At 44.6% G+C, this 72089-nt stretch overlaps 1 protein-coding gene across 1 annotated transcript; it reads right to left on the bottom strand.

Annotated features, from left to right (window-relative positions):
* Nucleotides 1-45706: 45706 nt before the first annotated feature.
* Nucleotides 45707-51224, bottom strand: SMIM23 (small integral membrane protein 23). Its single transcript, XM_025389173.1, has 4 exons — nucleotides 51120-51224; nucleotides 46498-46549; nucleotides 46230-46297; nucleotides 45707-45999 (listed from the first exon to the last, which is right to left on the bottom strand). The coding sequence occupies exons 1-4, from the start codon at nucleotides 51222-51224 to the stop codon at nucleotides 45787-45789; spliced, it is 438 nt and encodes a 145-aa protein (XP_025244958.1). The 3' UTR covers nucleotides 45707-45786.
* Nucleotides 51225-72089: the final 20865 nt, after the last annotated feature.

Below are 72089 nucleotides of genomic sequence, written 5' to 3'. Positions count from 1 at the left end.
AGCCCGTGAACAGCAGAGAGGAAGGTGGCCAGGGCCAAGTAGAAAGATTTCTGCAGCATGGCTGAGTTCTCCAAGGTCAAGAACAAGCAGAGCTGCCTCCTGTATTCCTGAGAAGTGGCCTCCTGGGGATGTCGCCAGCCCTTTTTGAGGATTTGGGTCAAGGGGGTGTTCTGACCCTCGCCACTGTACTGGGACCGGCCTAGGAACTGGGAAAGAGGATACATTTGGGAAAAATGCAGTGAAGAGTGCATAACAATGGAAGGAATCTCGCGGATGATTATCAGGTAGCTCTCAGGATCAAGAGGAAAGCTGGAGACGGCCTTTAGTCAGGAAGGGGAAACTGAGGCAGGAGGAAGACCCTGCCCAGTGATGGTCCCTTTCACAGGTCACTACTGGCACCATCACCATGGGACCTATACTCCCACCTTGGGCACTACAGGCTCTGGGTCTTGCTATGCCCCCTGGACTGTTGACCGCCTGGAAGCCTCTGGGAGTCACCTCTTGCTCTGTGGCTTCAGTGCTCTCCTCCCAGAGCAAATTCCTCATGGGCAGGGCTGCTGGATAAAATACACGATGCCCAGTGACATTCTACTTTCAGATAATTGAAAAAAATTTTTTAGTAGAAAAAAGGTTATTTATCTGAAATTCAAATTTAACTGGGTAGCCTGTATTTTTATTTGCTAACTCTAGCCGCCCTACTCAGAGCGCTGGGCTCCGCTCTGGTGGTTGGTGGGAAGGAACTCTGCCTCTTCCACTTCTGGGGTAAGAATGTTGATCTTGTTGGATTGGATTGATCACATTGTTTGGACGGAGAGTAGAGGAACAAAAGCACATGCAACTGTGATTCCTTAAACCTGTCCGTCCCCCCAGTTTTTTTTTTTTTTTTTTTTTTTTTGCGACAGAGTCTCACTCTGTCATCCAGGCTGGAGTGCAGTGGCATGATCAGGGTTTGCTGCAGCCTTGAAGTCCTGGGCTCAAGTAATCCTCCTGCCTCAGCCTCCAGAGTACCTGGGAGTACAGGTGTGTGCCACAACACCCAGCTAATTTTTGTAACTTTTTTTTTTTCTAGAGTCACGGTTTCGCCATGTTGGCCAGGCTGGTCTCAAACTCCTGGGCTCAGGCGATCTGCCCTCCTCAGCCTCCCAAACTGCTGGGATTACAGGTGTGAGTCACCATGCTTGTCCTGTTTCCCCATTTTAAAAGTCACCTGCCTGATTGGTTTTCAAAGCTGCCTTCACTCAAAGAGGGCCTGGAGGTTGGGAACGACCCACAGAGTCATTCATTGTCTGTGCCCGCTTTTCACAACACAAAAGATAGGTCCTCCCCATCCCGCCCATCCTCTCCCTGCTGGTGATCTTGTGTGCAGAGAATCTAAGGATCTTCTTACCGATGAATTGTCACCACTCACGAGCAGGTGAAGAAGGAGTGGAGCTGAAATGGAAATAATCTATGGGCTGGACTGTCTAGACAGCATTTGCTCCTCTGGATAGGGAGGAGAGCAGACAGAAGTGGGCTTTGGCCAAACTGAAACTCAAGCCATTACTGCCAGCCTTTCCTGAGCCACCTCAGATGAGCCTCGTCCCTGGGCCACAGCCAGAGTTGGCTTGGGCTGTTTCTTACTCCTACTTCAAAGGATTTGTGCTCCTAGCAAAAGAAAAGCTTGAATATTTACAGTGAAAAATTTAGGAAAAGGGGTAAGAAACAGAGGACCGACCTACCTTCCTTCCTTTATTTATTCCTTCCTTCCTTCCTTCCTTCCTTCCTTCCTTCCTTCCTTCCTTCCTTCCTTCCTTCCTTCCTTCCTTCCTTCCTTCATTCCTTCCTTCCTTATTTTTTCTTTCTTTCTTATCCTTTTGGTTTTGGGGCAGTGAAAGAAAATTAATTTTTTAGCTATAAAACTTTGTCTTAAGATCAATTTTGGAAAGAAAAGCATCTACTAATTGAAAACATCACTTTTTGGGCCCTTAAGTCAAGGGAAACAGGTGCAGGTTTGTGGTTTTAGACAGTGTATTTCTTTTGGAAAAAAGTAGGAAAAGTACCCCAGATAAGGTCCCTCCAAAGCTGGATAGACTGTTATTTTTCAGTCCTTTATTACATAGAAGGTGACTGAGATTAGCTGAAAAGTTAAAAGAAAAATCAACCCTCACCCTTGTAGGTAACACTCCGATCTCTCTCTTTTTTTTCTTTCCAAGGCTGAAGAGAGGACAAATGTTTACTGCAGTTTTGATAAGATTCCCTTTCAACACGGTCTGTTCCTGGATAGAGTCCCACCTTTCATCTGCTTTTATTCTTAATCCTGTGGCAAAGCCCGGGCCTCCCTTTTCTTCTCATACAAGCTCAATGGAGCTGGCATTTTTCCTTTACCATTTCAGTGATGTGTTTTTCAGTGTTTTTTCTGTTCGTGAAGGGGCAGAAATGTCAAAGTCAAAAAAGTCTTGGAAAAAATGAGTAGTATTTCTGTACCTGCTGAGGGTTAGGTGCTTGGATGTTGTATATCTCTGCATTCTCACGGTAAAACCACGTGTGGTTGGGGAGGTTTTCGTTTTTTAACCTCTCTGGGTGGTTGAGAAATTGGAGGCTCAGAGAGAAGTGACACAGCCCAAAGTGACACAGCCCAAGGTGACACCACCAAGAGCTGAACTTGAAAGCCAAGCCAAGTCCGTCGACCATCAAGCCTTTGCTCCAATTGTCATACTACCTTGCCTTCTGCCTTTGTAAACATGTGGTGACACATCAAGCCAAGGGCTCTGAAAATACCCAGAAGCCCTTTTCTTCCAAATAGCTCACAATATCTTGTCTTTGGGAACTATTCAATAGGTTTATTTCAGTAAAAGATACATCATTACCATGGTTTTAGGGAGTGATTCTGAATTTTATGTTACTGATTAAGAAAGATGGTTAATGGAGCCTTTTTCCTTAAGAAATTTACATCATATATTAGTTAATTGTTGCTGTGTAGCAAATCACACCAACACTTAGTGCCTTGGAGTAACAACATGCATTATCTCACAATTTCTGTAGATGTGAAAACTGGACATGATTTAGCTGGGTCCTGTACTTCAGGGTATCTCATAGGCAGCACACAAGGTGTCATCTGGGCTATAGTCATCAGAAGGCTGGATTGGGGAAGATCTGCTTCCAAGTTTATTTACATGGTTGTTGGCAGGATTCAGTTCCTGGTAGGCTGCCAGCTTTAGCTCCTCATTGCCTGATGGCTGGAGGGTTCCCTCAGTTCCTCTCCATGTGGGCCTCTCCAGCGTGGCTGCTTGCTTCATCAACGTGTATAAGAAGGGAGACAGCAATAGGAACATGTCAGCAAGATGAAATCCACAGTCTTTTTAAAGCTAACCAAGGAAGTGATATTCCATCACTTTTGGTGTATTCTGTTTGTTAGGAACAAGACACTAGATCCAGCCCACCACTCAAGGTACGGGATTACACAGGGCATGAATACTATGGGGTAGGGATCACTGGAAATTATGTCAGCAGCTACCTATCACACATGAGAGAAGTGGAGATGGTAGTCATAATAATAATAATAGTAAGACTGACGAGGATAACCAGCATTTTTTGGGTGTTCTTGATGCATCAGGCACTGGGCTAAATCCCTTCTATGCATTGTCTCATTTAATCTCCTCATCATTCTCATTAACTTCCCTGAGTTACTACAGAAAAGAGATTAAGACCCGACTCTGTTGTTTCCACTCCAAAGTCCGTCCCTTTACATGATGCAGATCATTGGTATGAATCCACTGAGCTGCTGAGGCCCCAAGAAAGACCCGATTGAGAGAGGAGTCTGATAAATGAAGCTAAACTCACTGCTCATCAGAAAATTGCAAATGAACACAACCAGAAGCCATTTCTTACCCATCAGATTGGAAAAGAAAATGTAAGTTGGTGAGAGTGTGGAGTATTCTCATGCACTGCAGAGAAGCTATAAATTTGTATTGCCACCTTGTAGGGAAATTTGGCAGGATCTATTAAAATTTTAAAAGGACATAAAAATTAAAAATGTGCATAGCCTATGACCTAGAAATTACGCTTTTGAGTATCTGCCTTAGAGAAATACTTGCACATGTGCACAAAGAACTGTATACAAGAATTTTCATTGCAGCACTGTTTCCAAGAGTAAATAATACATAGTAACACTGAAATAGAGTGTAAATGTTCATTAGTTTTAAAAATGGCTAAATAAATTGTGGAAATTGTTCTACCAAAAAGACACATGCACTCATATGTTCATCACAGCACTATTCACAATAGCAAAGACATGGAATCAACCTAGGTACCTATCAATGGTGAATTGCATAAAGAAAACATAGTATATATGCACATGGAATACTACACAGCCATAAAAAAAGAACAAAATCATGTCCTTTGCAGCAACATGGATGCAGCTAGAGGGCATTTTTCTAAGTGAATTATCTCAGAAACAGAAAACCAAATACTGCATGTTCTCACTTGTAAGTGGGAGTTAAACAACGTGACTCATGGACATAAATGTGGCACTGGTAGACACTAGGTAGGCACTGGTAAACACATACCATCAATCTACAAGTATGGTATGGAAATATCTCTGAAATATGTTACTAAGAAGAGCAAGTTGCAGAGTTATACCCTCAGCATGATACCATTTAGGTAACTCCCAACAATATTACATATCTTTTCTCTCTCTCTCTCTCTCTCTCTCTTTCTCTCTCTCTCTCTGTGTGTGTGTGTGTGTGTGTATGTATGTATGTATTCAAATGCACTACTACAGTGGGAGGAAAGGAGGGAAGGATTGAAAAAGTAACTATTGGGTGCTATGCTCAGTACCTGGGTGATGGGATCAATTGCACCCCCAAACCTCAGCATCACACAATAAACCCAGGAAACAAACCTACATATGTACCCTTTGAATCTAACATAAAAGTTAAAATTATTTATAAAAAATATATTGTGGAGCATTCATAGTATGGGAAACTATGCAGCCGGTAAAGAGAATGAGGTGGATCTATGTATTGGTTCATTTTCACACTGCTGAAAAAGACATACCTGAGACTTGGCGATTTACAAAAGAATGAGGTTTATTGAACTTACAGTTTCATATGTCTGGGGAGGCCTCACAATTATGATGGAAGGCAAGGAGGAGCACGTCACATCTTACATGGATGGTAGCAGGCAAAGAGAGAGCTTGTGCAAAGAAACTACCGTTGTTAAAACCATGAGATCTCATGAGACCCATTCGCTATCACAAGGACAGCAAGGGAAAGACCCACCCCCATGATTCAATCATCTCTCACCAGGTCTCTCCCACAACATGTGGGAATTATGGGAGCTACAAGATGAGATTTGGGTGGGAACACAGAGCCAAACTGTATCAATCTACAAGTATGGTATGGAAATATCTCTGAAATATGTTACTAAGAAGAGCAAGTTGCAGAGTTATACCCTCAGCATGATACCATTTAGGTAACTCCCAACAATATTACATATCTTTTCTCTCTTTCTCTCTCTCTGTGTGTGTGTGTGTGTGTGTGTGTGTGTGTGTGTATGTATGTATTCAAATGCATGAGAAAGGTCTAAACTGATAACAGGAGATGAGGGGAGGGTAAAAGACTAGAGTTGAAGGGTGAAGGAGTCTTCGACTTTGTATGTAATATTTTTGATATTTTTGAAAGAAAAATGTTAATTGCCTTACTTATGTCATCTGAAACTATTTCTTTTAAAAAGCTTCCCTGGAAACCCCATCCAGTAATTTCCCTTAGACTGTATTGGCCAGAACAGGGTAATATGGCCACCCTTGGCAGCAAAGGTGTCTGGGAAGGTGAATACTTTAGCTTTGCTGCCAAGAAAAGTAAGGAAGAAGGTTACGAATGGCTTTTAGGTGGCTAATTAAAAATGTCTACCATAGTTCACCCTTTTAGTTACCCAACATCCCCTTGTCTTTATTTCTATACATATACTTTAGGTACAGTCCGAAGTCCAAAGGTAGTTACTGCATCCATCTTGAAATTCAGGATCTCTGAGTAATAATGTGCAGTCCACTCATCAGGACCAGACGTGGGAGGATACTGCCTGCTTATCACCTTAGCTACAGCTAAAAGATATTGGGGTTGATGTCTTTTCTGGGGACTGCACATTTCTTCTTGGTAGAAGTTTGACCCCCAATGATTATTTTTAGAGTTGAATAGTCACAGCTATCATAGATTGTTTGGAAATATACATTCTTCAAAAATGTAATAGAGATCTAGTCTTTGGTTTCAGAGACTTCCATATGTAAGTAACCACAAAAGATTTCATCTAGACAGAGTATGTAAGCCTAAATAGTTTTTTTTTTTTTTTTTTTTTTTTAACCCATTGTCTCTCTCTGTGCCCTATTCAGCCCTTTAGCCCTTGGTTTATTGGCTGATTCTTTAGGGCAATTTAAAATAACAACCTTGGGTGGAGACACATCTCCTTTAATTTGATCTTAGTGTGTTGGTGCTCCCTCTTTATTTGGCAGGAAACTCTTAAGGGAAGGTGCTAGACAACAGCTTTGGCACTGATATAATTTCCTGCTGACATTGTGGCTTTATGGTTGTTGTTTGTGCTGTTACTTGAGCTTTTTCAACCCACAAGACTTCAAATTATGGGATTCTCAGTCAATTTAGATTAGAGGTTGTAGTCAGATAGTGCCTCCCTTAGCAAAGCTGTATCTTTTCCACTCGCTTGAAGACTGGCTAGCTCTTGTTGGCAATCATCTCTCTTGTAGGGCTCTGTTAAAATGGTAAGAAGTGGCCAGCATGGATTAATATTTTGGAATTTTCAATAATTTCTTTGTACTCCACATTCCCAACAGAATATGCTCTTAAGGCAGAGCAGGCAACACTTTGACCAAATGTTTGCAACTGCATAAGGAGGTTCATCAGCTTCTGTCAGTAATAATCAGATCCTTCTTCTGCCATATTTTGGGTTCTGTTACTTTCATTACCCTACTCCTGGTACCAATTTAAAAAATTTATTTTAATCAGAGAAAACTTTTAGTTGCGCATGATAGAAACTGACTCTGACTTAATAAGCAGAAAAAGAGCTTGATGAAAGAATAGCAATAATGTATAATTGTTGTGAAGGCAGAAGAATCAGGCTCAAGGCTAAGTTTCCAGAAATAATGTTCCTAAAAATGCTAGAGAACTGATCTGGTGAGAAAACTGTTGCCATTGCTACTACCAAGTGCTAAATTCTATACCTCACGATGCTGCCAGGAACTCAACTTCAGTGCAATGAATACTGCTGCCAGCACTGATGTTATTTCTGTTCTAGTAATTTGACTTTTAAACTACTAGCAACACCCTCACAACCAGATGTTTCTGGTGCTACCTTCTCCAGAAACATGAATTTTGAGGAGAGCCTCCTTTTCCATGTTCTTACTTTGTATTTAAAGTCTACGTGAATACATCTTATTGGTGGCACCTAGAATACAGACCTGTGGCTAGGTGCAAAGGGGGCTAGAGAAGTAAGTTTTCTGAATTCTGCCTTAGAGAGAAAGATTCATAAGGCTGAAAATTTGATAAACATATTAAGAATGTTCAGCAAAGAACATGACAAATCTACACATCAGCTTTATTCACAGGCTGTATGTGGTGTCCACAAAAGTTTCAGGCTCTTCTCTTATGGTGACAAGAGGGCTGAGAGGCTCCAAACTCACATCAAGTTCAATCCCAATGGAAAAAAATAAGAGTTTCCCCCTTATCTCCACAAAACTTTTGAGATTCACGTTAATTGGACCAGTGAGGTGAAGCACTCATACCTGAACTACTTCAAATGGCCCAAAGCATGGTGTGCCTTATGGGCCAGGATTGGGTTATGTGTTCTACCCCTGAAACAGAGATTTTTATCCAGAACTCATGGCCTGAGAAAGGAGGGGAGAATCACAAACAAGTATTGGGAAATAGGGAATGGGTTCTGATAAAGAAACAAATAGAAAAGAATTAATGTCTTTCATTCTACATAGAAAGCAGGTTATTTTGCCCATGTCTTCTAAAACTTCCTCTGAACAATGTTTTTCAGCACAAGAAATATCATCGGTTAATTGGATTTATTTATTTATATCAGTGTAAATTTCTGGGTTCCTATCTTATTTGACAGGTTACAATCAGTTGCTATCCTCATTTATTTGATAATAAAATAGTCCCAGATTTGGGCAGTGAGAGTCCCTTCACCTTGAATTCTGTATCTTTTTAGATGAGTCCGTATCTTTCTCTAAGCACTTCTTTATGTTTTGGTAAAAGATAAATTTAGACTTTTTCTGGGCCAGCCCTGGGATCAGTCCTCATTGAGTCTGGGATTTTATTTTACCATACCTACAAGCTAATAAGAGACTATTAGTATTTCATGGATGTTGGCAGAATACATGAGACTCCTGAGTCCAAGGCAAAAGACTTTATTACTTATGACACAGGAAGTAACATGAGCAATAGCATAATTCATTGGTTTTTCTGCACCCCTGTCTAGGGGAGCAATGTGATATGACCTAGATGGATATCATGTGTGGAGTATGTTTGCATGGCAACCGAAGAACACTGACCTTGAGGAATCCACCACTTTTTTTTTTTTTGAAAAAGAGTCTCACTCTTTTACCTAGGCTGGAGTGCAGTGGCACAGTCATGGCTCACTGCAGCCTTGACCTCCAGGGTTCAGGTGATCCTCCCACTTCAGCCTCCTGAGCAGCTGGGACTACAGAGGTGCACAACCACACCCAGCTAATTTTTGTTTTTTTGTAGAGACAGGGTTTCACCATGTTGTCGAGTCTAGTCTTGAACTCCTGGGCTCAAGTGATCTGCCTGCCTCGGCCTCCCAAAGTGCTAGGATTATAGGCATGAGCCACCATGCCCAGTCTGATCCACCACTTTTTTTTTTTTGAGACGGAGTCTCACTTTGTCACCCAGGCTAGAGTGCAGTGGTGTGATATCGGCTCACTGCACCCTCCACCTCCCAGGTTCAAGCAATTCTCCTGCCTCAGCCTCCCAAGTAGCTTGGACTACAGGAGCTTGCTACCACACTTGGCTAATTTTTTGTATTTTTAGTAGAGACAGGGTTTCACTGTGTTAGCCAGGATGGTCTCGATCTCCTGATCTCATGATCCACCCGCCTTGACCTCCCAAAGTGCTGGGATTACAGGCATGAGCCATCACCCCTGGCCCAGATCCACCACTTTTATAGCAAACAATAAACAAGCCTAATCTTTATTCTGGAAGGAGACATTACTTGTTCTGCAGAGTTGCTCACTGCAAACACAGTCATGATATGGGCCTGGGCAGGAGTAATCAGATCTTCCATTCTTGGCACACCAAGCAAGAATGTGCAGGTGTTCATGGGCCTACAGCAATTTGCCTCTTCAGGAGCCATTTCTCCATTGACCCCTGGTTTCTTTTAGTGGAGGATGGTATTTAGAAACCAAGGTCTACTTGCTAAGGTGCTCATTCTATTGCATTGTTGCTTCTAGATGCACTTGGTGGACAGAGCTAGGGAATATACGTACACACACACACATACACACACACACACTCTAATCTCTATGCATCTAATCATCTCTCTCTCTTTTTCTCTATCTTCATGAATTCACACTAATTTCTTCAAGCCAGTATAAGTTCATCCTAGTTTTCTGCCTTTTCGTATTTGTAATACTTCTTGGACAATAAGAAAGCCAGAATATATTTACTAATTTGCTTAATGCTCCTGCAAGTAACCAATCTATTATTACTGCCACTGCTACCCATTCTATGGTCATGTGACTTCCTGACCCACTCGTCCTCTGACCTGATGTGCTGGGACGAATGTCTCTTCCTCCTATATGGATGCCCTCCTCCCCTCAGGGTGGCTCCAATGCCCTGTGCTGGCCCACTACAGCTGCCGCTACTCATGAAGACACTCCCCTCACCCACTCAGGCTCTGAATCTCCATGCCAGGCTGTCACCAACACTGCCTCGCTGCATGAGTCCCCTTCTTATCCCACCTGGTGAGACACCTTGGGCCAGGCTATCCTTGCCACAGCCACCACTCTGTGTAGACATGCTCCTTACCTCTCTCAGGTTCTAAAACTCCCATCCTCACCTTCTGCAGACTCCTACCTTGCTCAGTCACACATGATGGCTTTTAGACCCAATTAATCAGGAAGGGAAAAAAAGGAGAAGGAACACAAATGATCAATTTTAACAGCTGTAAATCACTGCTTGATGTGGATGTAACCACCTAGTTACACCACCTCCATGTTTGCTTAACCACTTCCCAGCTGTATTAAGTAGGGTTATTTATATTTTTTCCTTTTCTAGTTACCATTCCAGGAATCAAACTATAAACATAAATCTTTGTGCATCTCTCTGTACAACTCCCTGATGATTTTATTAGGACAGATTCCTAGAAGGGGAATGCTTTCTGGGTCAGAGGGTCTGGATGTTTTGAAAGCTCCTGGTCTTTGTAGCATGGCTTCAGTGTTCATCTTACAATTCATGCAACCTTGAATAAATAAACAAGTGTGACTGTGTCCCAGAGGCTGCTTGGGATTTTCTACAGATGATACTTGTTTCACCGCTGAATGACATCACCTCCCTTTTTACACCAAGATTGATGTGGGAAATTCTGTATAAATACCCTACATCAACAAGCCATTGTGTCACCAGGCCTCTTAAAGATGGGCAGCTCGCTGCAGTGCGTTGGCCCAGCCTGTGCGGGACAGGCGCCCGTGATTTATAAGGTCCAAGCATGAAGTCTTCAGGAAAGTTGGTGAAGTACTTTATAGGTCACCTGTATTTTTCCTACCATAGATGTTTTGACTCACGGGTTTCCTTTATGTCACTCTGTCCATAGTCTAGGTATTATTAAAATGGAATAAAGAAGTTACTGTAGCAGAGGCTGAGTAGCTCAGGGGAGGGAGTTTAAGATTCTAAATAGGAGAAGAAAGAAGTAACAGGAGAGGGGATTAATTAGGACAAATACTGGCAGCCAAGCAACCCAGCATTTGCTGCCTGAGGACCACTGGCCCAGCTTTGTGCTAGGAGCTGTGGGGGAGTTCACTTGTTCATTCATTGAACAAAGACTGACTGGTCACCTACTCTATGCCAGGCACTATCCTAGGTGCTGGGGACCCAAGAGAAAAGAGACATTGTCCCTTAAGGAGCTCAGAGTCTAGAAGAGGAGAAACCACGTCCATCGTGTAATATCTGCTGGAGCTCTTGATCCAGTTTACAGAAGTTTCTGCCAAGGTTCTAAGCAGGATGCTTGAAGTAGAAAAATGTGTCCATTAGGTGGCTGTGGTGGGGGAAGTTCTTTTAAGTGAGAGAAAACAGCTTGAGCAAAGGCATACATTTCCCTGAGTTCACCAGCAAGGATTTAGTGTGTCTGTTCCACATGTCCAACATTGTGCCAGGGACTGCAGAGGGGGTGAATTCATTCCCCAGATTTTAGCTCAGAAGGTTGTGAGAGGACTGTCTGCAAAAAGTTATTAAATGATTTTCTTCCACTTCCAGGATAAATTCCAAATGTCTTACCTGAGCACCCAAGACTGACTCAGTCAGCATTTGCTGTGTGACAAATAACCACACAATATCAGTGGCATGCCCACCCGGATGAGCGTTCATTGTTCTTGCTCATGCATGTGTGGTTGGCGAGGATGTGGCTGATCTTGGCTGGGCTCACCTGGGCTGGTCTCTGGGCTGTGTGTTGAGTCCCAGGCCTACCCCATGTGTCTCTCAACCTTTCTAGATCAGTGATGGCCTAAAGGATGTTCTTGTCATGGCAAAAGGCAAGAGTAGAAGGGGTCAGTTCTAACCTTAGAAGCACGTTTCTAGCTTTTTTGTTCCCCTCCTCTCTGCTAGTGTCCATAGGTCAAAGCAAGCCACACAGTTGTGCCCAAAGTCAAGGCAAGGAGAGTGCACTCTGAGGGTCATGGCAAGGGTGAGGTTGTATAATAGATCCCCTGCAATCTGGGCCCTGCAGAGCCTACCTGCCTCTGAAGGCAAGCTTCACCTCTTTCTTCTTCTCTTTTGGTACTTCTGCTATAGCCATGTGTGTTCCCTGGACATGCTACATATTGTGCACATGCTGTTCCACAGACCTAGGATGCTCCTCCCTGTCTCACACATTTGGTCAACCCTATCACATCATTCCGGACTAAGCAGGGCCTGGCTCAAAAGATCAGGGAGGACATCCTTATTTGTCTTTCTTTTCCTCTCCATAGGTATGGATGGATCATGGGGATTCAGGGCCCCTCTTGGTACTTGATTCTCTCTTTGGGTATTCTCTCTTTCTCTCCTCCCATCTCTCCCTTTCTCTCTATCTCTCTCTTTTGCTCTTGTTCTCAGCCTGCATTGGCATGATAATTTAAAGATGAACATCTGGCATAGAGACAGCTGGCCTTACTTTGACCCTGAACCCTGACTAGGACGCTCTGCAGTGTAGAAGGCTCTCCTGGGCAGCTGTTTCTAGAGCAGCTCCTCTGGTTTCTCTTCCACCCTTGCTCTTCAGGTTCTCTGTGTGGGGAGGGTAGTGGTGATAGTAAAAGGCAGGATCCCGGCATCCCTGGGTCCTTGTGGTGACACCATCTAATAGTTCCTACTTTACCCGTCTTCAAACTCAGGTACAGAGCAGGTTGTACAGAGAGGCTGTGAATGAATGAAAGGGTAAGAGTGGTTGTGAATGAATGAAAGGGTAAGAGTGGCTGTGAATGAATGAAAGGGTAAGAGTGGCTGTGAATGAATGAAAGGGTAAGAGTGGCTGTGAATGAATGAAAGGGTAAGAGTGGCTGTGAATGAATGAAAGGGTAAGAGTGGCTGTGAAAGAATGAAAGGGTAAGAGTGGCTGTGAATGAATGAAAGGGTAAGAGTGGCTGTGAATGAATGAAAGGTTGAGTGAATTACGGGTGTATTTCCTCCATGCAGCTTTCCGCTCATCTTCAGGACTTTGGGTGAACCTTGAAGTTGAGCTTCCAAAGGTAGAAGGAATGAAGCAGCAATGACAAGACCCAGGCCTGCCTATCTTAATCAGCTTTTAAGGTTGCCGTCACCAGCAGCAGCAGAAAGCAACTCTGAGAAGTGGGCATGTTGTTTGCCAAGCAGACTTTGGGGTGGAGACTTAGCTTAAAGCATCCTATTTGTAGAGGTTCTAGAAAGTTATGGAGCTCTGGGGAGCCAGCCTGGGGCCACTCATAGCCCACTTAGTGCCAGTGTTGTCTTTAGGGGCCTCCAATTCCCTTTATAAAGAGCTTTTTTATATTTTTTAAATGGAGCCTGGATACTGTTAACATGAATGTTGAACAGGTCAAGCAGTTCCAGCCATTATCGATCATAAAAAGAGAGATTCTGCAAATGTAACAGTCAACCCAGTGCCCCAACAGGCAGCATTATTCTTGGTCTAAGTTGTGGGTTGTTCTTGCAATTTAATAAAGAAGAAAACTGAGGTTGGGAGACGTGAAGTGATCTCTCACGGGTAGAAAGTGACCAAGGCAGGCTAGTTCCAGGTTGGCCTGGGGAGTGCTGACTGTCTTTTGCAGGGGCGTCGTGGTGTTGTAGAAGACCTGGGGGTCAGCTCAGGGCCATGAAGGAAGAAAATTTCAGGTCTGAGGACTGAGGAAACAGCTCTAGAAGGCAGAGGCTGTAAAGGATTTGGCATTTGCATAGGAGGTGGGGTGGGGTCTAAGTCCAGCGTGAAGGCTGCAAAAAATGAGTGGGTATCAGAGACCGGTTTTAAGGGGGGCCGGGGGCAGGTGTGTGAGCCTAAAGTGGAAAAGGGTGGCCAGAGCCTGACCTGTTTGGCCTCCTCTATCCCCAGGCACCTGGTTTTTGTTGCAATTACAATGCTCCCCTTAGGCTGCTCCACAGAAAACAAGTGTTCCTTAGAGCAAAGTTTGGCAATCCATGAGTTCAAGGAGTGGGCAGCCCCTGGCCCCTCCCACTAAAACATTAGTTGTCAAGAAGCCGTGTCTACCCTGGGCTAACCAAAACTGGTCAGATTTACCTGTCTACCTGCACGAGAACAGACAGCAGTGGGCACTGTGGAAGGATCAGAGCTGATACACGATCAGGGAGGACGCAGCATTGGATGGTGTCATGTGCATTTGCTGCTGTAGGCCCAGCAGCTACTCCTTTATCTGGGTATCAGCACCCCAGTTTTCATGTGGGTGCTGTCCCCCATGTAGCCCTTGTGTTTCCAAGGGAAGCAGGCCCAAGTCCCAGCTCCAGAAGGTGGCCCTGGTTGGCCTAAGCTTGTGCTTACAGCTCAATGCCCTAGCCTCAGCGATTGGCAGGTGTCCCAGGGAAGCATTTGCTGGGAAGTTCTGAAAAGGAAGCTTTTTCGGCTGTTCTTTCACAGAAGCTATCTTCCCAGAGCTGCCCTCTTTTCCACTGGACTAGGAAGCCCTCATGGCTGCTGGCAGCCATCTTGTGGCCAAGAAGGACAGGCAGAGGCAGGAGGCAGAGTGGAGAAATGGAAGGCAGTGAGGTTCTTGGAGACTCTGCAGAGCTGCTAACAAAGCTTTGTTGAAGCCTATCCCTCCTCTGCACTTCTCAGTCTCGGGAGTTAATACGTTAACACATTCGTTTGGTGTGACTTGGGAATGCACTGTTCCTGAGTGATTTAGAGAGCTCCTGCCTCCTCTGTGTTCTCTTTGGAAGCACTTTCAGGCCGTCTTGCAGATGCAGTCTCTGAGTTATACCCCTGCACTGGGCTCAGGGGACATGTTGAGGAGGTCATGGATCCCCGCATGCCTGCCAAGGACCAGCCTCTCCCCCAAGCCATTCTTCTCCCCGGCTCTGGTGCGTATATCAGACCAGCCTAGCAACCATGATGACAGCAAAATCTCAGAAACTGGGGTGGGGGACATGCTTTTCAATATTTTTCTTTTCCATAAAATATTGTCTTGATTTCCTTTCTTGAGATCTCTCTACCCATTTTGGATGAGGTCAGCCATAAGACAGAAGCCTCAGGGGCTGTAAGAATGGACTGCTCGACTGAAATTTGGACAGAATGCTCTCTCCGGCACTTCGCAACACTGACAAGCTCTGGTTCTGTGAAAGCTGATCCAATGATGGTAAAGGGACTCCAGGAGCGTCTGCTGGGTGCCAGGCACCTCCTAGCCACTCTGTTCTTTGCAGAAGTGGAAACTGAGGCTGTGGATAGCTCAAGGCTACACGGAGGCAGAGTTGGGATTTGAATTTGGCTCCTTTTGACACTAAGACTGTTGCATTCCGTGACTGCACGTGCTGGGCCCTTGCTTTGGGACGTGTTTTTGTTTTTGTTTTTGTTTCTGTAAAGATGGTTACTCTACTTTGGAAAAGGTCAAACGGAGGAACACACTGCAGCCTAGGGAAATTTCTTTTGGAGCTGTTGTCTCACAGGAGTTTTTTCTTTTCATGAACTTAGTTCAGCCAAGGGTGCTTTGAGAGGCCAGTTTTCAGTCTCGCCCCCCATTGAAACCTGGAAGAACGTGAACCAGCGCCAGCGAGCTTGCTGGGTGAACTTGGAAACAGCAGAGATGGGCCAGAGTTGGCCTGTCTCTAGCTCCCTGTGTACTAGTGGAGGGATGTTTGTTGTTTCAGTGGCCACCAAGCAGAACTCAGGGAGAGGGCGTGGAGCCCTCAGAGGCCAGGCAGGCTGAGAGGATGGCATGTGTGCACACCACAAACCAAACATAGCCACAGTTCAGGGGAAAAAACCCCAACCTGACTTCATAAGCTCTCCTGATGGATATACAAAATCTCTTGAGGAAACTCTGGGTTATTATTGAATGTTCACTGTGTTTCCTGGATGGAGTTTGGAAGAGAGTAGACAGATCAACTTTTGTTGGGCAGGAACTTGGAAGACAGGGGATGGGGCTCTGTAACCCAACTACACACACATCATTCAGCATGGAGCGTCTGTTCAATGCGCCCTCATCCAGAGCCTGGTCCTGTGTGAATGTGCTCATGCACCGAGACCTCGGGCAAACCTGGGGGGTGAAGAGCTCATCCAGATTGCACAGGTGAGGCCATGGGGCCCATGCTGGTGAAGAGACTCACATCAGCTCGTACAATCTGATGATGCTGGAGTCAGGATTTGGATCTCAAACTGATTCTCTCCAAAAGTCATCCCTTAACCACTCAGTTTAATTGCCTCATCACATAAAATTACCTCACCTGGAAGAAATGCCCTGTTCAGGTATGTATTCAGATGGTGTGGGCCGGGGCCAGGAGGAGGGCAAGCGCGCAAGTGAACTTGCGTATTGAGCTGACTTGTTCATGAGGCTCCTCTGCCAATTGGTCAATTGAACCACCCCCTCCCCCACCCCTGGCCCGCCATGAAACTGACGGAGAGGTGTGGGCATGACATTGGTGAGTGGCATGGTAGCCTGGGCCACCTGTGCATGGAGCTGAATTGTGCATTCTGGACCTGCTGTTGCTCAGTCTGGAACGTGCCACTCCCACCATCTTACGACAGGCTGTAGCCGGGTCTGTCCAACCTCGTGACTTGATGGATCATGACGGGCAGTTCCGGCTCATGTTCACTTGATATTTCATGGCCAGGTGCTTCATAATAAGAGGGCAAATAGTAAGCTAGGAGCTGTTTGTTGAAAGGTACGTAGTTCTCCACCACAGATAGCATGGTCTTGTTCTGGAAGCCCAGGGAACTACGCTGTGACTCTTCTACTGGGGCCTTCTGTAAACTCCTCATGGAATCGTCTTTCTATTAGAGAAAACTCTAATATCAGAGGCCCAGCTGAGTCATATGGCCCAAATGGCAGGGCTGCTTGCTCACAGCCCTGGGCAGGGCCGCCCAGCCCTTTCCTGCTCTGGGTCCCATTCGCACCAGGAGACTTTAGTGTCACTCAGTAAACTGTTTCGGAGAAGTTTCCCCAAATGTGGAATGTGCTGCCTCCAGACCCCAAAAAGGCACACCAGGCTTTGTGCTTCCTTTTGAGTGGTGGGAGGTGGGAGATGCTTTAATTTGTCCTTTATTTTGGAGGGGATGGCCCCTTACATAGTGAGGCCCACTCTTCCATGCTTAGGACTAAAATTGTCACCAATATAGGGGGTTGTTGATTTGTATATTTTTTTAAGAAACAGAGTCTCACTCTGTTGTCCAGGCTGGAGTGCAGTAGTGCAATCACAGCTCACTGCAACCTTGAACTCCTGAGTTCAAATGATCCTCCTGCCTCAACTTCCCGAGTAGCTAGAATTATAGGCATGAGCCACCACACCTGGCTGAATTTTTTAAGGTTTATTTTCCAAACCCTAGAGCCCATGTGTCTTATGAAAGCCTCTTGCCTACTTGGCACCTCTTGCTCATTTAGTTTGACCAATACAATGTCATTGAGATAGTGATATTTGCCATGTCTGTTATTGTTACATGCCATGCTTTGCAGAATGTGCATAGGGGGTCTAGATCCCTTTGGACTATATCATGAAAAAGAATGGGACAGCTCATATAGCCCTAGAGTGAGACTGTCAGTTTACACTGTGGACTGCTCCATGGGAATGGAGACTGCTCTTGGCACTGTTTCTTAACAGGGACAGAAAAGAATCCATTGGCCACAGCTGGGGTTGCATGCCATGCACCTGAACTGTGTTAGTCTGCTCTTGCAAAGATGCCACATCTGGACCAGCCGCTGTAATTGTCGAGCTCCTGCAGTCTACCGTCATCCTTCAGAATCCATCTGGTTTTTGTAGGGAGCAGATGGGTGAGTTAAATGAGGATATTACAGGGACCACCACTGTGGCTCCTTTAGGTCTTTAAGGATGGCACTAATTACTGTCTTTCTCCTTGGGTTGTGATTTTGTTCCGGATTTAATGTCATGGCTGGAGGATGAGGGCAATTTTGAAGGCTTCCACTTTGACTTTCTTCACTAGAATGGCTCCATCTGCCAAGAACAAATGTGGGAGTTCTCCTAACTATAGCAAGCGTTCATTTCACTCACGCATTTGAGAACCAGGGAAATGACCACTGGTTGCGTCCACCATGAGCCAGACCTGGGCCAGGTTTACTGGGGACTATGTTGATGTGGCAACTCAGATCTGGTGTCCAGTAGTCCTTGAAATGTCTGGGTATTTTCCCTGACATCTCACCTGGCACTAGACACCCTTGGGGAGTGATTGAGGGCATCATGACTGCAAACACTCACTGTGGCGTTCCAGGGCCTTTCCTCATGGGGATTCCTCTACTCCTGCAGTTGGCAGTTTCTAGGTCTAAAATCTGAGCAAGGGACCGTGATATTTAATTGAGGTAACCTCTCTTAGTCTCCTGAATCCATTATCTTTGATTTCTTTAAATTGTATACAGTAAGAAATGCCCTTTCAGGGAAGGTACCTTTGCTTTGCCCCCAGGGGCACTGCATTCTCTTCACCCTTTCTGTAGGGCTCCGTGGGGTGCGCTTCCTGCTTCCACCCCGTCCTACCACTCATCACTATGCCGCCACTGACCTTGCCTCTGATGGTTAAGCGCTGCCGCCTGGCCTCTGTTATCCAGTTGCTATCATGGAGCCTGTTCCCGTAACAGCATCTCCTACCAAGAGCACTGGCCGTGAGAACAGCCACCCTGACCTTCAGTTGTGCTGCTGTCCCCCCAGAGCATTATGTACTGCATCAGCAGATGGGGCATCCTCTGGACTCACCTGCGGGGCAGAGTAGGAGGACACAGTAGGAGAACAGATCTACTCGAGCATGCTCATGTCTCCGAGTCCTCTGATTCCTTCTTCCATCATCTGTGATAACAGTTCTGACATTTCTGTTTGACTCAGTGCCAGCCATTCCCAAAGCCACCAAGGGACATTTTCAGTGTTGTCTCCTGGGGTCCTCGCTAGGGTGTAAGTCCTGTATGGTAAGACAATATGCCCGTATGGATAAAACTTTCTTTTAATGACCATATTTTGCCTCTTTATCCAGCATATGATCTCTTTTCCTGCTGGTCCACATGGCTAGGTCTCGCAGCTCCTTCAGGGGACAGTGCCTTTCTACCCTTAGCAGGTGCAACTCTTCCCTGACTGGGTTATGTTGTCTTAACCCCAGTTATTGGTCTAGTGGCCAGAAGGGCATGGGTGCGTATTCTCAGGCAGTGTGCTTTTTGGCAAGGCATCTCTGTGTCATCTTCAAGCGAGGGAAGAATTCTAGCCTTTAGCAGGAAGTAATGGGCCACTTCTGCAGGCCAGTGGTTTCAGGGGATTCTGGGGATTCATGATTTTCAACTGTATCAACCCAGATGTCTCCATCTCTACTTGAGGTCATCCTCCTCCCCAGTCAGGGCCCTGACCTTGGCATAGTAGCCTTGCTGGCACTGAGAATTCCACCTTCTCTGGAGTTCTACTCTCCCTATGAAGTTCTCAGCCCAATCCACAACTTCTTCTGAACTCTCCTGCAGAAAATGAGAGTCTCTTTGTGTACTGTCAGAAAACAACAACAACCACCACCCTGTGGCTTTCATACTATGCCTTCCATTGGTGATTACTCATCATGCCCAGCCTTTCATTGCCATTCTCCCAGGCATCAACATGTGCAGCAACCGCCATCCTGTTCCATTGTGCTGACAGTTGCCACTTCCCGAAACCTCTCAGAAGCCTAAGGCAGTGGACCCACTAGTGCCTCCCCTGCCTGGCCATCCCCTCCCACATGACTGGTGAAGGTTGTAACCATGACACTGCAACCTTCACGCCAGGGGCTAACTTTCCTCCATTTGCCATGGTGAGGGGGCTCCTGACAGCTGGACAGCAGGTAATCCAACTCTAAAATCCCATTTTAGAGTTCACTTCTGTCCATCTAGCTTAGGCTGGATTCCCAGGGAAAGAGACTGAGACAGATTTGCAAGCAGCTGGCTTATTGGGGTTCTCAGGAAGAGAGCCTGTGTAGAGAGAAGCAAGACTGAGCCAATGGGAGGTTGAACCGTGATGCAGTTGCAGCAGGGGATCCAGCTGATCCCCCTGGGAACTCTGAAGCTGAGATGCCCTTCAGAGATGTCCTGACTTGAGGCAAGGAGGCTGGGCCTTGGTGTCCCGGCACTAACCAGTCACATGATGTGGGCTTCTGTGGGGAGGGGAATAACTGCCGATGAGGCAGCTTCCTTTAGCTGAGGGTGATAAAGAAGAATATTATTCTGACACTTGTTAAAATGGTGAGAAAGACTATTCAAGACTGTCGCAATAGGGGAGAGAGATCTGGCCCAACTCTGAATACAGAAAGGATGAGAGGGGATTTATAGGCAAGGAACAGGGTGAGGGATCAGGGAATCAAAAATGATGAAGACGAGACATCAAGCGCAGGGGGATTCTTAGCAAACTGGACTAATGGGATTCTTGCTAAAGGCAGGCCAAGAACCTTCACATCAAAGGTGGAGATAAGGAACTTGATCAGATATCATGGGTGGTCAGATATTAAGGGATGAGGGGATTCACACTAAACTGACTTAGCAAGATTCTGGCTAAGACTGGACTCCAAAAACTTGCAGGGATGGACCTGGAAGCCCAAAGTTGAAGCCTGGTCAAGAAGACGGCTCAGGGGAGCCTAAATAAAGTTTGGTCAGAGAAAGAGTCTTTGTCAGGGGCCATGCCGAGGATGGGCCTTAGCTGTGAGCCATTGGCCAGTGTGAGGAATGGGTTGTTCCTTGGTCTCACAAGTGGCCTCAGGTCTACCAGTGTCTGATGTTAAGGTTCTCTTTGCCTGTTCACTAGTTGTACGGGTGGTCACTTTCTGCCCTGCACGTTTCCCTAGTAAACACAATCTGGGTAGAGTCAGACAAAGGACTATTAAGCCGAAGGGAGAAAAAATGAGGTTATTGGAATGATTGGAGCCAGACTAGAAACTTGATTACTGAAGCCAACATCCTTTCACACTGCTTGGGCTGTGACGGTGTTGAAGAAATTGAATTATTGGTGTCTGAGCCTCTCCCTTGCCTGGGAAGCAGAGATCAGTGACCACCTGGAACAGGCGGTGCTAGCACTCATGTAATGGGTACCCATTGCTCTCATGTAATGGGTACGTCTGAGAGAGGACTGAGAGTCAGGTAAAGATACAGGTGGCTCTAAAAGAGTCATTAAAGCAAATGTAATTTGATTTTTCCCAGGCACCCCCAGTTTTATGTTACAAATGCACTCAACTTTCACTGACTTACTACAATTCACACAATGTAGGAAATGTAGGACACTGGGCTTTCTGAGGTCTCCCTGGTTATTTCTGGGAATCTCTAGGGGTGTCTCATGTGAACCCAGCCCTTTAGATGATTCTCCAGTTCCCTTAATAGTGCCTGCTGCCCAAAAAACTACCTCAGGGCAGTGCATTGCCAATGTCAATGCCACTGGCGACCTCCATGAGATAGAGATGTTTGGATGAGGATGCTGCACCCTCGCTGCTCCCAGGGTTACAACCCTTCAGGGGGCAATTCAGTCAGTGTTCCTGGGCCCCATCTGCATAGGGGCCAGGATGAGTTCCAGGCAGAGTGTGACAGGGTCTTCTGGGAAAAGCAGCTTTCTTGCTGTCTTGAGATGGCCCCGGGCAGCCAGGCTCTCCTCTGACACCAAACACATTGAGGACAGACAGTAGCCATACCTGCTGCTGACAGCATCTCACAGACACAGATAAGCAGCCTCAGGAGGAAGGTGACACTGTGGACAGTAGATGGAAGAAAGGCCCTAGGTCCTTCTTGACATTGTTGAGACACTAGATCAAGGACATTTTAAGTGCCCCCCACAAAATTTAATCTTATATGAACGAATAACTTGATTGTCCAAGCCAGTTTGAAATGGGTTTTTTTTTTTTTTATTTGCTAGCTGAAGACTTTTGACCCTATGCAGCTCTCTTTAACTTCTGTCTTTAGCTCCTCTCTTGAAAAGACTCAGACGCAAAACATAAGACTTAGTTTTTTTGCTGCTTGCAAACATCTCCTCTCTCCTCTAACCAAAACTCCCCACAAATCTGCCCATAGTGACCACCCTTGCACACTCAGCCTCAGCTCTCATAGATGAGGGTTCCACCTGGGGCTCCTTAAATAAGGAGAACCTGAGACAAGTGTAAGACCAGGCTTGAGCAAGTCATTTACTTCTCCATGTCTCTACTTTAAATTGGGCTTAATAAGAGCATCTGACACAGAGGTGTTTTTTTGAGGATTAAATGAGATAATGTAGATAAGATGCTTAAACAGGGCTGATATACATTAAGTACATAATAAATGTTTCCCACTCTTGACTGCTCTGATGGGTTAGCTGGTGTGATCTGGGTGTATGGAAAAGCAGAGCAGGGGTCTGTTTCCCACCTTGGGGTTCTCAGCTCCTCCTGAGTGAGCTGGGCTAGGTATCTGGGCTGAGTCTGCCTAAAAGGCCAGAGAAGGAATGGAAAGTAGGTTAGTCCTTGGTGTGGAATTCTCTTGCTTTCTACATTGAATCCAAACAACTTGGTAGTGGTGATGGGGTGGGGCAGTAGGAGAGTAAGTGGCTGTTGTCATGTCTGAGCACACCCCCTATCCTCCTTCCGCGTGAGGAATTAGCCCAGATTGGAGCGTTCGGAAGGCATCAGAAGGTGGCTCACCACAGCTTTAAACTTCTTTTCATCTTGCTTGGGCCCTGTCACATCTTTATTGGGTTTATAAACTCTTTTTTCCTCTTTCTTTTAAAAATCTCTGTTTATTTGTAGAGCCACTCATTTTAAAACTTGTGCAATATCTTAACTGTCATTTTTGCCCCAGTCTGCTCATAATGCATGAGCAAGTGCCTCTTACATAACCTTCCATGCAGCTCAGAGGGCCTTTGAAAGTCATGACTCCCAGCAAGCATTTAACATGGACAATCATTACATAACATGGAAAATGTACAACTCCCATCATTAATTGGATCTAGTCTTTTGAAGTCGAGGAGATAGAGGCTACATGTAGACCTTGCTGACAGAACTGGTTAATTCTACTAGTTCAGGCTGGGTCTACTAAAGGCCTCAAGGAGACCTGATGCAATCAAGTTTACTGCCCAGTGTAGTGAAATAACCAGCCAGACTCAGTCTTCAACTGGGTCATGTCTCTCAGACAACAGGCTTTTGTTTATTTTTCTCTTTCCACTGTATTGGCCAGTGGAATTGGATTAATTGGCCTGTTGTTTTGGCATTGAGGACAGTCAAATCATTGGCCAATTCAGTGGGGGAAAAACATCTGTCAAGCTTGTTGTTCCGCTAGCTGATCTGAAGCCCTGTGTAGACACAGCTGTAGTTAAGATCTGTTGAGAAGCATAGATCCAATGAACGTGGTGGTTGGATGCACTGGCTCCCTTTGACATGGCTGCGTTGTGTTTGTGGTCCAACATTCTTCATGCAAGAGGCCTCAACTTGCTTATATATTCTGGAAGACTGATTAATTGGAGGCTTTGCTGAGGTGTGGTAAGAGCTCTAGAATCATAGGGGCATTGGTTTGTATCTTGGTCACTAATTACTGGGTGACCTCTGGAAGTCAATTTCCCTTCTGACCCTCAGTTGCTTCACCTGTAAAATGGGAACAATTCCAATACTACCTGCCTCATGCTATTGCTGCCAGCTTTGTGGACCAATCGTCTTGGTTTGCCCAGGATTGAAGGAGTTCCTGAGGTGTGACTTTTGGTTTTAAAACTGGGACATTACTGGGAAATGAGCTGGTCATCTGGTGAGTAAATGAGACAGAGCCTTCAGAGTATTTAAGGCATGTGAGGGACATTTTATAAAGGCTGGGTATATTATTTACCATCTAGTTTTTGATCAAGCACCCATTGACTAGAGCTAGTAAAAAATGAGATGATCCCTCCTTCAAGATAGCGTGAGTTCCTCATGGCATAGGATGCTACTACTCCTCCATAGCATAGCAGGCTACTCTCCTCTCTCATATATGGCATTTATCACCCAAATTCTTCCTCTGTGTCAGATGAGGTTGACAGGCTTCTGGAGTTTCAGGAACAGTTAATCTAAGAAGGGCCCAGCTTTTCATCACAATTTAGAACTCTCTGACCCCAAATCCAGGAAGCCTGCATTTTGTGTCCTGCTCCGTCACCACCTAGTTATGTGACTGAGATGGTAGCACTTTACTTGGGTGAGACTCAGTTTCCTCAGAGGGAGAGAATGATACCGTTGCCTCATGGGGCTCTCATGAGCCTAGAAAGAAATCATGCATGTAAAAGGGCTTGCTGAACTGCAAGACATCATTCAGATAGGAAATGTTTTAATAAGGGCCTAATCCAGCAGATTTTCTTCACTTCAGGAAAGGATGGCAGACTTCCACTGTCTTTAGACTTAGAGCCCCAAATCCAACAGTCAGCCACTCCGCCACCAGGCTTTTGCTACGTGATATTCAGGCTGGCTCCACCCGCAGGGCAGTCAGGGTCTATAGACAGATACATTCAATGTCATGAATTGAGATAAGAGAGGATCCTGGTCCGGGTGCAATGGCAACTCTGAAGAGAGAGGCATATAGCCCAGCATGGGGGTCATAGAAGGGCCAGGTATGGGTTAAGTGGAAGAGTCAAGGAAAAAAGTCCCAGGCAGAGGGGAGAGCTTGAGCTACTATGGAGGTGAGGATGCCTGCAGGAACTGTCAGTGTCCCCGGGCAATGCTCATGAAGTGGGAACCTGATGAAGGTAAGATGGGTGGGGACCAGCTCATGAGCGGTCTCATATGCAGTGTTCGTATGGACTCTTTTAGTTAAGAGAGGCAACTAAACTAAGTTGAGTGAAAAGGGGGATTTGTGGGAAGATCCTGGCATAGCTCAGAGAATTGAGGGCAGAAATACAGACAGCCCAGACTTGACAGTCCCTGGTCCCTTCTCTCGCTCTCTCCCATCCTCAGTTACAACCTTTCCTACCAGAGGTGGCCAGCACGGCATGGAACATGGTCATCAGCAGCCTAGAGGCACATCTTCTCCAGTTCATCCTCCAAATTCAAGAATCCTCCCTCCCAGTTCCAGCAGAAAAATCCAGGAAGAGGTTTCTGATTGACTGTGTTAGGGGCATGTGCCCATCTCTGATGAATTGCTGCAGTGGGCAGGATGGGGCGTTAGGATTGGCTCTGTGGGTCACTCTGCTCCCAGGTGGGAGAAAGAGGTATTGGGTAGCGACGGTGATAAACACAGTCGATCCTCACCATTTGCAGATTTCTTTGTGAACTCACTTACTTGCTAAAAGGGATTTACCTGTAGTCCCCAGATTACTCACAGTGCTTTTGTGGTCACCCATGGACATGCAGAGAGCAGTGAGAAATTGGAGTTGCCTGGCTGAGTTGCACACATTCCCAGTGGAAGTCAAGCAAGGCGACTCTGTCTCCTTGTCTCAGCTCTCACACCACAAGCCAGTGTCCTTTTCAAGGTGTATTCAGTGCTGTGTTTCTTACATTTTGTGATTTTGTTGATGATTTTGCTGTGTATAGCATCAGTGCTGAAGTACTGTCCAGTTTTCCCAAGTAAACGTAAGAACGATGTGATGGGGCTGGGCACGGTGGCTCATGCTTGTAATCCCAGCACTTTTGGGAGGCCAAGGTGGGTGGATCATGAGGTCAGGAGTTCAACGCCAGCCTGGCCAATGTGGTGAAACCCCGTCTCTACTAAAAACACAAAAATTAGCTGGGCGTGGTGGTGCATGCCTGTAATCCCAGCTACTCGGGAGGCTGAGGCAGGAGAATTGCTTGAAAACTGGAGGCATAGGTTGCAGTGCCAAGATTGCACTGTTGCACTCCAACCTGAGTGACAAGGGTGAGATCTGACTTGGGAAAAAAAAAAAAAAAAAAAGAAAAAAAAAAGGGATGTGATGTGCCTTACAGAGGAAATATGTGCATTGGAAAAGTTTCAGTTGGGCATGAGCTATAGTCCTGTTGGCTGTTCTTAGTTCAGTGTTAATGGACCAGCAATATATGTGAAATACATATTAAAATTAAACAGAAACAGACACATGGCAAGATTATATATTGATCTGTTGATGAAAATATTGTGACCAGAGGCTTGCAGGAACCTAACCCTGCATGTCCCCTAGGAACAATGGTTTGGTGTTCACTAAATCAGCATTTGTGGTGATTTTATACAACATGACTGTGGTGAATAACAAGAATGCACTGAACCATGCAAAAAGAGTTGAGACTTTATCCTGGAAGCAGTAGGGAGCCACTGAAGGGTTTTAAATGAGAAGGAGATGGATATGATTTGTGTTTGAAAAATTCCCTCTGACTACTGGATGGAGGTTAGAAGGCAGGACCTAGGAATGAATGCAGAAGAGTCAGAAGGCGGTTACAGAATCCTCATGAGAGATAATGACATCCAATCCAGGCAGGGGGGCTGGGGATGAGGAGAAGGGGACGCATTTGAGAGAGGCATTTAATAGGTAAACTTGGTTAGAATGGAAACTCACTAGATGATGGGAGTGGGGAAGGAGGACCCCAAACATCTCCGTGCTTTAAAAATGTCCACATCTGATTATTAAAGGAACATCTCATTGGTCTGTGCCACGTGTTTCCTTCCGTGAGAGGTGGTAGGGACCCTCAGCCTTCGGTGGGGAGCTGAGCAGCTGTAAGAGCTGGTGTTTGGGGACAGGCGCACATTCTCCCAACGCCCTCCCTGTAAACGGCACGCAGGACCAGCTGTGTTTTCTCTGCCTCCTTACATCATCACCAGTCATAAAAACCTGACCAAGGGGAATTGTGCTGACGATCTGGGCTGTGATGTATGAGACAAAGGAGTCCAGGGGCTGGTTTCAGAGTTTGCACAGTTACAATTGCTGCCGGTTGGGAGGGAAGGCAGGCTAGACCTGGCACGTATTGCATTTGACGATCGTCTACGGTTGCTCTCCAGGTCAATAGTTTCCTGGCTTTCAGCAGACTCTGGTTGTTTAGTTCAACCATGGCCTTTTAATACAGCTGGCATGCTCCGGCAAGGTGCCGCAGCTGGGGTGGAACATCTCCCTGCCTGCCCCCACTCTCCTCCCTGCAAACCTCGAGGTCCTCAGCTCCCTGATCACAGAGGCCCCTCTTTCCTAGGCTTTGGGGTCCTGGTTCAACACCTTCCTCCAGCTTTGCTGTCTGCTTTTGGCCTCTGGGTGACCCATTGGAACACCTTATCTGAGGCTGACTGGAGGATTCTCTGTGTCTGTGTATCTTGGATCTTTCCCTTCACAATAAAGAGCTCTCTGATGGTGCAGAGGAACCCAGTCCTGCCCCATTCCCACATGGGCTGTTAGTGTGGCCCTATTCTGCCATTGGGAAAAATCCACAGCTTTATTTTTGGGGCAAGTGTCCATTTGCAAAATCCATTGAATTGGACCCTGTCATGTACTTGTTTAGAAGACATAAGTGCAGAAAACCCTTATTATGCATCGTATGTTGATAACTCACATTTTAGAGTGTTCGTCACATGCCAGGCACAGTGCTAAGTGCTTTTACTTAATTTATCTTCTTAGGTAACTTTTTTGTTTGTTTGTTTTTTTGAGACAGAGTCTCATTCTGTCGCCCAGGTTGGAGTATAGTAGTGTAATCACGGCTCACTGTAGCCTCTGCCTCCCAGGATCAAGTGATTCTCCTGCCTCAGCCTCTTGAGTAGCTGGGATTACAGGCGCCTGCCACCATGCCTGGCTAATTTTTGTATTTTTAGTACAGACGGGGTCTCACCATGTTGGTCAGGTTGGTCTTGAACTCCTGACCTCTGTTGATCTGCCCGCCTTGGCCTCCCAAAGTGTTGGGATTACAGGCGCGAGCCACCACTCCTGGCCTTTCTTAGGTAGCTTTTACTGTAGGCAAACAGAAACTTAAGTCCTGTTTCTTGTGAGTGACCCAGCCAGGATTTGAGTCCAGGCTGGCTGGTTGACCCCAGAGCTTGTACTTGCCACTGCTCCATTAGCAACGCCAGCATCATGGCGGGAGAACACTTTCCATGGCCTGTGCTCTTGCCAGTATACATTGCTGGCCAGCACTGGATGAATCCAGGATGCATGAAAATCCAGAGCCCATTGAGGCCCTAGAGTCATCCATCTCCATCACGTAACTGGGGTTGAGGATTCTTCAGTTTTCAGAATTCAGAAACTCAACAGGAATTTACCATCTCCCAACATACACACTTAAGAAGAGATTATTTTTTATTTCTAAAAAATAGTTTCAACTTTTGTTTTCAATTCTGGGGTACATGTGTAGTTTTTTTACATGGGTATATCTTGTGATGCTGAGGTTTGGGATACAACTGATCCTGTCACCCAGGTACTGAGCATGGTATCCAATAGTTTGTCCTTCTTCTCCCCTCCCCTCTCTAGTAGACCCATGTCTATTACTGCATCTTTATGAGTACCTGATGTTTAGCTTCCACTTATAAGTGAGAACATGTGGTATTTGGTTTTCTGTTCCTGTGTTAATTCACTTAAAATAATGGCCTCCAACTGCATCTATATTCTGCAAAGGATATGATTCTCTTCTTTTTCATGACTGTGTAGCATTCTATGGTGTATATGTATCACATTTTCTTTATCCAATCCACCATTGATGGGCACCTACTTTGATTCCATGTCTGTACTATTAACACACACTTTTTAATATTTTTAGGGGTATTTTCTTTACACAAATAATACATGTGTATTACAAATAATACATTTGTATTGTAAATGTTTCAAGCATATTCAAAGGAGAATATAGAAGTCCCTCCTCCACTCTCTTTCCCCCATCCCTCTCCAGAGGTGGTCACTATTGAAAATTGGCCATCACTTCTCCCAGTCCACTTCCTGCGCATTTTCTGACATTCATGTGCGTATATGTACACCCTTTTGCTTCCCGCCTCCCTTTTTAATAAATGGGATCATCCTATCTGTATTACGTTGCAACTTGATTATTTTTCCACTCACTACCTTAGAGGTCTTTCCAGGAGGATCCCTGTTGCTCTTCCTCATTCATTTGAGTAGCTACATCGTATGCCGTATTATGGATTACCATGATTTACTTAACCCACTTGACCGGGCAGTTTCCCAGCAACACAGATCATTTGAAAAACTAAATTATCCATGGTTACTGAGCGGTAAGCAAATAAATAATAAAGTCTAAATGGGAGAAGGTTGTCAAGGGCGGAGTGTTAATTGGGTTATAGGAAAAGAGACAAGGGAATAAGGTGTCTCTCCCAGCTATAACCCAGTGTCTCCTGCTACAGGTGTCTGCTCCATTTAGTGTGCTGGTGTCCTGCTGTCCTCACCCTGCGCCCGTCAACTCTGCCCTCTTCCCTATTTTAGCATTTCCATCCAGGCCCTTCAAGCCCTCTGACCACATAACCACAAAGTCTCGCTCCCCTGCTGTTCCAGGGAGGTTCAGATAAAGGTTGCCTGAGTTCCTGGACCCTCGTGGCACGAGGGACAAGAGCTAGTTAAACCTTGCCAGCTAAAAGGTTCCAGAAAGTCAGTCCGTGGCAACTCACATTCCACACAGGCATCTCACCCAGTCTTACTCAGTAAAACCCAAACACCCATTTTTGTTGAGACTTTGACGAGCCCCTGAAACCACTGAGGGCCCGGCTTGCCTCGGCACACGTCTGAAATATGTCAGGCAGGTGTTTCCAAAGAACTTATGCTACAGGAAAATATATCCTGATGTAATCTGACTAATTTGGCTTTTGCCTTACTTTCAAGAGAACTGGCTATTTGTAATGGAAACAGTGCTCGGGACCCTTCAGACGGGGCTTTGTAATGTGAGCTGGTAAAACCCTGCAGGTGCTACGGGGGCCCCTGTTTTCATTTTACGTCTCACGTTTGTTTATTTAATGTGTTTCTCCAGGAGGAAAAAAAAAGAGACCCGGGAGGGGTTTAACAAGTCATTTTTCATTTCAGGAAAAAAAAAAGAAAGAAATGGTTTTGTATTAAGAAAATTAGCATCGAGCGGGACCGCAGGAGCCCTGCCGGCGACAGGAAGCACACATGGCCTGGGAGGATATGTTTCTTGAGACTAATTCCCCAAAGACGCCTGTTCAGGATCCGACATACCTGGGGCCCTTGGCAGAGGCATCAATTAGAGAGTGGGAAGCGGTGTTTTCCTTGCTAATTCTTGGCTACCGAATAAGGGTTACTGAAAGCTCCCTTTTCCCCCCTCGGAGTTAGGCAGTTTTGAAAAATTGTAAAATTATGAATTCGACTTTGTTTCCAATCAAGGGAGGGGGAAATGGTTTCCAGGGTGCAAAGCCTGCGTGCTGGGGGCAGAGTGCTATGTTTCACCCTCCGATGACAAAGCACCCACAGCCGGCTCAGGGGCACTTGCCCTGCCAAGGTGGGGGTGCCCCCAAACAGGAGGTAGGCGGGGTGAGGGTGGGGGGTGAGGGGTTGTGGAGACGCTGCTGCAGCACCTGTGCCAGTGAGGGGATTCCAGTTAGAAAGGACGGCAGGGAAATGAGACTAGCCCTGTCCATCCTCCAAGATTCATTTCATGCAGGTTGAGGGCAGTGGGTAGCCGTCATCAGAGAAAACATGATGTTTTTGTCACCTATGGCTCTCCTGTGCCCTGGAGATTGGGTTCGATGAGATTCAAATCCCGGTCCTCTGCCCTCAGTGGGATGGTTTAGTGCTTGTACCACCCCGTGCCAGGTCCTGGGACAGTATTTTCACTTGTTCCTCTTTCTCTTGGTCCTTGTGTTTCCAAGAGCTGCCTTGGGACTGGCTCATGTCAGTCTGTGCAGGAAGCTCAGCCCCTTCACCACTTTCCACAGGAAAATCTGCCCCCAAGCACATCGTGAGTTTAGGGCCATTACTGATGATTGGTGAGGCACAGGAAGCTACTGCACCACAAACTATCGTCTTCTGCCACCTTGCAGGTTTATCTGGACCTCCCTGGCCTTATTCTGCCTTCTCTCCCTGAAAGTTGCTCCTTTTCTTCCATAAGAGTGTGCCATCCTTGCACATTCAGGTCCCCGTGGGGACTCACATCCCCCCAACAAATATATTTCCCTTCTTAAGGAGAGTTCTAGTGAATACAATGTCCTACATATACATAACTGTATCCATTTATGTCTTGCAGACCATTGAAATCATATAACAGCATCATCCAGACCTAGAGAATCATATGTGATCATAGCCAGTTCACACTGAAAAAGGCCTTGTAGGAGATTCACCAACCTAACCATTCAGCTTACAGGTTAGGAAACAGATGCCCGGAGAAGGCAAGCGACTTGCCCAAGGTCACCTTGAAGTTGTGATGGAGTTGCACTAAGACCAAGCCCCCTGAATCCTGCCCCAGCACTCTGCTGCAGGACTCCATCCCCAAATTCTTTCTTTCTTTTCTTTTTTCTTTCTTTCTTTTTTCAAGACGGAGTTTTTTGCTGTAGTTGCGCTGGCTGCAGTGCAATAGCACGATCTTGGCTCACTGCAGCCTCCACCTCCCGGGTTCAAGCAATTCTCCTGCCTCAGCCTCCCGTGTAGCTGGAATTACAGGTGCCTGACACCACGCCAACCTAATTTTTTAATATTTTTAGTAGAGATGGGGTTTCACCATGTTGGCCAGTCTGGTCTCAAACTCCTGGCCTCAGATGATCCGCCTGCCTCTGTCTCCCAAAGTGCTGGGATTACAGACATGAGCCACTGCGCTGGGACCCAAATTCTTTAAAGACTGTTTTCAGGAAGGGACCTGAGTGTTATACAGGCACATCCACCCGATGCTACGTCCTATGGGCTCTGCCAACTACATTTCTTCCTCTCCTTTTCCACTGCCTTGGTGTGGGGAGGCGGCAGGGAGAGGAGAGAGAAACAGAGTGACACAGTTTAATCTGCATTCATTGTAGCTGGCTTGTTGGAAAAAAATTAAGTTAAGATAAAGTGAAAGAGCATCTTTGAAAATGATAACACTCAGTATTTGGGAGGGTTAGTAGGGATACGCCTCTTATACACTGCTGGTGGGAATTGGTACAATTTTACTCCAGAGTAATTTGGCAATATGTATGATGAATTTGAATAATATTCATATACTCTGCTTTGTCAAACTTTTTTTTTTTTTTTTTGAGATGGAGCTTTGTGACAGTTGCTCAGGCTGGAGTGCAATGGCACAATCTCGGCTCACTGCAACCTCCGTCTCCCAGGTTCAAGTGATTCTTCTACCTCAGCCTCCCGAGTATCTGGGATTACAGGTGCGCTCCTCCACACCCGGCTAATTTTTTGTATTTAGTAGAGACAGGGTTTCACCATGTTGGTCAGGCTGGTCTCAAACTCCTGACTTCAGGTGATCCACCTGCCTTGGCCTCCCAAAGTGCTGGGATTACAGGCGTGAGCCACTGTGCCTGTGTTTTGCCAAACTTTGAAACTGAAGTTTAATATGATGCAGCTACATGCATGAGCTTTCACTGAAGTGCTTGATGAATTTTTACAAACTGAGCTACGCACCCATCATACAGATCAAGATGTAGAATATTACCAGCACCCCAAGAGCCTCTCTTGTATTCTCTCCTGATCATTACTTCCAAACAGTACCCAACACCCCAGCTTTTATGACTATAAATAGACATTTGTCTGACTTTGAATTTCATATGAATGAAAGCACAGAGAATGTACTCTTCCGTGTCTGACTTCTTGCAGTGAATGTCATGTCTGTGAGATTTCTCTGTGTTTTCACATGTATTTGTTCTTTTTCGTCGCTAGATAGTACTCCATTACATGAATGAATATAACACTATTTACTTATCTGTTCTACTATTGAGGACATTTGAATGGTTTCTAGTTCTTAGGTACTAGGAAAAATGCTGCTATGATATTTTTGGTCATGACTTTTCGTACACACATATATATGCGTTTCTTTTCTTTTAAATTTTAAGTTCCAGGATACATGTGCAGAACATGCAGGTTCGTTACATAGGTATACATGTGCCATGGTGGTTTGTTGCACCCATCAACCCGTCATCTAGGCTTGAACCCCTGTATGGATTAGGTATTTGTCCTAATGCTCTCCCTCCCTTAGCCCCCCATCCCCTGACAGGCCCCAGTGTGTGATGTTCCCCTCCCTGTGTCCATGTGTTCTCATTGTTCAACTCCCACTTATGAGTGAGAGCATGCATATACATGCATTTCTGAGAGGATACATTTGGAATGAAACTTCTGGATCATGAAGTGCCTATGTTCAGCTTTAGTAGGCACTGCCAACAGCTTTTCAAAGCAATTGTACCAATTTATGCTGCCACAGAAATATCTGAGAGTTCTGGTAACTCTGCATCCTTGCAAAATTGATGTCATTTAATTTTAATATTTAAATTTAATATTTAAACATTCTCACTGTAGTGGTGGTACCTCATTGTGGCTTTAATTAGCCATTCATGGACAGCTAATTGGCCATTTGGATATATCCTTTTGTGGAGTGCCTGTTCACATTTTGGCCTTTTTGAGAGATGTCTGTCCTTTTCTTATTGGTTTATAGGAGTTCTTTATATGGTCACTATTCAGGTTCTTAATTAGGTGCATGTATGGCACGTATCTTCTCCCATCCTGTTTGCCTTTTCACTCTCTTAATGGTGTCCTGATGAATAACAATTCTGAATTTTTAAATGGTTGAATTCATCAATCTTTTCCTTTATGATTAATGTTCTTTGTGTTTTGTTGAAGAAATCTTTGTCTATACATGGTCATAACTATACTCCTATGTTTTATTCCAGAAGCTTTGTTGTTTCATTTTTTACATTTAGGTCTATCATTCCCTTGGAATAGAATTTTAAGAGTCAATGCCCATATTTTCCTTAAGGTTGTAAACTGATCTAGCAACATTTGTTGACAAGACAGTTTTCTCCCCAACTGCTTTATAGTGGTGCCTTTGCCATAAGGCACGTGCCTAGATAGGTTTGGGTCTGATCAAGTTTGTTAGTCATGTCATTCAAATCCCACATCCTTATTATTTGTGTATTTATTTGTGTTATCAGTTAACTGTGACATATGTGTCAAAACATCCCACTATGGTTATGGAATCAGTTATTTCTCCTTTTAGTTCTTACTAAGGAACTTACTAGTTCTTTCAGTGTTTGAGGCCATATTATTAAGCTTATTGACATTTAGGATCCTTATGTATTCCTGTTGAAGTGACTCCTCTATAATTATGAATTATTATTCTTTCTTTTTAAAAGATGGGGTCTTGCTGTGTTGCCCAGGTTGGGGTACAGCGGCATGATCATAGCTCACTGCAGCCTCAAACTCCTGGGCTCATGTGACCCTCCTGCCTCAGCCTCCCTCAGCCTCTTGAGTGGCTAAGACAACAGGTGCATACCACCATGCCTGGCCTGAATTGTCATTCTTTATGTCTTATAATACTTCTGGTTTTAATGTCTATTTCATCTGATAGTAGAGCTATACCTGCTTTTAAAAATTTCTACCTACTTATCTACTTTTTTGGTATTTTTCTGAATATTTTCCATCTTTTTACTTTCAACCTTTCTGGGTCTTTGTATCTCTTGTGAGCAACATACCTTTAAAAATGCAGATTAACAATCTTTCTGTTTTAATTGGAGCACTTAGTCCATTTTCAGTTTTTGGCTTTATGAGTATAGTTTGAATAAATAGTCTTATATAAGACTTTTTGTGAGTAGATGATTTTTTGCTTGGGCAAATATATGGAAGTGAAATATTTGAGTCATAGGGTTGATATATTACTTTACTGTGTTAATTTTTTTTTGTTTTGAGACAGCATCTCACTCTGTTGCTGATGCTGGAGTGCAGTGATGCAATCGTGGTTCACTGTGGACTCAACTTCCTGGGCTCAAGCAATCCTCCTACCTCAGCCTCTCGAGTAGCTAAGACTACAGGTGTACACCACCACTCACAGCTAATTTATTTTTTGTAGAGAGAGGGTCTCACTATGTTGCCCAGGCTGGTCTCAAATTCCTGGGCTTAAGCAATCCTCCCACCTTAGCCCCTAAAGTGTTGGGATTACAGGCAAGGATTAACTGATGTTATTCAGGTATGACTTGCATATAATAAAGAAGAGACTTAAGTTGTATAGTTTGATGAATTTCAATAAATGTATATACTGATGTAATCCGCAACCCAAATCAAGAGCTAGAGTATTTCTATTATACCAAAAAGTTTCCTTGTACACCTTCCCCAAGACATTGACTTAATTTCTATCATAATTTAGCTTTGCCTGGAATCACACCGCAAATCCTTTTTATTTTTTTGAGACAGAGTCTCACTCTGTCACCCAAGCTGGAGTGCAATGGTGCTATTTTGGCTCACTGCAATTTCTGCCTCCTGGGTTCAAGTGAGTCTCCTGCCTATGCCTCCCCAGTAGCTGAGATTACAGGCATACGCCACCATACCCAGCTAATTTTTGTATTGTTAGTACAGAGGGAGCTTCACCATGTTGGCCAGGCTGGTGTCCAACTCCTGACCTCAGGTGATCTGTCGGCCTCAGCTTCCCAGAGTGTTAGGATTACAGGCATGAGCCACTGCGCCTGGCCTAAGTACTCTTCAGTCTTGCTTATTTCATGCAACACATGCTTTTGAGACTCATTCATGCTGTTGCATGTATCAGCAGTTCATTTAAAAAATGTCTGCATACAATATTCTATTGTAGGTATACACCATGATTTATTCATGGACATTTTAGTTGTTTCCAGTTATTGTCTTTTATTAATAAACCTATTATGGACATTTTTGTGCATTTTTTTTTTGGTGGCCACTAGTTTTCCTTTCTTTTGGGTAAATACCTGGAAGTGGAATCACTAGGACATAGTGTAGGTATGTATAAACTGCCAAGCTGATTTCCAAAGTGAGTTGTACAATTTTATTTAATTAAATTAATTAATTATTAATTAATTTTTTGAGACAGAGTCTCACTCTGTTGCCAAGGCTGGAGTACAATGGTGCAGTCTTGGCTCACTGCAAGCTCTGCCTCCCGAGTTCAAGCGATTCTCCTGCCTCAGCCTCCCGAGTAGCTGAGATTACAGGCACGTGCCACCATGCCCAGCTAATTTTTGTATTTTTAGTAGAGATGGGGGTTTCACCATGTTGGCCAGGCTGGTCTCGAACTCCTGACCTCAAGTGGTCTGCCCACCTCGGCCTCCCAAAGTGAAGCTGCACAATTTTAGAATCCCACCAGCAGTGTATGACATTTTCAGTGCTCTGTGTTCCTTGCCAACATGTGATATTGCCATACCATCTCACTGTGATTTTAATTTGCATGTCCCGGATGAGCAGTGATGTTGAGCACGTTTCTCATGCTTATTATCCATTCTTATATCTTCTTCTTAAGTGTCTTTCCAAACTTATGGCACATTTTAAAAAATTGAGTGGTCTGTTCTTTTCTTTTCTTTTTTTTTTTCTTTTGAGATGGAGTCTGGCTCTGTCACCCAGGCTGGAGTGCAGTGGCCGGATCTCAGCTCACTGCAAGCTCCGCCTCCTGGGTTCACGCCATTCTCCCGCCTCAGCCTCCCGAGTAGCTGGGACCACAGGCACCCGCCACCTCGCCCGGCTAATTTTTTGTATTTTTTAGTAGAGACGGGGTTTCACCATGTTAGCCAGCATGGTCTCGATCTCCTGACCTCGTGATCCGCCCATCTCGGCCTCCCAAAGTGCTGGGATTACAGGCTTGAGCCACCGCGCCCGGCCCTGTTCTTTTCTTATTGATTTGTAGGAATTCCTTATACATTCTGGCTGTAAGTCTGTTGTCAGATACATGTATTGTGAATAGTTTCTCCCAATCAATAGTGTGCCTTTCATGTTCTTAATGTGTTTGCTAATATTAGCGAACAGTTCTTTAGAAGAAGAGGACCTCCTAAATGCCCAGCAGTGTTATGCAGGACACGGGGAAAATACTTAGGACATACTGCTGGATTCAAAAAGGAGAAAATACAAACTTGTACTTGCAATTATGACTTTAACTCTTGCAAAACATGCATTGAAAACAAAACTGGAGGAAAATACATAAAACATTGCTTTGACTGACCGTGCGCAGTGAGGTCATGGTTCCCTGCTACTTAAAAAAATTACAATAAAATACACACAACATAAAATGTACCAGTTTTGCCATTTTATTTATTATTTATTTATTTATTTATTTATTTTTCAGATGGAGTTTTGCTCTTTTTGCCCAGGCTAGAGTGCAATGGTGTGATCTTGGCTCATTGCAACTTCTGCCTCCCTGGTTCAAGGGATTCTTCTGCCTCAGCCTCCCGAATAGCTGGGACTACAGGCACCCACCACCATGCCCAGCTCATTTTTTTGTATTTTCAGTAGAGACGGGGTTCCACCATGTTGGCCAGGCTGATCTCAAACTCCTGACCTCTGGTGATCCCCCCACCTTGGCCTCCCGATGTGCTGGGATTACTGGCATGAGCCACTAGGCCATTTTAAAGTAGACAATTCAGTGGCATTATGTACATCTCCACCACTGTGCAGCCATCACCACTATGTAATTACAGAACATTTTCAGCACTCCAACCAGAAACCCCGTACCCATTAAGCAGCCTCTCCATTCCCTCCTTCCACCAGCCCCTGGTAATCACCAATATGATTTCTGTTTCTGTTCTCTTGCTATTTGAAAAGTATACACTTTTCTGCTTTATTTTTTTCCTGGAGTTTTGTTAATGAGTATGTACTTTGATATGTGAAATAAAGCAGAAACCAAGAGCCACAAAGAATGAACAAGTAAGTTACATGGCATTGAGTGCTGTGCTGTATGTCAGAGGCGGGAGGCAGCAGAACTCATTTTGTGACGACAGCTAACATGTATTCAGCTCTGACGTTGCCTGCACGATTCATCTAGCGTGTATCTCACGACCACCCTAGCAGGCAGGTTCTGCTATTATGCACCATACTACACATGGTGCAGAATCTCTTCCCTGATTTCAGGGGGTCCCGTTTTGTCTGACTTCCCCACCACTCTGGGAACTCTCATGTGGGTGGAGACCATGTTGGTTCTTCTCTTCAATATGTTGCTACTGTCCAGGTTGGCCCTGGTTCATCCTTGTATTCATCAAGAGATGCTGAATGGATGTATGCACGTGTGCAAGATCAACTCCCCTCGCCAGAGTTCTTAGCCCACGGCCATCATCTCCTACTCATCGCTTTGCTGACCCCTCTCTAGAGCATGACTGGCCACATCCAAAACACCACTTGGCTGGTACGCTAGAGCAGAAAGAGCGAGAGGGGTCTCTAGGTGCAGCCTTGAGTCACAGGCAGGCTGGGAGGAAGTGGGAGCTCAGGGACCAGGGACCGTGTCTTGAGCTGTGAGAAAATATCTGAACGGTAGATTCATTAGGTCCCTCCTGGCTTTAATGACCAGGGCGTGAGGAGAGAAGTAATAATGAGCGACATTTATATAGTGTGTTACGGTTTACAAAGCTCTTGCATGCACATTACCTCATTTAATCCGGAAGGAGCACAGGGCGGGGCTGAAGCTCGTGGCCCCGGAGTTTGCCTGTCTGGGTTTGCATCCTGGCTCCACCACTTACTGTGTGACCCTAGACTATTTAGGCATCCTGCATCCCAGTTTCCCTACGTGTATGATGAAGGCACTGATAGTAACTGTCTCATAGACTTGCTGTGATGATTAAAGAAGGTAATGCCCCTAAAGCACTTAGAATAGCACCTGGAGCATAGTAAACACTAAATAAAAGTTGGTGCTTATTACACAATCCTCTCAATAGGCCCGGGAGATGTATAGACATACCCCATTTTACGGGCGAGCAGAATGGGGCTCAGAAGGATACAGTCCACCTGTCTGAGGTCACACGGTGGAGAAGCAGGGGTGAGGGGCAGGGCTAGCACCAGGTCTGTTTGACCCCCAAAGCCTGGTTCTTTCAACTTCTTCATGTCACCTCCACTGACGTGCACTTTGTTTAGGCTCAAAGGCAGGAGAAGCTTTAGCAGGCTCATGCACCAGGGTATTTAAAAAAAGATCACTTGTCTAGATGAACTAAGGTCCCAGTGAGGTAGTACAGCTCAGAAAGCACTTTCTACTCCACCAGCGTATGACGAAACTGTAAATAATTGTTATTATTGATATGTTCATAAAGTATTTTGATTTTTTCCCCTAGCATTTATTTGTCCCCTTTCCGGGACAGCACCCCGATATCCCTAGGAAGGCCACAGTCCCCCCACTCCATCAGTGCTTCTATAGGGCTGACTCTATCCTTGGCTGGAGGGATGGGCAGAGGACACAGATCTGGCCAATCCGAGTGGTGTGTCCCCTCAGCCACAAGGATTAGCTCCGGGATGGGCATGTGACGCAGTCTGAGAGACAAGGCCCACTTGCAGGACTTTGGTCACAGCCATTGGGGAAGAGACATGTCCTTCCTTCTGGCCAGGCTTGGCGGACATGATAGTATATCCTGGTACTTCCGAAGCTACCCTGCCTCACAGTGAGGTTGGCCTGCCTGAGAATGGGGCCAGTCCGGAGGCAAACCGAGTTGAGAGGTGGAGAGACAAAGTCCATGTCCCCAAATTTAACTGAGCCTGGGACTAGATCTACCTGTTTTTTTCTATTATGCTGTCTTGTCCTAAGCATCTGCTAGGTTTCCACACTCGGCTGTATGGTCAACACACCCTCTTAATATCCCAACAGCTGCTCAGAAGAGGTGGGAGTAGCTCTATAGGACACAGGAGGAAACAAAGGCTCTGAGGTAGGAAGTGACTTGGCCCAAGCGCACAGGGACTCCAGACCCTTTCTGCAAAGAGCACAGCCCCTCTACTAAGAAGGCAAACTCAGTATCTGGATGAAGCCCTTGCCTTTTGTCGTCCCCTGCCCTCAGGCAGGGATGCATTCTCTCATGGGAATGTCACAACAGAAGGAATTTGGGTGCCCCAGGAAACGTGTATTCTTTGGCTCCATCCCTCATCTCCCTCAATTATCCTCCCGACAGCCAGATTGGAGCCAAACTGGATTTACTTAATTTCACAACTTTGTTGAACCAATTTGTGGATTAAGAAAACAAAAATGAAATCCACATTTTTATTTGACACCATCAAAAATAGGCCATGCAGACAGGAAAGGGACGTTCTGGTCTCGGAATAGATTGAGAGGGGCCCACATCCTCGCTTCTCAGAGGTTTTGCTTTTGTTGTTGTTGGTATTTCCTGTCACCCTGATTCTCACAGACCTTTGGGAAGCCTGTCCCCAAATCTTCTCTGAGATCTGGAATCTGGTCCTTATGTTGAGGCTGGGCAGCCACACCTGGGATGTGATTCCTTTCTGCCCTCACCCCATCATTCTCTCTCTCCAGTTTCCCTGCGATTTCCTCTTGGCCATAGCCTGGTGTAAGTTCCAGCATTTTTGTATAGCTGTTCTAGCAGATTTTCATTTTAGTGCCAATCCAAGCGCTCTATCCCTTCCTTGAACTCTTAGTTAGGCCAATAAATATTTATGTAGCTCATTGGCAATTAATTAGGTGCCTTTGGCACTGCATCCAATGGCTTGTAAATCAACATAGAGATTTCACTTCCCCCATCTTTGCTTCTTGGCTTTCCAGCAGAAAGACAAGCTAAGAGTGGGCAGGGAACGTGATTTCTACTTCTCTGTATATGCATACCCTACATGTAGTAGCATGCAATGAATATTTATGGCCTTATAAATTTAATCGGCATATGACTACTTAACAATAAAGTGAGAACTTTTCCAGAGAGAAAAGACATCATCTTGGCTGGGCTTGATGGAGGGTAGGCTGTGAAGAGCACTCATTACACTGATTTAAAGTGAGGGCTCTCGGGCCAGACAGGTGAGAATCCTGGCTCCCCACTTACTGAGCATGTGATGTTAGCTGTGATGCAATCTTTCTGTGCCTCAGTTTCTGCCTCATAATCTAGAAAAAGCAATAGCACTTGACCAAACCCTAAAACAGTGATGAGGCACAGGAAGCATCCTCTAAATGTCAGCTATCACTATTTTATTATTTCTTCCAAATAAGCCTTACCTTCCTAAGAAATACACATGCTGATACACAGGTAGTCTTTACCGCACCCAGTTTTTGTCTAGAGTATCAGATTCTTATCTTTAAAACATGAATAACCTGAATGGTTGTGGCTTTTTTTCTCCTCATTGTACACGTTAAAGGAAGAAAAAAGAAGCTGATCAAAACCAATAAAAAAATACAAACAGAAGAAAAATCTGGAATAAACCAATGTAAGCAAAATAGGAGAACCTGAGGGAGTATGAGGAAGGTTGCCCAATATATCCATGAAGTAAAAGAGAGATGGGGGAGATGGCCATCAATTAAAATTAATTAAACATTTTAAATGATCTCTCATGCTGACCTCACGCTCCAGATGCCTGAAACAAAGAAAAGAAATGCAGATAATTGGGTCTTCGTGACATTTTTCCAACTGGCCACTTTCCCCGTAACAAGACCAAGCCTGTCTCTTCCATTGTACTCTTGTGGGCTACCTGGGTCAGAACCTGAAATCCTGGCTCAGAAGTGCTGAGGCCCGGCGAGTAGCTGTCTAGACCCAACTCCCCGGCTGGGTGGATTAAACTTACTGCACCCTGAGTCTCTGCGTTTCTTGCCAACTCCAGCCTAGCTGTGTATGCTAAGCCTCCGTTTCTCACCTGGAGAACTGCAGTGCTTGCTAAGTGGTCTTGTTTGTTATCCTCTGAAATCACCTTGTTTTGACTTTTCTACTTGTTTTTTATTTGTTTCCCCCATTAGCCTATAAACTTCTCATTCTCAGCAGCTGGCACATGCATGGCCCAATAAATATTTCCCGATTGAATGGAAGGAGCTGTGAATAGTGGCCTCCTCAAGCAAAGGACATTTTATCTCCCAAAGGGAAATCTACTTTGTCGATATGAAAGTGAGCTTCTTAATAGGTCTATGGGGCCACATTTTGCTAACCCCATTCAAATTATAACAGACTTCAAAGTCATAAAGGGAGTAATATGCTTCCTTTTAAGTGTGTAATTTGTATTTTTTCACACCCAGGAATGGAAAACAGGGAGTGAAATATCCCCCAATTATTATTTTGTGCTTTTGAGGCAGGCTGGCCCACTCACCTATGGGGACTCTGGTGGCCAAGCACCTCCCACCTTATTCTTGGCAATTGTTTTCATCTGCCTCCCTTCACACTGGCCCTAGCTCAGGTCTGGAATCTGCCCAGGGTCTGACCTCTGAGTGTCTGTCTCGTGCAATTCTGCTGCCTTGGTATTGACGCTCAGGACATGGAAATATACTGTCTGCCACATTCATGACCATCCTGGATGACATGTCAAGGCATCTTAGTGCACCCCTGAGTCCCTTGGAGGGAAATGGCCCCAGGCTACTTCCAGTTTGAGGTAGCTCTGTTCTGGATCACTTGGTCCTCCCCTCTCCCTCCTGCCACTGCTGATTGCATCGTGGTGATCACCCCAAGGTCATCCCAAAGGCAGGTTGGTGTGTAGAGCCTGGCTTGGCACAGGAGGCCCCAGCCAATGAGATGAGTCAGCCATATCCCACCCACTCCTCCTGGGATTTGACTTGGGGAATGTGGACAGAATCACACAGTCAGTAGAAGCTGGAAAGTAGGCGGGAGTTCCCCATGAGGTAGGGACAAATCAGAGTTATGATGAATCAGAAGCAGAAGCGCCAAGTTGAAGAAGAGATACAAAGCTTGGAAGCAGGAAGAGATGGAGCAGACACACGAAAGAAGCCAACACTGGAGAGGGGCAAAGTAAAGGTGGCGTGCTAGAGGAAAGCTCCAGGATTCCTGCAGCTGGGCAGGAGCCACCCTGAACTCTCAAAGACCTCCCTGTTCCAGTCTCTGCAATCCCAGGTCCTGGTATGTCCCCGGATTTGTGGGGAGATTCTGGCTCCTTTGTAGTACCACAATAAACCCTCATTGCCCGAATTATCCCAAGTGACTCCCTGTTCTTTATGGGCTCACAAGCCAACACACCAAAAGTAGCCACCATCAATGGGTTAGGGGCCCACACCAGCATTGGGGGGACAGGGGAAGTGTATAAATAGCTAGCTCCTCTCAAAGGTTCTAATACCCATAGAGGTGGTTTAACTCCTTAAAGGTCTAAGCTCCGTTTTCTTTTCTTTTTTTTTTTTTTTTAAGGCAGAGTCTCACTCTGTCACCGAGGCTGGAGTGCAATGGCGAGATCTTGGCTCACTGCAACCTCTGCCTCTCAGGTTCAAGAGAGTCTCCTGCCTCAGTCTCCCAAGTAGCTGGGATTACAGACATGTGCTATGACGCCTGGCTATTTTTTGTATTTTTAGTAGAGATGGGGTTTCACCATGTTGGCCAGGCTGGTCTCGAACTCCTGACCTCAAGTGATCTGCCCGCCTCGGCCTCCCAAAGCGCTGGGATTACAGGTGTGAGCCACCGTGCCTGGCCTCATTTTCTTTTTTAAAAAATGTATCCCTTAATTTTGTATACATATATAAAATATCTATTTTATCAATATATTTATAAATGTATCTTATATATAATATAAACATATAAGTATATATAACTATAATATAAACATACATAACTACTCTATGGCAATATGTAACTATAAATGCAAGCAACTATCAATCAGACCCTTCCTGTAGGACTCTTGCTAAAATAGCTGGAAATGTGAAAAAATAGATTCTGGTCCCAACCCCCTGTCAAATATTCAAAGTGGGAAATTGGGATCATAATTTGCAAAGACTTTTTCCATCCCAAAAGGCAATTGATTAAACCCTCCTGGCAAACAAATTGCTGTGCCATCTCCTGTAAGTCAGATGTCCTCTGAGATTAGTGTAATTGAAACCCTCATGACTATCCAAAGATTTGAGGTGGTTCTAATAATTGGTGCATGTATAATAGCTCCATCAAAATAGAAAACAAAAAAATCAGAGAAAGGGGAAAATAAATAACCCAAAACAATGAGGCTGATAAAATTCCAATAATGAACAACCATAAGTTTCCTGGAGGTAATGGGAAAAAGGAGAGGTCCTAGATAAAAAATGATCATTGTTTAATCAAAATAAATTAATCAAAAGAGAAGGGTTTTCTTTTGGAACTGTTTTTAAAAATTAACTCACTCATAATTTCATCATAGTGATACTGTTATTTTTGCTTATATACATATATTCCAGTCCTTGTCTGCAAACAAAATAGAAATTTGTCTTTTAAAAATATTTGTTTTTTAAAAATATCTGAATAAGCAAAACATGCACATAGTTTGAAAATGAGAAAGTATGAAAAGTATATGCTGAAAAGTTTCCTCCCATCCTTGTCACACATCTGCCCAGTTTCAAATCCCCTCACTCCCCGGCAAGCTTGTATCCTTCCAGAGTTTTTATGCATATTTAATAACATAACTATCATCATCAATATCAACAACAAAATATATATTTTTATCTTCTGCTCCCTTTTTGCACCTTAATGTTTTTTCGTTTTTTTTTTTTTTTTTTTGAGACGGAATCTTACTCTGTTGCCTAGGCTGGAATGCAGCAGCACAATCTCAGCTCACTGCAGCCTCTGCCTCCTGGGTTGAAGCAATTCTCCTGCCTCAGCCTCCCGAGTAACTGGGATTACAGGTGCATGTCACCATTCCGGGCTAATTTTTTGTATTTTTGATAGAGGTGGGGTTTCACCATGTTGGCCGGGCTGGTCTCAAACTCCTGACCTCAAGTGATTTGCCTGCCTTGGACTCCCAAAGTGCTGGGATTACAGATGTGAGCCACTGAGCCTGGCCTACACCTTAATTTTTTTCACTTAACTACATATCTTTCAGGCTTTTCCATTTTAGCAGAAGGAAAGTATCAGTCCATTTGGACAATTATAACAACACACCTTAGACTGCATAATTTGTAAATAATAGACATTTATTACTCACAGTTCTGGAGGCTGGGAAGTCCAAGATCAAGGCACCAACAGATTCAGCGTCTGGTGAGCACTTGTTCCTCATAAAAGGGAACTTCTAGCTGTGTCCTCACATGGTGGAAGGGGCAAACGGACTCCTCAAGCCTCTATTATTAATATAATGGCACTAACAAGCCTCTATTATTAATATAATGGCACGAATCTCACTAATGAGGGGAGAATCCTCATGACTTAATCACCTCCTAAAGGCTCCAGCTCTTAACACTGTCACATTGAGTATTAGGTTCCAATGTATGCATTTTGGGGGCCACCCATATTCACACCATAGTAGAAAGCTTCCTCATTCTCTTTGATAGCTATATGATTGCCCATTGTCTGATTGTACTGTAACTTATATAACCAGAGCCCTCCTGGTATTATTTGGGTTGCTTCCATTTTTTCGCTATTGCAAATAAAGCTGGGGTGAATAATCTTAAGCACACGTAATTTCATGTGTAGGCAAATGTAGCTGTGGGATACATTCCTTGACGCAGATTGTTGGGTCGAAGAGAAAACGCATTTGTAAATTTGATGGCTATCACCAAACAGAGATTTTAGGAACGTACACTTCCACCAGCAGAGTCAGAGGGTTGAATGGCGCATAGTATCCACACACTTAGCCCGAGCTAGTATCCTCTTACCACACTCCAGGGGGGAAGGAAAAAACATGTGAGAAAGGAAGAGCTATTTATCCGACACCCACCTGCTATGTGGCAGACACACTCTGTATACACACCCTAGATACATTATCTTCCTGTAAGGCAAAGTGTGTTTCCCTGATTTTTATATGTGAGAAAACTGAGTCTCAGGTTAAGGAAACTTACACAACGTCTCAAGAAAGTAGAAGAGTCCTGAACCCATGGCTGGCTCTGAAGCCCGTGTTTGTTCCAGGGGGCCATGTCATGGTGCCAGGGAGAATATCTCAGCCGGGCTCTGGTGTTCCGCCAAGGCTGTTTCTGTCAGCATTCATGAATGTGAACAGCGGACTTCATTTCCCAACTACTTTATTTTCTTGCCTGCCTGGAACTTCAAGAATCAGACCTCTGCCCTGCTTAGAGAAATCCCTGGCAACCCCTCCCCACCTTTGTGCTCTCCCCAGGCCCCAGGCCCACCCCTCACATGTGACTTTTATGTGTGGAGCAGTGCTCCTCCAGGTGCGGCTCTCCCAGAAGAGCATCCAGCCACAGTTCCAGGTCCCGCACTAGCTGCTCCAGCTCTCGCACCTCTTCCTCTAACTTCTCCAAGAAGACATGCAAGTTCTCCTTCAGCCAGTTCCTGATGGTCTTTATCGGTTCTTCCGAAGGCTCATCGGTCTGATATTCAAGTCCCTGGAAGGCAGACACGGAAGTGGCTTTCTCAGACAGGACCCTCCTCCCCGCCCCCACTGGTTTCAAAAAGATCCCTGGGCCTTTGCACGTGCTATTCATCGTGCTCATAGTACCCACCTTCTACACTTGGCCAGCTCCTACTTATCTTTCATGACCCATGTTGCCAATGACACCTCCTCTGGAAAGCCTTCCCAGATTGCCTCACCTCAGTACCTTGCTGGATATGTTACCTGGGAAACTACAAGATTCTGGTAGTAGTTACATTCTCTGATCCTTTCTGACACCTCCCAACTGCTTCCTGAAACAGGCACAAACATCACCTCTTAAGAGCAAATGAGCACTAATTGAAATAAACATGGTTAGTCATCCCAGTGTGACGAAGGGTCAGTAGGAGAAGGCAGGTTATGGAGGTCTCCTTAACAAGCAACCATCTTTGGAATACTCCACCAAGCTTCATGTGGATTTGGTTCCTTCTTTCTCAGATTCCAGAATGCTCACCTGATATTCCTGTGCTCAAGTACAGCACCAAGATCAGCAATGCCAACAGCGTCTAGGGTGCAAGAAGAGGAGGAGGAGGAAGAACATGAGGATGAATTCTCTTCAGGTCCACCTGCTTCCATCACAAAGGGCCAGGCATGGGCATGCTTATAAGACAGTTTTTTGAGCTTAACTTTTGTTCTAGTTATCTAAGTCACACTTGCTTACTACAAAACTCCCAAACTTTGAAGAAATAGATAACATGGCAACTCACTGATGTTGAATTTTCATTTTCTCTCATTTAAACATCTTTCGTTTTAATCGATCTTGAAATTAAGATCAAACTTCTTTGTGATATAATTTACATATAATAAAACACACACATTTAAAATGTATAGTCTGATGAGTCTGATGAGTTTTGATAAATGTCTATACCTGTAGACCATCACCCCAATCAAGATGTAGAACATTTCCATCATCTTAGAAAGTTTCCTTTTGCAGTCAATTCCATTCTCACTCCTGCCCTGCCTGGAGAGAACCATTCATCTGTTTTCTGTCACTATGAGTAGTTTGGCCTGTTCCATAACCTTGTATAAGTGGAATTATACAAGGTGTGCTTTTGCATTTAGTTTCTTTTGCTTAAGATACCGTTTTTGAAATGCCTCCATTTTTTTGTGCTCAATTTTATTGATGAGTATATTGTGTATTTGATTGATGAGTATTTATTTTATATGAACATAGAATATTGCACAATTAGTCTCTTTACCTGTTGATAGACCTTTGGGTTGTTTCCAGTTTGGGGCTATTATGAATAAAAGTGCTGTGAACACTCATATACGAATCCTCGTATGGACATATGTTCACATTTCTCTTGGGTTAATATTCAAAAATGCAAATGCTGGGTTATATGGTAAATGTATGTTTAAGTTTATAAGAAACCACCACTGACTTTTGTGTACCCACTGAGCAACTATACGTGTCCCCATTTTTGTGGTAAATTGCATTGTGTTTTAAATATTGAGCCAAGTGAGTTTCTTCAGTAAACTCTAGTTGTTCATGATGCATTAGCTAGCCTTTTTGTATATCGTGTGATCTGACAAGCTACTATTTTGTTGAGATTTCTTACATCTACATTCATAAGGGATTGGTTTAAAATTTTTTCTAGGCTGGGCATGGTGGCTCATACCTGTAATCCTAACACTTTGGGAGGCCAAGGTGATTACTTGAGGTCAGGAGCTTGCAACCAGCCTGGCCAACATGGCAAAACCCTGTCTCTACTAAAAACGCAAAAATTAGCTGGCCATGGTGGCAGGTGCCTGTAATTCCAGCTACTCAAGAGGCTGAGGCAGGAACATTGCTTGAGCCTGGGAGGCAGAGGTTGCAGTGAGCCAAGATTGCGCCACTGCACTCCAGTCTGGGTGACAGAGCAAGACTCTGTCTCAAAGAAAAAACATTTTTTTTTTCTGTACATTTGTAAAGTTTTGGTATCAAGGTTTTGTTACCCCCTTAAAATGAATTGGTAAGAACTCCCTTCTCCTCTATTTTATAAAATAATTTGTGTAAGACTGGTATTATTTTCATCTCAAATGATCGATAATATTTATTGGTTGAAACTTTTGGGCCTGTAGTTATTAAGACTATTTCTTCTTGAGTCAATTTTGGAAGTTGTACTGCCCAGGAAGACTTATCCATTTCACCTAAATGTATCGGCATCAAATTGTTCCTAATATTACCTTAATATTCTTTTAATGCCTGTAAGAGTCATGATAATAATCCTCTTCAATTCTTTTTAAAAATGTATTTAAAGGCCGGGCGCGGTGGCTCAAGCCTGTAATCCCAGCACTTTGGGAGGCCGAGACGGGCGGATCACGAGGTCAGGAGATCAAGACCATCCTGGCTAACACGGTGAAACCCCGTCTCTACTAAAAATACAAAAAACTAGCCGGGCGAGGTGGCGGGCGCTTGTAGTCCCAGCTACTCGGGAGGCTGAGGCAGGAGAATGGCGTAAACCCAGGAGGCGGAGCTTGCAGTGAGCTGAGATCTGGCCACTGCACTCCAGCCTGGGCGACAGAGCGAGACTCCGCCTCAAAAAAAAAAAAAAAAAAAAAAAAAAAAAATGTATTTAAAGAAAAGAGGTCAAGAGAGGAAACAAGAGACCTCTTTCATTCTTGATATTGGTAATTAGTGTATTCTCTCTATGTATGTTTTTTGTTTAGTCTATTTAAAAGTTTTCCAATTTTTAATTTAATTTTGCCAATTAAAAATGGTTAATTTTATTGTTTGTCTGCTTTACATTTAATTAATTTCTGATTTTGTTTTTTTTTATTTATACTATTGAGTTTAATTCTTCTTTTTCCGCTAATGTGGAAATTTTGACCATGCTTTTAAAGTCTTCTTGTTTTTCAAATGTGTGTGTGTGTGTGTGTGTGTGTGTGTGTGTGTGCATATTGACCTACATCCGATTTCCCCCAAACTCACTAGATTGTGGCTGAGTCAGATTTAATTTGCCTTAAAAAAAGAATAAATTTCTTAGACACCCAAGTATGTGAAGTAACATTTAGACCCAATACTAAACAAAGAAGATGAAAGATTTGTCTAACTTGTCTCTTCCCCAGATAATTTTCTTTATAATACTAGCAACTATATTATTATTAACTTAAAAAAATAAACATGTTACATAGCAACAACTGGTTGAGTTTCACAGACACAGCAATAAGTGGAAGAAGTCAGACACAAAGGTATACACGGTATGATTCCATTTACATGAAATTCGAGAACATAGAAAACTCAGCTGTGATGACAGAAATCAGAATCACTGCTATGGGGGTGGGATGCCAGGTGGGCGGAGCCCCGAAAGAGCTTCCCTCGGTGCGAGAAATGTTCTACAGTTTGATCTGTGTGTACACCCAATGCAAAATCATCACACTGTACATTTAATATTACGGTCCTTTTTCTTTTCTTAACAATATTCCTTAGGAATCTTTTCATGGAAGACATGCACTAACTGTCACAATCTTAAAATGGCTGATGAGTTTTCGTGGCCTGGAAGCTCTTCTGTGTGTCTCACCAGTCCTCTATCAACGTATTTTACAGGTTGATTTCTCCCCCAGCATGCTTGCTGCAGGTTTCCATACTGTGCTGCATGGAGGCAAAGGAAGGAACACGGATTAGGATTGAGTTTGAGTCCTTTTGCTTGTGTCGTCTTGGGGCTTGAGCCAAATAATTTCTCTGAGCCTCAGTTTCTTCGTCTGTAAAATGGATTTTGAAATACACTGAAAAGTCTTTCAAAAAAGAAGCAGGCCGGGCACGGCGGCTCACGCCTGTAATCCCAGCACTTTGGGAGGCTGAGGTGGGTGAATCACGAGGTCAGGAGTTCGAGATCAGCCTGGCCAATAGGGTGAAACCCTGGCTCTACTAAAAATACAAAAATTAACTGCGTATGGTGACGGGCACCTGTAGTCCCAGCTGCTAGGGAAGCTGAGGTAGTAGAATCGCTTGAACCCGGGAGGTGGAGGTTGCAGTGAGCCAAGATTGCACCATTGCACTCTAGCCTGGCAACACAGCGAGGCTCCGTCTCAAAAAAAAAAAAGAAAAGAAAAGAAAAGAAAAGAAACAATGGGACTCTGGCAGAATCAAGGTGGGAAATGCTGTGGTAAACAAAGCTAAGCAGACTTCTTTGTTGAAGGACTTCTCAGAGCCTTCCTTACATGAATGAGCAGCGTCAGTCTTCAGGAGGGGATGAGGGTACGTAGCCTTCTTCAAGCCACAAAATTCTATAAAGAATGTTTCTAAAAGGAGCATTCCTGGGGTCTGGTGTCTAGGGAACACTTTTTAGGAAAAGCCGCAGCATGATGGGTGCCCATGAAGGCCCCTGTTATGTGCTCCAAGGTCCAGCAGATAGGAAGCACTTGGTGCATATATAGTAAATTAATGAGTGAACATGTCTTTTGAAAACAGAGACAGCAGAGCTGACTCGTTCATTGCTCTGCTTAAAACCCTTCGACAGCTTCTTCTTATCCTCAGAATAAACCCTTGTTCAGGATTCTTACAGCAGATGAACCTGATTGCAGGGGGTTCTAAAATCAGACGGATGTGTTTTCAAATCTTGTTATGTCCCAGCTGTATGGCCCTTTTGCCTTTCTGGGCCTCAGTTTACCCTCTGTGAATGAGGTTGATAGCATCTAAGAGATGGGGTGTGGATGCACCAGGCTGTGTGCAGCAAGCATTAATGTTTTCCATTTTGACGAAATCCCACGTGAGTGTTGAATTTCAGCCCTGAGAATGAATCCTCCAGGAGCTCTCCAGTTCAGGAGTATTATCCTATTTCAGTTCATTCACTCATTCACTATCTATTAGGCACCAAGCACCATGCTAGGCACTAGGGATTCAGTGGGAAACTCAACAAAAAGCCCAGTCCTTCTGGAACATACTTTCTGCTGGCAGTGCTGAGAATTTAATAAGACAGTGTCAGTGACGGCCCCGCCAAGAAGTGCCTAAGCCCCTAAGCTGTGCTCCACCAGAGTGGGGTCCAGGGACAGTTGGGTCCAAGGTTCATCCCGGGCTTCGAGGGCCTTATAGTCTGTCTGGAGTGGCAAAAGGAGCCCAGGTGGGAGGAAAGCAGCATGTACCCGGCCTGGCCTCACCTGCTTCTTGTCATCACAGTGGCTGTCCATTCTCCGTTCAAGCAGCTGGGCTGCCACCCGCTCTGCTGCCACCCGCCTCCTGCTGCCCACTTGCTGGGTTGCCATGGCCTCAGATCTGGCTGCCTGGGTGGACGAAGGTCCCCTCACTCAACAGGCAGAAGGGTGCCCTTCCCCTCCCCCACCTGTGGTCACCAGGCATCCTGCAAACATTGAGTTCTGATGTCACAGAAGGTGGGGACAGCAAGGTTCCCACCTTCCCACCACCCTGAGTTTTAGTCCCTTCCCTCACTTTTATTTTTCATATGAGTGTAGAAAACGAAGATAAGGAAGAAATGCATCAAAATATTATGTTTCAGGATGATGATTTTTCTGATTATTTTCTTCTATATTTGCAAGTTTTTAATAAAAATACTAATTCTAAAATATAAAAACAATAGATTGGGTGCAGCGGCTCACACGTGTAATCCCTAGCACTTTGGGAGGCTGAGGCTGGAGGATTGCTTGAGTCCAGAAGTTCGAGACCAGCCTGGGCAACATGGCGAGACCATGTCTCTATTTTTTAAAAATTACAATAAATAAATAAATAAATAAATAAATAAATAAAAGCTATTTTTAATTGAAAAATGTATGGAGATAATTGTAATTCACATGCAGTTGTAAGAAACAATACAGAGAGATCCTGTGTACCCTCTACAAGGTTTCCCCCCAATGGTACAGTAATATCCTGTCTCACTGCAGTAGATCACAGCCTGGATGTGGACATTGATACACTCTATCAATTCTACGCAGACTTCCGCAGTGTTACTTGTTCTCATTTGTGTGTGTGTGTTTAATTCTAAACAATTTTGTGTAGGTTTGTGCACTTAGGACTACAGTCAAGACACAGAAGAATTTCAAAATACAAGGGGCTTTGTGCTGCTTCGTGATGGCTGCTGCCTCCCGACCCCACCCACGCTGCCCCTAACTCCTGGAAACCACTCATCTGCTCTCTCTTTCTAAAATCTGTTTATTCCAAATGCTACATAAGTGGAACGAAACAGTATTTAACCTTTGCGGATTGACTTTAAAAAAAATAGTGTAACTCCTGGAAATTCACCCAATTTGTTACATGTATCAGTATTGATTCCTTTTGACTGCTGAGTAGTATTTTGTGATATGCGTATGCCATGCTGAAGGACATGTTCCAAACATGCTCAAAAGCCGGCTGCCTCCAGTTTTTGACTCTTGCGAGTAAAGGTGATATGAACATTCTTGTACATGTTTTTGGGTAAATGTAAGTTTCATTTCCCTGGGATAGATACCTGAAAGTGCAATTGCTGGGCCATAGCATCATGGCATGATAGTTTTATAAGAAATTGTCCTTTTGACTTAGGATTGTCTTGGCAATGCGGGCTCTTTTTTGGTTCCATATGAACTTTAAAGCAGTTTTTTCCAATTCTGTGAAGAAACTCATTGGTAGCTTGATGGAGATGGCATTGAATCTATAAATAACCTTGGGCAGTATGGCCATTTTCACGATGTTGATTCTTCCTATCCATGAGCATAGTATGTTCTTCCATTTGTTTGTGTCCTCTTTTATTTCACTGAGCAGTGGTTTGTAGTTCTCCTTGAAGAGGTCCTTTACATCCCTTGTAAGTTGGATTCCTAGGTATTTTATTCTCTTTGAAGCAATTGTGAATGGAAGTTCATTCATGACTTGGCTTTCTGTCTGTTACTGGTGTATAAGAATGCTTGTGATTTTTGCACATTAATTTTGTATCCTGAGACTTTGCTGAAGTTGCTTATCAGCTTAAGGAGATTTTGGGCTGAGACAATGGGGTTTTCTAAATATACAATCATGTCATCTGCAAACAGGGACAATTTGTATCATATGACCCAGCCATCCCATTACTGGGTATATACCCAAAGGATTATAAATCATGCTGCTATAAAGACACATGCACACGTATGTTTATTGCAGCACTATTCACAATAGCAAAGACTTGGAATCAACCCAAATGTCCATCAGTGACAGACTGGATTAAGAAAATGTGGCACATATACACCATGGAATACTATGCAGCCATAAAAAAGGATGAGTTTGTGTCCTTTGTAGGGACATGGATGCAGCTGGAAACCATCATTCTTAGCAAACTATCACAAGAACAGAAAACTAAACACCGCATGTTCTCACTCATAGGTGGGAACTGAACAATGAGATCACTTGGACTCGGGAAGGGAAACATCACACACCGGGGCCTATCATGGGGAGGGGGGAGGGGGGAGGGATTGCATTGGGAGTTATACCTGATGTAAATGACGAGTTGATGGGTGCTGACGAGTTGATGGGTGCAGCACACCAACATGGCACAAGTATACATATGTAACAAACCTTCACGTTATGCACATGTACCCTAGAACTTAAAGTATAATAATAATAATAAATAAATAAATTAAAAAAAAAAAAGAAATTGTCAAACTGTTTTACAGAATGGCCATGCCATTGTACATTCTCATTAACAGTGTATGAGTGATTTGGTTTCTTCTCATCCCCACCAATGTCTGTTTTCACTATTTTTTAATTTAACTGTTTTGATAGGTGTTTAGTAACATCTCATGGTTTTAATGTGTATTCCCCTGATAGCTAATGATGTTTAATATCTTTTCTTTTTAAAAAATTTTATCAAGCAATTTTTTTTGTTTTGTTTTGTTTTGAGTGGAGACAGTGTCTTGCTATGTTTCCCAGGCTGGTCTTGAACTTCTGGGCTCAAGCAATCCTCCCACCTCGGGCTCCCAAAGTGCTGGGATTACAGATGTGAGCCACCATGCCCTGCCTGAACATCTTTTCATATTAGCTTATTTGCCATCTGCACCTCCTCCTCAGTGGAATATCTATTCCCGTCTTTTGCCCATTTACTAATCGGGTTGGTTTTGCTACAGTTGAGTTTTGAGACAGTTTTTTGCTCATTTTAGATACTGGTCCTTCTTAGGATATATGGTTTACAAACTATTTTCTCCCAGTCTGTAGCTTAGCTTTTCAACTTCATCACATGAGCTTTTGCAGAGAAAATGTTTTACGTTTTGATCCAATCTGTCACTTTTTCTTTTATGAATTGTGCTTTTTCGTGGCAAGTCTAAGAACTCTTCACCTAGCCCTAGGTTCCGAAGATTTTCTTTGTTGTTGTTGTTGTTGTTGTTGTTGTATAGCTTTACGCTTCTTATTTCAGCCCGTGATCCATTTGGAATCAATTTTTGTATAAAGTGTGAAGTTTAAGGTTCATTTTTTTTGCTTATGGGTGTCCAGTTGCTCCAGGACCACTTGTTCTGTATTCTGTTTCATTGATCTATGTATCTATCCCAGCATCAATACCACACTGTCTTCATTGCTGTAGCTTTACAGTGAGTCTTAATAGCAAGTAAAGTGATTTTTCCTACCTTGTTTTTCTTTGTCAAGATTGTTTCAGCTCTCATAGGGCCTATGCCTTTCCATATACACTTTAGAACAAGCTTATCTAGTCAACAAACTATTTTGCCAGCTGGGATTGTGATAGGAATTGCATCAAACCTATGAATCACTTTGGGGAGAACTGTCATATTTACTCTGTGGTGTCTTCTATCCCATGAACACAGTATGCTTCTTCATTTATTTAGGTCTTCTGTTTTGTTTGTTTTTTAACCAGCACTTTGTAATTTTGGGGATATAGCTTTTGTACATGTTTTGTTAGGTATATACCTAAATATTTCATATTCTTTGGGCTTTCCTTATACTTTAAAAGCTCCCATGTACCAAACAAATTTCATGTGTTAAGAAATCTTCAATGTTCCACGTTTTGTGAACTAACTTTACCAAAGTTCCACATACAGAGCTTCTGATTGGCACCCAGATAACTTATATATGGAGGCCTGCTGTACGCTAGGCATTTCACTAGATTATTTTACTACAGCTTCTCTGGGCTATAATTCTGTGGGTAGTGGGAAATTAAATCTGTCTTACTAACCATTGCATTTCTGATGCCCCTTATGCAGCCCGTTACATAGTAAATGTTCAGTAAAAATACCTGTTGAAAGGATGAATAATGAACCATCTCAAACTGCAGGCTCTGAGAGGCCAGGAACTGTGTCTGGTGAATACATTTTTGTATTCATAGTACTTGGCTCAGTAAATATTTGCCGAATGAGTAAAGCAGGTGGTATGATTTTACGTTTTGAAGAAGCCGAGGTCCAGGGAGGCTAGGGAAGATTATTGGAATTAATGGGTGTCATGAACGAAGTACCTACTGTGCGCCTGACCCAGAGTAAGTGCCTTCCACATGTTACCTCATCTAATCCTCCTAACTGCCCTACAAGGCCGGGCCTGTTAGTTTCTGCTGGGAATGTTAATCTCCTTACTCAGTGGCACATACCCTGCCTTAGTACGGGTCTATTTAACTCCAAAGTCTTCTCGTTTACCACAAGGAGTTAATGTAGTTTCAGCTAAAAACAAAGAAAGTGGTCATTCTTGCCTTTTGTGGCTTCATTGTGCATAAGCAGATGTGAGAGTTCCATTAGACTTTTTGAATATCAGACATAACCACCTTCTCTCCTGTCCTTCTGTGTCCACAGTTTGTTCCTTCGGGCAGCTTCATGGTCTTCCTGACTTCAAGAATGAAGCTGCAGACCCTCGCGGTGAGTGTTACAGCTCTTAAAGGTAGTGGACTGAAAGAGTGAGCAGCAGCAAGATTTCTTGTGAAGAGCAAAAGAACAAAGTTTCCACAGCATGGAAGGGGACCCCAGTGGGTTGCTGCTGCTGGCTGAGGTGGCCAGCTTTATTCCCTTATTTGTCCCCGCCCACGTCCTGCTGATTGGTCCTTTTCACAGAGTGCTGATTGGTCCATTTTACAGAGTGCTGATTGGTCCATTTTATAGAGTGCTGATTGGGCCATTTACAATCCTTTAGTTAGACACAGAGCACTGATTGGTGCATTTACAACCCTCTAGCTAGACAGAAAAGTTCTCCAAGTCTCCACTGGATCCAGGAAGTCCAGCTGACTTCACGTCTCACTTCCAACTCCGTGACTATCCCAGGTTGGCGCGTGGGGCATTTCATACAATCTCCACTGCTTTCTGCCTCTTCTTGTGCACATCTTTATTGTTATTACTAAAGTGGCTATGTTGTCTGGGGTAAATGCCCAGGGTTCGTTGTCTCATGCCAGGAAAATTTAGGATACGGACACACAAAATAGGCAAAAAAGGGGAAAGAAAAACAGCTCTAGAGAGAGATTGAGAGGGAACTTCTCAGAGGAAAAGACCAGCCAGTGATGGTTGCACCAGAATTTCACAGTTAGGCTTGTGGAGGTGGTGTCTTATTTACATAGGGCTCACAGTCTGGTTCCATGAGGTATGACATTTACGTAGCGTGGGGAAGGCTAGCTGCCCCACCCTAATCTTATTATGCAAATGAACTTTCCCCTTAACCAGGGCTGTCTTGTCTGCTCCTTACTATACACGTGGCAGACAAAGAGAAGGGAAGATGGAGGTGCCATCTTGAACATGATTGACACAACTGCGGCCTCTATGTCTGCAGCTCGATTTTACAGGCTGCTCTTTGTCAGAAAGGAAAATAATTAGGGGCTGCTTTTCATTAAAAGGAAAACCTTACCGAGGACTTCCACACCCTCTCTGTCTGACTAATTAATTTCTTCTTAACTCCTGTATTATTACCATGCGTAACTAAGATATTTTGAGAGTTTTCTAAGTACTGCGCACTGTGCAAAGTGCTTTACATGCATTGGTTCACTGTACAAATATTACAGCTCTAGGTGGTAAATCGTACTTTTATCTCCATTTTACAGATGGGGAGACTGAAGCTTAGAGTGACTAAGTCACTTTCCCAAAGTTACTCAGCTGGTAAGAGGCAGGGTTGAGATTTGGACTGCACCATTCTGGTGACAGCACCCTGGCTCTTGGTGGCCGTGAGATACTGCTTCTTCTCTAGGAAGATTCAAGACCAGAGAAAGAAAGAGTCCAGCCCAAGACAGTCCAAGGAGAGGTACCAAACTCAATTCTCTTGCCTCCCACTTGAGGGCCCTCCAAAGGCCATTTGCATCATCTTGATGGTCTTGCATGCACCCATGCAGTTGCTGGCTCTTGGGCTTTATCTGGTGGACACATTTGAAATGTCAAATGCAGGTACGTAAGGACTGCTCATTAAGCTAATTATGGCACATCAAAAGTAATGAATTACCGTCACGAAAAGTAATGAATTACAGTAAAAAAAATTTACAGTCACACACAAAAAAGTAATGAATTGCAGTCACATTTTTCTAGGAAACACAATAAATTCTTCCAGGAAACTCCTTCGGAAGGCAGAGCTTCCAGGATTTGATCTCAGGGCGGGGAGGAGAGGGAGGAAGAGCTTCCCCATCCAGCCCTCAGAGAACTGGCCCAGTAGCTGGTGTGGGCAGGGGACTGGCAGAGGGTCAGTATGGCACTGGGTGCTCCACACTTCCTAGTAAAGGAAGAGGGAGAGAATGAGAAAGGAGAGAGAGGCCTTTGAAGGAGGGAATTAGGGAGCAAGTCAATGTGAGAATGAGTTGGCGGGGGGCAGGGAATGAATGGAAATGTGTGAATGAATAAAGATTTCCAGGGGAATAACTAATCAGTCTTGAAAAATTACACTCTGCGAAGGGAGAAATCTGCCCCAAACCTAATAAGTGGAGACCAAGCAGTGCTTTGTGCTTGAGTCGTGTGTCCCAAACACACCTGGGTTCAAATCCTAGTATCATTGTAACATTCACTTGGGAAAGTGACATCATGTCTCTAAGTCTCAGTTATCTGAAAAGTGAGGCCAATAATAATAATGTGTGTCTTACGGGGTTACTGGGAGGGCTAAACGGGAAGAACTCACTGGATAATGCCTGCCTTAAACTGGAAGCTCAGGTAGTTTCTCTCTCTTCCCCCCTTCTCCCTCTCTCTCTCCTTCTTTTCCTCCCTCCCTCCCTCTCTCCTTTCTCTCCTCCCTCCCTCTCTCCCTGCCTTCCTGTCTTCATTCCCACTCCCCCCTCCTTTTCTCCTCCTCCCTTCTTCAAGTATTTGATGGGCTGCCCCTGTGCCAATTGAATTTAATTCTCCCAGTAATGTAAGATTGCAAAGAGTTTATGTGAAAAGTCTATCCGGAAAACTGATAGAGATGACATAATTGGCAAGCCTGTACAGGAGTGGGCGGGGACTACGGAAGGAAGAGGACCGGATGGCTTCATAAAGGAGGAGGCATTTTTGGCTAGTTGGAGGGGAGAAGAAAGGATGTCTGGGGAGACTGAGAATTATGGGAAAAGACCTCACAACCTGGGCCTGAAACCAGAACCCAGTCCTAGCCTGGGTCTTGTGCCTACCTTTAGTCCACAGAAGAAAGACTTGTGTTTATAACAAACATTGCAAACTCAGATGTATGCAGGTACCGAACAGTTAATAAAACGAGAGACGTAGTCTGGGTGTGAAACAGAAGGGCATGGTGGGGACCATGGCAAAATCATAACGCTTGCGTCCAGAAAGGCCAGCCAATTGTTGCATGAGAATGTGGGGTTCAGTGTGGTGAGAACTTCTGATTTATTTTCAAGAGATGTAAGAAATTCAGTCTTTTGTGTGAAACCTCCTGACTTGTAAATGTTGGCAACAAATTCAACTTTAGAAAAAAAAATCACAGTGTGAGCCCAATTTCCGCCATTAATTTGTGAACTCTCTTACTGTGTGTCTGCTGTGCTCAAACGAGGCTTGTCCCTAATCCTCTAAACAGCCCCGCTCTGTGGAGCTTGTTACCTGCTATGGCGAGCCACAGAAGCCCCTGTGGCTAACTCACATTCGAAAAGGCCAGTCTTGGAGAGGTGAGAGGGACTTCCTGAATTTGATGGGAAGGCTGAAACTCCAGGGAGAAGAACAGCCGTTGGGACCATGGGCAGGGCATATTACAGGCAGACACTGAACCAGAATGGAACACTGGGGTAAATGTGTACCCTGCGTGGTGGGATTCCAATGCCATGAAATAATTCTAAATCCTCTTGGTGTCTGTGTTAGTTACCAATGGCTTCTATAATGAATTATTACAAATTGGATGGTTTGAAATGACAGAAATTAATTTTTTGTAGTTCTGGAAACCAGAAGTCCAAAGTCAGTAGCACTGGGCTGAACTCTGAAAGCATCCATATGGCTGTGCTCCCTCGAGGGGAACCCATTCCTCAACTCTTCCAGCATGTGTGGCTGCCAGCATTCCTTAGCTTGTGGCTACAGCACTCCCATCTCTGCCTCCATGGTTACATTGCCTTGTCCTCTTCTCTGTCGCTCTCTCTCTCTCTCTCTCTCTCTGTGTGTGTGTGTGTGTGTGTGTGTGTGAAATTTTCCTATCTCCCTTTTATAAGGATTCCTAGGATCATGCTGGGGCCCCTTGCATAATCCAGGAAAGTCTCTTTATCTTTTTTTTTTTTTTTTTTGAGATGGAGTCTCGCTCTGTCACCCAGGCTGGAGTGCAATGGCATGTTCTCGACTCACTGCAACCACCGCCTTCCGGGTTCAACCAATTCTCCCACCTCAGCCTCCTGAGTAGCTGGGATTACAGACACTTGCCAACATGCTTGGCAAATTTTTGTATTTTTGTAGAAACGGGGTTTCACCATGTTGGCCAGGCTGGTCTTGAACTCCTGACCTTGGGTGATCTGCCTGCTTCGGCCTCCCAAAGTGCTAGGATTACAGGCATAAGCCACCATGCCCAACCAAATCTCCTCATCTTAAAACCCTTCATTTGATGACATCTGCAAAGTCCTATTTGCAATATAAGGTAATATTCACAGGTACAAGGGATTAGGATGTGGGTATCTCTTGAAGGCTTTTCTCAGCCCACTACTGTGTCTTTGGGATGCTCCCTGCAGATTCAAAGCTCTGGGCAGGGACAGCTGCTAGGCTGAGGTAGGGAGGAGGCTGGGGGCTCCTGCTGCTCTTGAAGTGGGAGACAAGGCTGTGTCACCCCCAAGACTCACCTGATGGGTGATTACCTCCAGGGAAGGAGGGACTGGGGCTGCTGAGTGTTGCCGCTGTCCCTTCCTCCCTTCTGCACTGAGATGGAGACCTTGTTCTGAGAGGCTAGGGGATGTCCAAGCTCTCAGCCCCAGGAGGGCAGGTCTATCTCCCTCTCACAGTCCATGGCACTCCAGAACTTAGCACAACACCTGGCACTGAGTAGGTGCTCAGTGTTTGTTCACAGGCTGCTGCCTCCAGGTTCTGTTCTCTCTCACTGTGGCAAGTAGAGGCTGGGAGGCCAGGCCAGCTGAGGGGCAAGTGTACACATGGACACACAGCCTTGGCATAGGCTTGCCTGCTAGGGCCACAGGCCACACCAAAAATACCCTTCTGCACGCCCCATTAACCAGAGGGCTAAAGAACTGTGACCAGTGGACCAAAAAGGAAAAAAAAAAAAAAAGGGATTAATTTATGAGGCGTTCTGCTGCCTGGATGGCTCATTGCATACCCGCTCTGGCGATGCTGCTCTGTAATGTGCTTCTAGACTTACTGTACTTCGACATCCAGGGGCCCTTTTGTAACATGCCAAGTATTCCGCCGTTATTGTTCTAGGCACCTCCTGTTGGTCATTGGGCTAATTTATTTCAGTCGGAATTTCAGGACCAGACACAACTCTTATTACTCACTGCTTCGGAGAGGGAATAAAAGAGCAATTGATATTTGGAAAAATGAAAAATATGTCCAGAATACTTTGGGCTCTGAGGCCAAGAAGAAAAAAAAAAAAATAGGAGGGGAAAGCTAGAGGGAAAAATAAGGCGGGCTCACCCCGTCATGCACTCTGTCGTGGCCTGTCTCGGAGACATGGAGTCTAGAATGTCTGCAGACAAATGAATCAATGGCAGGGCTCTGAGAATTCCTCAGGCACCTGGGCCCTTCCGCCCATGACTTCAGCCACCACCTGCAGGAGCAGGACTGGAAAAGGTTGGAGTGTGAAGCGCCCCTCAATTAGTTGAGTGTGTTAAATTGGGTCTCGGGTTGGAGGGTGAGGGAGAAACCCCAGTGGGGTTGTTGAACTCCTAAGTTTGCTTGCTCCCGAATCCAAGACTCTTATGGAAAATTAACGTAGGAATCGAATTTTGAGATGTGACGCCCAGACGCTTGCTTTCAGGACCGAGACGATGCTGAGGAGTGAGAAGGCTCTGGGCATGGGCATGGAGATGATGATGATGTGCTCCCTGAGCCCCTGTCAGTGGTCTTCTGGTGGCTTGAAGGCAAGCATCTCCCTTGCCATTCGAGACCCTTGCCTGGTGCATGTGGGTGTGAAATCTGTGACTTCGCTGTTCCTGGAAGTCCTGGTTGAACACTGGGTTTTTGGCAGACAGAGCGGCTTCTGCAGAGGCAGGAAAGTGGGGGATGGGTTTAGCTCTGCCCTGGCCAACAAAAACCGCCAAGAGTGACGATGTACGTGAAAGTGAAGGGGTGGCTACACGTGCCTCGGGCATGTTGTGTTGTGGTCTGGGGCTTGGGCTGCAGAGCTGGGCATCCTGAGGACAAATCTCACCGCCCCCCTCCACTCGCTGTGAGACCATGGGCTGCACGCTGTACCTTGAGAGGTCTCTGTTCTCCCATCTGTAAGGTAGGGATAAAAATACCTGCCTTAGGCCAGGCGCGGTGGCTCACGCCTGTAATCCCAGCACTTTGGGAGGCCAAGGCGGGTGGATCACCTGAGGTCAGGAGTTCAAGACCTGCCTGGCCAACATGGAGAAACCTTGTCTCTACTAAAAATACAAAATTAGCTGGGTGTGGTGGCGCATGCCTATAATCCCAGCTACTTGGGAGGCTGAGGCAGGAGAATCACTTGAACCTGGGAGGCGGAGGTTTCGGTGAGCCGAGATCACCCATTGCATTCCAGCCTAGGCAACAAGACTGAAACTTGATCTCAAAAAACAAAACAAAACAAAGCAAAACAAAACAAAACAAAACAAAATGCCTGCCTTACAGGGTTGCTGTAAGGGAAAAAAAGATAGCGTGTAAAATTCTGACCCCTGGTGATGATAATATGGATTCCCTTTTCATGCACATTCATTTACTGTTAAGCATTGAATTAAGCACTTTGCATTCATTCCCTTATGGAATCCTCACAGCAACTCTACGAGATGGAAACTAAAACCATGTCTGCTTTGCAGATAGAAAACTGAGGCTAAGGGAAATTGGGGGCCTTACCCACAACTCCAGAGCCTGAGTCCTTAACATCTACTGCCTCCCCCGGAGATCAGGGTCTTCCGGTGAGGCACTTACGGTAAGTCAAGCCGGAGGAGACAGACTCCGGCAAAGTCCACCACTGCCTCCTCTTCCTGTGGTGATGGGGAGGACCACTGTATCTTCATAACAGGATCCTTTCACATGGTAGAGTTACCCTTGGAGGGGCAAGGTCCACTCCAGGAGACACGTGACAGCAGGGCCCGAAGGAGGAGGAGGTGGGGGTTGGGGGATGCTCAGTTCTTGGTGCTGGAGTGTGAGGGCAGCATCATCCTGGTCTGTTCCGGATATTTCTTTCTCTCTCCAATTGTGTACATTTGAATTTGAAGAAGGAAGGTGGCCAAGGGCCCATGGGATGGGAAGACCCTGTTAAAGGGGCGGCAGGCATGTGGAGCTCCCAGCAGATCTAGTGAGGGCTCAGTGTCTATTTGTCAAATGAACGTGGTGGTGGGTGAGCATCTGGAGTTGGTAACCAGCGCTTTAAGGTTGAAATGGCTTCAAGACGGGATCAAAACATCCGTGTCTGGGATGTTTCTGGGCTGAGAATCCTGTCTCAGTTCTGACTTCATTCTCTAACCACCAGAGCCCCGGCATCCCTTTCCCCAGGGTCTGAAGACAGCTGGGGTCTCCTGAGGGGCCTCCTGGGTCTGCGCTTGGGAGACCTGTGGGTCAAAATTTCAGGCCATGTTAATAGAAACAGAGTGAGCCTGTAGACACGGCCCAAGACAAGGCTTCCACAGACTTTGAGCCAGTTTCTTTTTGTCTTAAGCTGTTTTGGGTTTCTGGCAATTGGGAATAGAGGGATTCTTGACACAATAGCTGCATGTCAGGTTGTGCTTTTATAAGGAACACCATGAAACTCTTCTGCATCCAAGACGCTTCCTGGGATTTGTGGGCGAGCCTTGCGACCAAGTTCAAAGGAGCCTGTGAAGGAATTGGAGGGTGGGGCGGGGAGGGGTGGTGCGGGGAGGGGTGGGGCAGGGCAGGGCAGGGACCGTGTGCCATGGGCCTACGTGAGATAAACCCGCAAGGAACTTCAAATCCACAGGGGCGTGGGACTGCTGGAATCCAGGATTCCCTCGGCCATCCGTAGTGCAAGGCTCATGGGGATCGGGGGAGAGGTCGGACGGTGAGCTCTGCAGCCGAGCAGACCTGGGTTCCCCTATTGTTTCTGCTGACTGCCTGTGTGACCCTGTGTGGGCTCCTTCCTGTCTCTCTGCTGGCTCAGTTTCCTCATCTGTAAAATAGGAACAACATTACTGTCTATTTCACAGGCCATTATGTCAAGGTGGGGCAAGCATGGGATCTCTGAGTGGGGTGGGCCAGGGTGCAGAGTGACAGAGCGACATGCTGTCGATCCCTGCTCTCCATGCCAACAGCAATCGCAACAACCAGGTGTTAGGACAACAACAGCTACTATCACCAACATCTTGATTGTGCTGGATCTAACAAGCTTGATCTCACCCAATCCTTACGAATGCCCTTTGAATAGATGTCATTTTTCTTCTATTTGTCAGATGAGAAATCAGACACAAAGCCCATAGCCACTGAGCCATGCACTGCCTCCTGCGAAGTGCACCCACAGTAAATGCACAAATGGCATCTAAATTCTACTCACCATTCAAGGCCTGGCATGAGCCCCACTTCCTTGGTATAGTCCTCCAACCACAGGGATGTCTCTTTATCCATCTGGACTGCAGACGGATGTTTAACTTTTTAAAATAAATTGTCTTAAAAATTAGGAGCTTTCCCATACAATCTAGATTTCTGGCTTTTCTTGAAGAATGAGCGATCTGGCCACAATGACCCATGTTCCCGCATGCCAACATTTGCCTAAGCCTGGGCAGCCTAGCTTCCTTTAGATGGGGCCTGGGTGCTCTTGCTGGCTACTGGACACTATGCCTGCCTGGTCTTGAAGGCACCTGGCTTGAGTCTTACCCTCTATTTGGTTATCTCATCACAATGCCTTGAATCACTGGCAAGTATTTTCTATGCATTTTTCAGTCTGCCCCGTGAGGGCACCAGCTGCTCTGTGAGGGAAAAGCCTTCCGCATCCTCAGAATCCCTCCTGTCTGGGGCTGTGTGGGCCCCAGGGCACATGACCTGTAATTATCTTTTAATTGGATTAACCAAAAGCAAGCAGCCCCAGACAGGAGGCTCAGAAGGGATTCAGTGACCTTAGAGGAAGGGATTCAGTGACCTCAGAGGAAGGGATTCAGTGACCTCAGAGAGGTCGTGCATCTCCATTGCTCTACCATGGTGGATGTAAGACTGATGTTTATCCAGCCCTGCTGTGCACCAGGCATGGTGGAAGGAATCATGGGGATATCATCTCACTGAGACCCCACCACCTCCCTGAGACTGAGGTCAATGTCCCCATTCTACAGAAGAGGAAAGTTGGACTCAAGAGAACCGAAGAGACCTGCTTAAGGTCAGAACCGGCTTACTGGTGGGAGAGTCAGGATTCGAACCCAGGTCTGTTGACTCCCACATCTGACTCTTTCCACACACACCCTGGGCCAGCTCTCCACGCCAGGCCCCTCTCTGCCAAAGAGAAGACCTTTGCGATGTTTTGTGTCCTTGAAGGCAAACCAAAAGAATTCCCTACAACTCGCTGCTGGCATTTCAAGTATTGGTTTATGGGTTTCTTGGTGAGAATGCATCCAGGGGCCTATCACCCTTAGTGAAATAGATACTTTTCCAATCAAAGAGTCAAACCAGAACTTGGCTTCTTAGAAAACCACTTGTCTGGAATGCTTGCCAGCGACCAGACGGTCCCACAGTTCAGATTTTTAAAACTGTCTCAAATGTATGGAGAGACCTTTAGGGTGGAGGGTGGGAAAGGCACATACCTTGCTGTGGAAATACGTAGACGTTCAAGTCGTCAGGACTCCTCGGCTGGCCAAGGTCAAGTCAGCCCTTTTGTGGCGTTCTCAGGAGTCTCGCTGCCTTGCTGAACCCAAAACGAGCTTTTATTTTATGAGACTTTTCTTTCATGAAACAAAAACAGTAATTAAAGAGAAAAACCTTCTATAAACAAGTGTCTATAGTTCTCGTTTGCTTAACTTTTTCCAACCTTATGAAAAATTGGAACTGAAATCGCCTTCTGAGAGAAGGTTCGGGAAGTATTTTCTTTCAGGTTTATTCAAAATAGTCACACCTCCTTCTCCACCCCTTCCCGAATGCTGATATTTCCAATGGTCTTCACCATATCCTGAAACTAATAAAGTGGTGTGTTTTCATTATCTCTCACCACAATAATAAATATATGCAAATGACTCTGAATATAGTTTGTGACCTAAACCCTCACCCCACATCTGGATGGAATCTGAGACCCTAAATGGTTCAACCATTTGGACTGAAGAGGTTGGTTAATTCCATCCAAGAGCCAGTCATAGGCTGGTTAGGGACTGGTTAATTCATTCCAAACGGTCAACCGAGGATGGTGAGCAGATATAACCTGTGGTTCAGAAAGGTTTCCCTTAACCCTTCCTGAATTTTGATCTGAGGTTTATACAAACAGAAATTATGTGTGGGGTGGAGTGCAGCCAGGAAGTCTCTGAGAAAACCCCATCTTACACATTTTCTTTGAGACGGCCAGACATAAATCTTTGAGGATATCCGTCTTCCTACCAGAGTGGCTGGATTTTTATGGTTACTACACCCTGGTTAGATTTTAATGGGTAAAATACTTTTTTGAGTCCAAGGAAAGGGCTAGTATTCCCCGAGTAGCTAATACGGTCTTTCAAGCAGAAAGGAATGACTATTTTTTAAAAGTCAGAGACTGTACACTACCAAGGGGTGAAAAGGGGTGTGTGTGTGTGTGTATGTGTGTGTGTGTATCTGTTGGAGTGGATGAATGAAAGAATGACACTTTTGGGATGCATTTTCACTTCTTTTCAGGATAAGCAAGTTAATTTTCTGCCTCTAAAATAATAGATTAAGCTGGGAAATAGGTTGGCTGCCTCTAAGCTGAAGTAAGATAAATACATATTTGTCAGTTCAAACTACTCTTCCTTGTACCCTTAAAAATCATTAATAATAACAAAATGTCAATGTTGTAACCCATGCATTCATTATTGGTCCACAATACTCAATCTTCTTCCCCACTTTCTCCTTCACTTCCTTCTTTCAAATATTTTTATGAGTACCCACTACGTGCCAGGCACTGCCCAAGGTTCTCTCAAAGTTCCATACAAAGACCACCTGGAGAATTTGTTGACCCTACCAAGCCAGGTTTATTTTTTATTGTTTATTTTTTTCTGAGATGGAGTCTCACTCTTTTGCCCAGGCTGGAGTGAAGTGGCGCGATCTCGGCTCACTGCAACCTCTGCTCCCTGGGTTCAAGCGATTGTCCTGCCTCAGTCTCCCTAGTAGCTGGGATTACAGGCACCTGCCATCACCACACCCGGCTAATTTTTTTTTTTTTTTTATATTCTTAGTAGAGGTGGGGTTTCACCATGTTGGCCAGGCTGATCTCGAACTCCTGACCTCAGGTGATCCACCTGCCTCGGCCTACAAAGTGCTGGGATTACAGGTGTGAGCCACCGCACCTGGCCTAAGCCAGATTTATTAAATTTGCTGAACAAGGAGGAGCACCACTGTGAGAGAGTCTCATAGTATCTTAAAAGGGGATATTAGCAAAGGGCACTTATAGGGGCTTCGGGAATGGAGATTTGAGGGCGCTTTGCTGGGCACTGGGGGCACGGACACAGATGACTCAATTTGACTTCAAGGAGCTCACAGGCTGCAGACTGTAGGCAGAGTGTCGCACTGTAGTGTAAGTGTTATGGCAGATAGCAGGGAACATGGAGGAGGGCCCCAGCCTTAGGTCTACGGAGGGGGCCCCCAAAGAGGGACTCTGAAGGAGTTAAACCTTAATGAAATGCACTAGTAAGAAAGGCATGGGGAGGGTGTTACAGGCCAGCCTGGGGAATAGCTTATGTGATGTCAGGGAGCCCTCATGGGGCATCTGAGGAGCTGCAAATAGTCTAGACTGGCTGCAGGAGGGCAGTGATGGAAGACAAAGCTACAGAGGGCAAGAGGGGTCTGATCATGCTGGAGCTGGACATCCAGTTAGGCAGCTTGGGTTTTATGCAGGAAGGCTGTGGGGATGGCTTTGGAAGCATATGAAAGCAAGCACAGAGGAGACAGCACCGGGTGCACTGGTTAATCAGGGAGCACCCTTGGGAAGGTGAGGTGGATGGATTTGGAGAGAAGGAAGGAAGACATTTTGCATCATCATCGTGGTTAAGATGTGGAGGGCAGAAAGCATGGGTGTTCGAGTGGGAGATGATTTGCCAGACACTGCTGGTGCTAGAGACGCAGCAATGCACAAAGACAGAGGAGGTCCCTGCTCCTCAGAAACTGACTTACTCATGCCAGTCATTGGATCAGAGTATCAGTCATCCATTGAACCTCAGTCATCCATTGAACCAAGAGAAGTTAACTTTTAAGCCAGACGCAGTGGCTCACGCCTGTAATCCCAGCACTTTGGGAGGCCAAGGCAGGCAGATCATGAGGTCAGGAGTTCAAGACCAACCTGGCCAACATGGTGAAACCCCATCTTTACTAAAAAATATTAAAATTATCTGGGCATGGTGGCACATACCTGTAATCCCACTCAGGAGGCTGAGGCAGGAGAACCCCTTGAACCTGGGTGGTGGAGGTTGCAGTGTGCCGAGATTGTGGCACTGCACTCCATCCTGGGTAACAGAGTGAGACTCTGTCTCAAAAAAAAAAAAAAAAAAGTTAACTTTTGAGTGCCTACTGTGCAGCAGACACTTTCTTTTTCTTTTCTTTTTAAAACTTTTAAATTGTAAACTAGAATACAGATCAAGAAAAAAATCACACAAAACAAATGCATACCCTCTGAATCATTATTAAATGGACACCCTTGTAACCATCACCCAGAAGCCCCTCCAAGTGCCCTGTCCTGAAATCAAACCTCTCCCTCCTCCCAAAGGGAACCAGTATCCTGACTTTTGTAGTACTGTCTTCCACACTTTTCTTTATGGTTTTATCACCCAAATGTGCAATCCTAGATGCTATAATATAGTTTTGTTCATTTATTAAAAACATATTTTTTGAAATATCTTTAATTTATAGGTTCCCCCTATATCTTTTTATTTTTGCTATGATTTATGTGTTCAAGAACCTGGATTGATTGACCTGTTTGTTTTTCCACACTAGGGATTTTGCTCTTTTTTGCATTCTCTTGGTGTACTTGGACATGTTCCCCTGTCCCATATATTTCCTGCTGATTGGCAGCCGGCAGAGGCTTGATCAGATTCAATGTGTTAGCAGGACTGGAGGTGGTAGTGTGTACTTTTCATCAGGAAGTATAGAATCTAATTTTTGCTTTTTTTGTGATGTTGGCAGCCATTGCTGCCCAATACTAGATCTGTTCATTGATTGGGGGTTGTGAAAATGGAGATAACCTAATGCTACCATTTTGTCTTTGTATATTGGCTAGAATATTTTTTTTAAGAAGTTACTTTCCCTGACTTGCTGTTTGATTTCCTGTTTGAAAGCATATAAAGGGAAAGACAGGATAAATGTTTGATTCCTTCCTATGATCCACTAAAAGCAACAAATTAGTTTTAAAAATATAATTAAAAACTCATAGATTTAAACATAGTTGATAGGTTTCCAATTCGCTGCAACTTTCAACCTTACTGAAGCTCCAATTATTCTATATTTGGCAAGTGGAAGCCACTTCACATTGGCTTCTGGTTCCTTTTGATATAACTTAGTAGCCTTTGACAGCTTTGATGCTGTCTGGTGTGCAAGATATTCCATGCTCATCTTGTATATTTCCAGTTCCAGGCTTGGAATCAGCCATTTCTCCAAGGAGCCCTGTTTCTACTGATAGGATGTGGTGTTTAAAGACCACAGTCTGAGTGTTCTGGTTGTTCACTGTGACAGGGCTGCTCATTGTTCCTAGACCTCTTTCCTGACGCAATACGTGTGTACGTGTATGCATGCAGACACAAAAACCTTGTGAGTTTATACTGATATGTCCAATTCAAATTCAGCACTTCAGAGATACTACTTAGCCTTCTCTATGTTATATTTGCATCTGCTTCCACACTGAGAACCCTGGTTCTTAAAGACACAGCAGTTGGTAAAATCTGAATAATCCATAATTACTCATTTGCTTTGCTCCATTTCATACATACAACCATCACAAAATAACAATATTAAAGCTATCTCCACGGATTAAAATTGCTGAAACAGCTCACTTGCTTTCATATATTAGCTTCACTCTTCTTCATTAAAAAAAAAAAGAAAAAAACTGTTGTACTAGATCCACATAGTCAGATCAAAGAACCATTTTCTACTATCATCTTTCCCTTTTAACTCTCATTTAGTCTTAGTTCTATGCATAGTTGTCCCTTCTGTCATTTTTGTTGTCTGAAGATCATTCTCTAGTAGATTCCACAAAGGGCTCATGGGAATAATATTTCTTGAGTTGATAACAATTTGTACTCTTTATTATTTGAAGGTTAGTTTTGCTAGATACAAAATCCTTGGCTCACCTTTTATTTCCTGTGTCTTCTGGTATAAAATGTTGGTGTCAAAAAGTTTGATGACCATCACATTTTCTTTCTCTTATAAGTCACATGTTTTTCCCCCCATATGCCTGAAGGGCTTTCTTTTTTCTTTAATGTTCAGTGATTTTACTAGAATATATCTGGTTTTTGTCAGGCTGGGTCAAAAAAGTCTCAGGTACATGGTGTCATCATTCAATACATAGTTTCAATTCTTTTTAGTTGAGGAAATTTTTGAGTCATAGATTCTAGTATTTGTTTGTTCTGTTACTTTAGTTTTCTTCCTCTGGGAATTCTTTTATCCATATGTTGGATCTTCTTTGTCTATGTTCAGTGTTTGTAACTTCTCCTCAAATTATTTTTAGTCTCTTTTTTAACATCTTTATTTTAAAATTATTTCTCTTTTTCATATTGTATTTATCTTAAGGCATTATTCGCTGTGTTGTCTGCACTTTGCTTTTTCCAGTTTAGTCTTCATGTATAAAATTACTCTTTTCCTTTATTTCTGATTCTGTCTCAAGTTCTGCCATCTCACTTCTGAGTTTTAAATTTTTGATATATGTGCTTCTATCATTGTCTTAAGATCTTCTATGTATCTCAAAATAGTATGTTAGAACTTTTATTTCTTTTTAAAGGATTTTTCTGGTGTGTTCTTATTAACTATAGAATTATTATTCAGTTCTTGAATCTCTTTTTTCTTGCACTAACACTGTATAGCATTTTTCCTTAATGTTTTTAATGTTTATAATTTTTATGTTAATTTAATTTTCCTGACCTCCTAGAAAGTTAGTTGTTCTTTTATAACTTCATAGGTTACTCTTCTGTTATTTTCATGTGAAGTGAAAAATCATAGCAGTTTGTTTTTTGAAACTTCTTGGCTGTGTTCTCCTCTTTCACTTTATCTGTATTTTTCATTCCTTTGTTTGTTTCCCTGTCCTATTTAATTTTGATTCTATTCCCAGAAGTTTCTCCTCAGTGTTGGATCCTGTCCTAGAAAGGAGTTCTGGTGGGTCCATTTTGAGAGTGTGTAGGAATGAGGCTGCACCAATCTCTCCCTTGCTTTCTGGTTCTATTCATCCCTTTTGGAAGTCAGCAAAGGCCCTCCTAGGTTCAACTGCTGACGCCAAGTTGGTCTGTCACACTTTCTCATGAATGCCTCTTGTCTATTTTAGGGTCCTCTTGTTCTTGGGGCCATTAGATGCCTTGTTGCTTCCATTACTTTCTCTCTTACAGAAGCCAATAACATATGGCTCTTATGGTTATTCGTGTTTTGCCCTCGTTGATTGAAGGCAGCCCCCAAGAATGTTAGCCCTACACTTCCGTGCTGCATTTACAGAAGGTTCTAAGAGGCCCCTTTCATGCCAGAAAATTTCTTGGGGCAGGAAAAGAAAGTCGTGCAGTGCACCTAGTAGGTGGGAGGCTGCAAGCCGGAGGTGAGCTTGAGCTTGAGCTTGCACGGAAGTGTCTGCTGTGGCTGTGGCTGAAATAAGAGGGCAGAAGCGATGACGTCACTGCAGGGCCCACACTTGCTCTGCTCTATGAGGACAGTTCAGGCTGGAAAGAGGAGCTGGTGCACTAAGACGCAGTGGAGGCAGACTCTGGGCCTCTGAAGTCTGGGTTTTAATTGCCAGGCTACACAGCGTATGCTCCTTACCCTTCTCAATTTCTCCAATTTGGGCAGAGCAGAAAGAGAGACATAAAAAAATGAAAGGGAGACTGCTGTCCTCAGCTGGAAGATGTGGGAAGAGGAGATGAACTCAGGCTGAATGGACAAGGTGGGAATGAATCTTGGAATGATAAGACCAGCTACTACTTTACGGAGAACCTACCATTTGTTCAACAAACCCTTTCTCCAGTTTGTACAACTCTAGATTAAAAGTATTTCATTCCAATTTTACAGACACCTGTGGCAGAGGGAGTTAAGGAGGCTTGCCCCGGCCACATGGCTACCAGGAATTTCCGCTTAGGCCTCTCTGGCTTCAGGGTTGAGTTGGCCTCTTTGGTACATAGAAGAGCCACAAAGAGGGTTGCGCATGGCCCCAGCCTCACCCCATCCTGCTTGGATATCTGGCTCGAGGGCCATCAGTACTCAAGCTAGGTTGGGCTGGACAGGTTTTCTTGGGTATTCATGTCTTGGGTATTTCATGATCCTTACTGGAATACCTGTGCTCCACACCTAAGGGGAGGCCAGCAG

This window comes from Theropithecus gelada, chromosome 6 (genome assembly GCF_003255815.1).
Source record: "Theropithecus gelada isolate Dixy chromosome 6, Tgel_1.0, whole genome shotgun sequence".
In the NCBI taxonomy this organism is placed as follows: Eukaryota; Metazoa; Chordata; class Mammalia; order Primates; family Cercopithecidae; genus Theropithecus; species Theropithecus gelada.
The sequence above is the reverse complement of the archived record's forward strand: the minus strand, read 5'-3'. Positions and strand labels throughout refer to the sequence as shown.

What these genes read in the sequence shown, in the direction of transcription:
- SMIM23 (XM_025389173.1), bottom strand. Translation starts at nt 51,224, where the DNA reads ATGGCAACCCAGCAAGTGGGCAGCAGGAGGCGGGTGGCAGCAGAGCGG. An exon ending in CTTGAGCACAGGAATATCAG is followed by an intron (nt 46,298 to 46,497) that starts GTGAGCATTCTG and finishes TGCCTGTTTCAG; the next exon opens with GAAGCAGTTGGGAGGTGTCA. An exon ending in AGAATCTTGTAGTTTCCCAG is followed by an intron (nt 46,000 to 46,229) that starts GTAACATATCCA and finishes TCTGCCTTCCAG; the next exon opens with GGACTTGAATATCAGACCGA.